Source organism: Xenopus tropicalis, chromosome 2 (genome assembly GCF_000004195.4).
Source record: "Xenopus tropicalis strain Nigerian chromosome 2, UCB_Xtro_10.0, whole genome shotgun sequence".
NCBI lineage: Eukaryota > Metazoa > Chordata > Amphibia > Anura > Pipidae > Xenopus > Xenopus tropicalis.
In genome coordinates, this window is record NC_030678.2 from 86,301,113 (window position 1) to 86,373,201 (window position 72,089).

Here is a 72,089-nt window from a genome sequence, read left to right on the forward strand (position 1 = left end):
AAGAGTTCAGATATGAGGGGCAAGGGGTACCGATTCTTAATGGTAACTTTGTTCAGCTCTCGGTAGTCAATACAGGGACGTAGGGACTGATCCTTCTTCTCAACAAAGAAAATTCCTGTGCCAGCGGGAGAAGTAGATGGACGAATAAATCCTTTCTGGAGGTTTTCCTCAATATAGTCTTTAAGAACAGTAAGTTCAGGTTCAGAAAGAGGGTAAATTCGCCCAAATGGGATAGCTGCTCCAGGGAAAAGATCTATAGGGCAGTCATAAACCCGATGAGGAGGTAGTACATCAGCCCCTCTTTCATCAAAAACATCTAGAAATCCATGGTAAGGCTTTGGGATGAACTTAAGTCGGGGATCAGGGGAGAGAACCAGCAGTTTCTTTAGGGTCACCCCATGACGGGAGCTTCGGTCAGAAGGAAATGTCAATTGCTTGGTATCCCAATCGATGAGAGGATTATGTGCCCTCAACCATGGAAACCCCAAAATAAGAGGATACAGAGGAGAAGTAACCACGTCAAACGAGAGGTTTTCACTATGCTGTTGAATCTTTATTAACAGAGGAAGGGTTTCGAAAAGAACTGGACCAGAAGAAATATCAGACCCATCGGCCAACTTCACCATCAGTGGGCAGGATCTTGGTTTCAAAGGAACATCATGGGAGCGGGCGAAGTTTCGATCAATGAAGCAACCGCACGCCCCGGAGTCAATCAGTACTGGGACTTGGAGCGTCTTTCCGGGCCACTGTAAAACAGCAATAACAGACATGAGTGAAAGTCCATTGACAGCTCCAGCACTAAGAAGAACGGGTGCTGACCCCTTACTTGTCGGTCGCACAGGGCAGTTACGAAGGAGATGGCCAGAACCCCCACAGTAGAGACACAGATTCAAACGACGTCTGCGTAGCCTTTCTTCAGGAGTCAATGGGGAACGGATAAGGCCAATCTGCATCGGTTCGGATTCCCCAAAGGACGAAGAAGCGGAGGCGGACGGTGTAGAGATGGGTTTAGGGAACAGGGGCGCTTTAGGAAGCAGCCAACTTGGTTGGGACAACCCAGACTTCTCCAATTTCCTCTCTCTAAAACGCCGATCTATTTGGATCGCGGTATCAATGAGAGAGTCCAATTGCTCCGGAACCCCAACACGAGCTAGCTCATCCTTTAAGCTTTCCGACAAGCCAATTCGAAATTGATGTTTTAGAGCCGCTTGGTTCCATTGGGTATCAGCAGCATAATTACGAAAGTCCGTAACGTACTCCTCTACTGGGCGCTTTCCCTGGAACAGGGATCTGAGTGCGGCCTCAGCTGAAGCTTCCCTTTGAGGATCATCGTAAAGTACAGCCATTGCCTGAAAGAAAGCAGTAGAGTCACCAAACAATGGACTGTCCTGTTCTAGAAGACGATGGGCCCAAGTCTGAGGCTCCCCGGAAAGGAGTGAGATAGCAAACCCCACCTTAGACTGTTCCGTCACATAAATGTGGGGGTTCAAAGTAAACTCCAACTTGCAACTGTTCATAAAAGCCCGAAACTTCTTGCGGTTCCCCGAAAAACGTTCAGGTAGGGACAGCTTAAGCTTGGTCGCCGGTGGCTGAACAACAATAGGCGGAGGAGCAGCAAGTACGTCAACAGGGTCTCCCGGCAGGGGTTGTAACTGGGCCTGGACAGAATGAAGCCCTGCTTGCAGATCACGTACCACTTGAGTAAGGGTGGCCATCTGTTGGGTGAGTAGTTGCATGGCTGAGACTTCCTCAGATTCTTCCATACTGGCGAAGTGATACTGTCAGGATCAAGGAAGAAGTGTTGTTGGAAGAACTCGTAGAGGAAGGACCTCTCCTACACCTCCCACTAAGGAACACAGCCGCTGGAGCTGGAGACAGGACTGGACCAAGTGGAGGAGTGGCAGGAGTGCCGAACCAGGCGTCAGAGCAGAATCGGGAGACAAACGGATAGTCGGGCAGGCAAGAGGTCGGTACAGGCAGCAGGATTCGTCGTCAAGGGGAAGCCGGATCAAAAACAAGTCTTTCAGAAGGATAACAACGCTCAGTGTCTTCCAAGGTGAAAAAGATCACTTCGCAGTGATCCTAGGCCTCTGGCGTCTTTTAAAGCGCAAGGCGCATGCGCCAGGACGCACGCTGGCGTCAGAGCGTGCGCCGGCGTCATGACGCACGCCGGCGTCAAGTCGCGCGCTGGCGTCAAGGCGCACGCCGGCGCCAAGACGCGCACACGCGTTAAGGCGCGCGCCGGCGTCATTGCGCGCCCCCTTGTGGCCAGGCGGGCGGCTGCGTTGTTGCCATTGGGCCTTACACTATGCTACATGTGGGTGCCATACTCTGTCTGCTCTATGCTGCCTTTGTGCCATACTCTCCCTACCCTATGCTGCCTTTGTGTGCCATACTCTGCCTGCCCTGCTCTACCTTGCCTGTGTGTTCCATACTCTGCCTGTCCTATGCTGCCTGTGTGTGCCATACTATGCCTGCCCTATGTTGCCTGTGGGGGGTGAATCTGGCAAGGTTTGTTCTGGAAGTTTGTTAGCATTTGTAAATGGTGTGTAATTATATGCTGTGCCTACAGGGGAGGAGAAGGCATATGGATTTAAGGGTGTGGCTTAATATGTCATAATAAACATATTTCACACATGAATGAAGGGTGATATCCCCCAGAGTTTTGTTTTACTGCCAATAATGTGGATATGGTATTAAAAGCTATTGTGATAACATGGGTGTGGTTTGAAATAGATGTGGTAGGAGGCATTTGCAAACCCAGCACCTCTCAGAAGCTCTCCCATTGTGAATGTTAACGATGTCAGTAAAAGCCTTAAAATCTAAATTCCACTACAAATGGAAAACTGACTACCTCATGAAAAAGTGACATCTCATTTCTTGTCCCTTATCAGCTACTAGCAAAACCTCATGATTGTTAATACTAATGGTACTCCGTCCCACAGAATATTATATAAGCCAATTATTGGATTGTCTATTTGATCACAGAAGGAACCTACTGCCATCTACTGGTTAAAGCTTTCCTCACTGCACTGGTGACATTCTAATTATCCTTCCATCTAATGAAAGAATGATAGATTGATAGAAAGTTAAGTTCTCTCTTCCTTATCCTGGTTATTGGCAATTGTTAGTTTTCTACTTCTCTTTCTATTTTAGCCATTTTGAGTATGAAATGCCCTACACTACACCACAGCACCAGAAGCCTTCCTGTAATCATTATATAAGGTTATATCATTTTATTGTGCTTTAAATGCGATGTATATAAGCACGTTTTCTTTTCTTGTAATTTCTTTAAAATTAATTACAAATCTAAGTTACAAAAAAGACTATGAGACCTAAATATGTTAGACCACATTTTATTATATGTTTGTACACGTTATTTTGTATTGTTTCAAATCTAAAATGTAAGGGAGGGATGTAGTGTTTAACAGCAGTCTTGTTATGAAATGTTTATGTTTTGTTAATGATGAATGCTATGCTAACATTATAGGGCACCCTATACACCAGTGTTCCCCAACCAGTGGCTCATAAGCAACATGTTGCTCCCCAACCCCTTGGTTGTTACTCCCAGTGGCCTCAAACCAGGTGCTCATTTTTGAATTTCTGGTAAGGAGGCAAGTATAATGCCAAACAGAGCCTCCTGTAGGCTGCAAGTCCACATAGGGGCTATCAAATAGATAATGATAGCTCTCATTGGCACCTCCAGGAACTTTTTTCATGCTTGTGTTGCTCCCCAACACTTTTTCCACTTGAATGTGGCTCACAGGTATAAAAGGTTGGGGATTCCTGCTATACAACAAACCAGATAGTATCATAGTGACTATAGTTTTGTTACAGTCATGTGGGCAGAGCTGCCAGCCTTAAAGCTTGTTAAATAAATTTACAACCAAAGCCTTCTGTGTGTGGGTCAAGACTTTACTGAAAGGTGAGCAGCATATAATATGTACGTGCATTCCCAAATGCTTATTTGCAGCAGGCACACTGTGGCTTCAGTATAGCTTCTGACCATCTGGAGGCTTGAAATGCCACAGTACCAGACATATGGATAGGACAGTTTCAAATGCCATGGTATCAGGATGTTGCGCTTAAACAAAAGACATGAAAGGATCAAGTTTTATGTTGGTTGTAAAGGGTGAGATATTATGGGATACCCTATTCCTTAGTTGATTAAAGGGCTGAAATCACTATTTATTGAGCTGTTGGTGCTCCACCTGAGAGGCAGATTGAAGTGCTAAAGGTCCAGATGCTGAAGTAGGCCTTATCTTCTGGATTAAGCCAGGACCCAATTAACAAACATTAGATATTAATAGTCAGACCCTGTCATAGTACACCGTAGGGGTTTAAGGATTACTAAGCAAGGGCAGCTAAGTGCCCAAATTTAGGACAGTAGTGGGATTAATATCCCCCAGTAAATATTTGCTGAGTGGGTTGGTGGAGTTGTGGGCACCCTTGCGTACAGTGCAATTACTGCTCTGCTGGATAGCTTTAACCTGTGGGTAAGACTTGGCGCTTTCTATTGTGTTCTAACTCATTTTAGTTTGTTATTGTATTGTATGATACATCTGCATTGTTGTCACTTCTGCTATTGAAATAGCAGATAATTCAGCAACAGCAGCAGGTTTAATAAAGAACATCTTTAAGAATCACTGGCATGCAAAGGAGTTTATTTTGAGGATAAAGTTCAACTGCAACACCCTCTCTCCACCAACTGGCAAAGCCCAATCTGAGTCGCATGTAACAGCTACTTTGCTAGAAGTTGGCTTCACCCACCTGGTTTGAGGACAGGAGGTTGCAATATTGTTCTCTGTCCACATAGGGTCTCAACTTGGCTGCTATTTTACTGGCCTAGCTGGCAAAATAGCAGCTGGGCCAGTGCTACAAATTTACCAACAATACCCTCTTGTTCAGCCCTTGCTTGCCTTGGGTGCCCATAACCTTAGTCCCAGCACTGTTGTCAGGAATGAAAGTTTAAACAAATTTAAATCTACCACACCCTGCCCAAATTCAGATAGAGATTTGTAGTGAAAGTGAGAAAATCCAATTGAGTTCAAAATCTCCCATAATCTCCTGCAGGAAATGTAATTTTTTTCTAATAAACCATGTGCAATAATCACAATCTCCATTAAATACAAAATTAATCGCCCACGGTAGCAGAGATTTATCAAGGGCGACTAATCTCCCTTTGGGACATTGTTTACATGTACATGTTAACTGTTCTGTCTTTTGTACCCCTCTATTCTGTAAAGCGCTGCATAAATTGATGGCACTATATAAATATTAATAATAAATAATAATAATAAGATTTACCTGTTCTAGTAAAATAGAGACTTCTGCTTACACTCTCATTATAAACACAGCAAGTGTGTTACCTTTACTTTGCGCTAGGCTGTTAAAGGGGTAGCCTGGCAAAGAAATACCTTACCAGGCTACCCAGAAGGTAACAGATAATTTGGTACAATTATACACACACATAGTGGATTTTGGAATGAAAACTTTACTATGCTTTTTATGCAAAAACACGCCTTCTGTGCACACTGATGGGCCAATGCCATGCCAGTGAGTGAGCACACAAGATGGAGAATATGGGAGTGGAAGAACCTAAGAAGTAATTTTTACACAAAAATGAGAAATAGGTCAATACAGTACTCTTTTATTACACAAATTAATTTTATCAAAGTTTTGTACACACGTGAATATTAAAATGTGCACGTGCCCAAGTCCATGCATGTATAGTCATATTTTCTAGATATTACATTTGCCATAAAGAGTTTGAGTTCTGTGGCTGAAGATACAAAAGATCACCATCTGAGGATCCTATCTACAAACTGGCTTTCACTAACATACACTCTGGAAGTGTCCCTGTGAAAAGACAGAAAATGCTTCAAGAATTTAGCATGTTCATACATTATGCACAGATGTTATATTCTGTTGCTCTGCTACTGCATTTTCACAGTCCATCCATCAGGGCCAACAGATCATCCCCCTTACTGGTACTTTGAACACATGATTCCTCTGACTGGAACGCCCCCATTATCCGAGAAAGTTCCTTATTTCGTTCTTGATCCTGAAAAGAGAAAGAACACAAAAAATATTGGGACAAAGATTATCCTCATTGCTGCCTGTCTATTGTGTTTCATTTAAAACACAATATAGCACAACATATTATACACCAAGTACACATACAGTATAAATATTGCAGGTATACTCAGCTTTTGACCATGCAGGTACTACGAATAATTTAACATTAGAAATGATGGGCAGAAAGTAGGACAGGTCTAAGAGAAGCAATCAGTCCTATAAACTAAAAGGAAAAAAATCTGCACCAGCTAAAAAAGACCTCTGTCTGAAGAAGGACGTGGAGTGAGCGTGGAGGTTCACTACTGACTTGAGAGTCAGTCGGACATGCAAGTGCTGGTGGGCACAGGCCACAAAAAAGCCCTGTACTGACCGCTGCCTATAATTTTCACAAACTAAAAAAGGGGTGGGGGGGAATAGCTTATTCCACAGAGAGTGAACACACTAATTAGGGGCTATTGTGCTTCTCCCACTTCCTTTCAAGACACTAAATTCTCCCCTCACCTAAACTTTTGTCACACCAAAGCAGTAAGTGCTGTTTGCTGTATTTAGGCATAACATTAGTTACAAGAGTTCTGTATTTAAGTAACTTGCAATCCTATAATTTATTGGGAGATTCGGGTATAAAGTATGTCATATAATATTTGCTAAAGGGCCAGGATAGTGTACAACTAACTGGCCACCTAAACAGACTGAATATCCAGTACTGTAATGTTAAAGTATTTTAAGCTTTCAAAATGGCTAAAAAGCTATGTAGGGAAAATAAGTTATTAAAAACAAAACTATGTGTGATCTGTAAGCACTTTTATGTAGACATTAGGTGACTGCATTTAATAAACCTAACCACTTGATCACTCTGTGAAGAATCTTCACAGGTAAGTTTAACTAAATAATTAAAATACAACATGTAGCTAAGGTTGCGACCTGGTCAGTATTTCACCAGCCTAGTTAGTAAATTACCAGCCAGGACCAGGGCTGTTCTTATACATTTATTGTCAGTGTAATTGCTAAAACATTTGTAATCCCCAGTGATAACGTCCCCAGCACACCCCAATTCCCTCCAAAACCCTCTTGCCACTCTCCTATTAACCTCAAACAGCTCTCTTACCCTGCCAACTCACCAAATCTTCACCAGATCTGGCCTGGCTATGTCACAGCTCTACTCCTTTTTAAGCATCACATCTCCTCCCCTTTCTAGCCCCACCCCCATGTCATCCTTCAGCCTCCCCCCATCCTCTATGCAGGCTGTTATTGCCACCAGCAAAAGGTGGCAACCTTTTGTAGCTTATACCCACATAAACCTATTAAAGGAGAGGTATATTACAATGCACCTCCTCCTAATGGCAATAGAGTAAAACCCGCCTTTTAAATACAGAATTGCTAACATAGGAAAACACAGAGGTTCATGTAACTCTCATGTAACAAAACATGTCAGGGCAGCTAAACTCTTCTACTGATGTTTATATGTAGCAATACCTTTCTGTCATGCATTCATATTTTTTACTGTTTTGGATAATCTCCCGTTACGGTGTGCAAGGCTTTTTCTATTTCTAACATTTTGTTAGGGAATCTAATGTGTAGAACCTTACATGGTGTTCTATGTCCCTGATCAATTCAAAACTAGCAACAGCCCTCTTTAGTACTATGCTCACTAGGGATGCAGCGAATCCAGGATTTGGTTTGGGATTCAGCCAAGATTCAGTCTTTTTCAGCAGGATTTGACCAAATCCAAGTGCCTGGTCAAAATGAATCTGAATCCTGAATTCTGAGAACTAAAACTTAACTAAAGAAGTAGGGTATAAATGTTGCACATTATGTTTTGGGTTCTGTACCAGCCCAAGCAACCACAGCCCTTTAGCAGGGAGGATCTGTGTCTCCAAAGATGCCCCAATAGCTCCCCATCTTCTTTTCTGCTGATTCACAGTACATGATCTGTGTTGCTGAAAACACTGAGTTTAGGGACTGGTGCACAATATACTGTACATACAGAATATAAATGTCACAAAATAACGCTGACAATTAATACATGGCAGCTCAGAAACCAGTTCAATTAGCATCAGAATTTAATAATTGATAAATATAGATATATATGACAGGCCAGCCTCATATTCTGCTTGATAATTTGCTATGACCCTCAGCTTTGCTTCTCAACAGCTGCTCAGAGACATGTCACAATTGAGTGTCACAGACACTTTCCAAGATGGGGAGCTCCTGTGCTAACTGTGAAGACCTGGATCATTGTTGCTTTTGAGATGCTGAAACTTTAGGCTGGTGTGCGGTTCTCTTTAACACCTCCGCAACCTAATTTGCATATGCTAATTAGGAGTTGGTTCCGTTTTCACCCAAATCTTTATCAAAGGATTCAGGGTTCAGCCAAATGCCAAAATAGTGAATTAAGTGCATCCTGAAATATGTAGGCGCTTTATAAATAAATGTTAATCATAATAACATAATGTTAATAATCCCTAATACTCACTCTTTCTCACTCTGTGCAACAGATTCTAATACTAAACAAAATAAACATTCAATAAAATTACATTAAAATACAAATTCATTTTGTATCATCTCATCAAATCTTTTTTAAATCATCTGGGTTTACGGTACTAGAGTTTGCTCATTAAGGTTGCCACTTCTGCATCCTGGTCACCTTTTGCTTAGGATGTGTATTAGCCCAGTCCTTAGTCCAGCTGCTCCTATGTCGGTGTCAGACATGCAGCTTTGGTTGCTTTATTAATGTGTGCAAAGGACCTGCTTCTGTATTTTTTCCCATTTCTAACAAGCCCATCACTTGTGCATACTGTTCCCTTTTGTTAGCCTTGTAGTCGCCTCTTTGAGTCTCTCTTTTGTTTTATTCCATCAGGGAGACATTTATCCTGCTTGTCTGCCGGGACCTCCAGCAGACCATGACACTCATTTAATGTCTCTTTGTGCTAAAGAGATCCCTGCAGAGAAGGTCTCTTCTCCATCTGTTGCGAATACCTTCTATATCATGCTTTGGCTACATACTCTGGCTGCTTCATGCCTCAGATATTCACAGGCATTGTCTGCTTTTTATCGCAGAAATTAGTAAAGTGCTCAATCAGTGGCAAATTTATTATGATGTTATAAATGGGTGGGACAGCTATCTTTATGCCCAGGTTACTAAATGGACCTGTAAGCCAGCTGCTCCCTTTTGAAACTTGTGCCCCAAATGGGATGAAGGATAGTCCTTCTGCTGTTGGATGATTAAGGCATGAACAACACAATGCCTCCCTTACAGTGAAGATTTAGATCTCTCTTTATCTCCTTCCCTGATTGCATGTGCACTGCAAAGCTGCTGCAAATAGCACTGCAACTCATTAGTAGTGATTTAATGATTTAAAGACATAACTGTTCAGTTAGTTTGCTTCTTTTCCTGGCCTGTCTGCTGAGGATCAAAGGCAAACTAACTGAACAATTATGTCACATGTGGCCTCCCTTCAAGTTGCTGGATGACTAACAGGTTACAGAGATGCAAAGAAGGAAAAAGCTCCAGCCTATATAGATTGCATTATTGACCAACTATATTAAAAAAAACATTTTTTTGCACAGCCTTTTTACCTAGTTTGATTTTTACTTTGAACGTTTTTTTTCCTTGAAGGTGTTTCCCAGTTAAAGGAACAGTAACACCAAAAATGAAAGAGCTTTAAAATAATAAAAATATAATGCACTGTTGCCCTGCACTGGTAAAACTGGTGTGTTTGCTACAGTAACACTACTATAATTGATATAATAAGCTGCTGTGTAGCCATGGGGGCAGCCATTCAAGCTGTAAAAAAGGCACAGGTTACATAACAGATAACAGATAAGTTCTGTAGAATACAATAGTGTTTTATCTGTTATCTGCTATGTGCCTGTGCCTTTTCTCCTTTGAATGGCTGCCCCCATGGCTACATAGCAGCTTATTTATATAAATTATAGCAGACTTTCTGAAGTAAACACACACCTTTTACCAGTGCAGGGCAGCAGCCCATTATATTTTAGTTACTTTTATACACTTTCATTTTTTGGTGTTACTGTTCCTTTAAGTGAACACCATTCGCAGAAGTGTTCTGTGGTGCTTTTCGGCCAAGCAAAATGTGCTAGGCTGAGAAGTGCCATATGTGCCATTAACTCTCTCTTTCTGCAACTAAAAACAACATCACTGAATTGTGTTTTTTTTTTTTAATAAATTCAGTCTTTTAACAGCTATGGCATGACCTGAAATATAATTTGTTGCAACTGTGCCACCTACTTCATTTGCTTGAATGCTGATGACTTTATAGGAGAGCTCTTCTGGTCGTAAGAGTGCTGCATTCCTTTAAGCAATCAAAAGAAATAAAATCAGAAATTAACAGTTTAAATTCTTGTAATAGATTAAATCCTGTTGTAAATTTTGAATGGTTGTATTCATAACAACAATTCAAAAACACAATGTTTGGATACTGATAATGGAAGAATGCTACAGAACACGTGCAGGCCTTACAGAAGATGAAATGCATATGCGTTTGCCCTGCATAGTATTTTTTCCAATACAAATAGAAAGGGGGTATTTCTTTACAAGTGAAAGTTTCACAGGGAGAATATTTCTCAGCAACCAATACCATAGTAGAGCTGCCTGCTTTGGATAAGGACTTTTGACCAACATGCATAATATTTTAAAGTATTTTTGTTCTTTTACTTTCATTGTCCTTTAAGTATCACAGAAGAAAAAGCTGCATGTCACAGTGCAACAGACAAAATGACTAAAAAAAGCAGAAATCAGCAGTCACTCACTCTTCTTCTTCATCATCATTAAACAAGTTCAGTCGAAAGCTGTGATCACTACCGGATGTTTTTTTCAGTTCCAATCCACCCATTAGTTGTGCTAAAAGATTTAATTCTTCCTTTGCTAATGGATTTGGTGCAACATTTTCCTACAAAAGCAAAATATTTAGTTTGACAAAAAAGGGATTCACACAAGGCCAATGGCAAAACATTGTTGGACCAAGCCACCCCAAAATATATGTGCAGGCCCTCTCCCCACTGCCCTTACCTGCAGTGGACGGCATAGGCACAAGGAAGGCGGAATCATACAACAGACCCTGTGACCGTCCAGGCCCCCTTCACCCCCTGACCCTCCCTGTAATTTGCTGTATGGTAGTTACACCAGTGCACAAGACATGAAGAAATTGTCAATAAATGTTAAAATATTCAGCTTCTCAAAGAGATCACTTTGTAGGTAAAATTCATATCCAAGAACTGGATTATCAATAAATAAGAAAAAAGTACATTCTGGGGCCTAATATCATAAAGACTAGGTGAACTAATAGTCAAAGCAAGTGTGATTTTCTTTGTATTAAAACATAATGCACAGAGCTTTCAATTCTAGGTTAGCACTGCACATGTGCTACAGGTGTTTAGGCATCCCTGGTTAAATTACCTTTTTTATGAAAAATCAACAAAACATTTAATTTAATTAGATACGATTGTATTTTAAAGCAGCACCTCTTGTGTGTGGCAGTTGAATTCCTTCCATCTCAAATATCTGCCCCTTAATCATAATGCCAAAAAAATGGTAGTAGGTGAAATCCATGTTGTAAAGCACACTTGTGCTTTAAGACATTTAAACCCTACATTTTCCTACCACATATATAAGTTGGGCATATCTCCCCCACCCAGACCCCACCATTTGTACTGCCAATGCCAGTCCAATCACATTTTCATAAAACAAATAGCAGCTTTCACCTGGCGCCCATTTTCCCTCAACATTATCAGTGATGTTTACTTCTGCAAACAGCCCATGCGCACTATTAAGTTCAAGCAATGAAGAATGCAGGCTTACACAGGCAGAACTTACTTTCATAAAAAGATGTGCTTGGACCGAGCACTGTGATGGTTAAGCTGAGTTCAGGACAGGAGTTTAGGAGAAAAAAACATGTTTCTCTAGCAGAATGCACAGCTAGAGCTATGGAAACCATCTCTTCATTGGCTGCTGGATTGGAGAGTCTGTTTAGTAACCTGAATTGAGAAGAACTGAGCATGCTCAGTTAGCCAAGAGCAGTGATCCCCAACCAGTGGCTCGTGAGAAACATGTTGCTCACCAACCCCTTGGATGCTGCTCTCAGTGCCCCCAAACCAGGTAGTTATTTTTAAATTTCCTGACTTGGTGGCAGCCTACTGAAAGCTGACAGTGTGCATAGAAGCTACCTAATAGCCAATCTTAGCCCTTATTGACTGTGGCTCACAAGTAAGAAAAGGTTGGGGACCCCTGGCCAAGACCCAAAGCCGGTTAAAGAAGAAGAAGGAATCCCAAGTAATAAAGGGGATACTGCAGTCTTACTATTAACCTTTAAACAACAGGAGTGGCAGGTATTTAAAGGAGAAGGAAAGGCATGGTGGTATTTTACTGCTAATAGATTACCCACAATTGTGCAAGCTAGAGCGCTATATTTAATCTGTAGAAAGCTTTACCATACCTGAGTTAACAGCCCTGGAAGCTCCCTCTGTTTGTTTAAGATAGCAGCTGCCATTTTAGCTTGGTCTCCGTAGCTTCTGTGCTGCAGCTCCAACTGCTGGTAGCTCAGATTTCACAGCACAGTTGGGAGGGGGAGAGAGTTGAGATGGGAGGGGGAGAGGAGAGAGCTGCGCAGACTTGTGTCGTGCCCTAAAGGATTTTACCGGGAGAAGGAAGTCTGATGTGTACACAAAGAAAAAAAAGAAATCCTGTGTTTCTTTTGATACAGGACTTATGGCTGTATTAGACCTTTCTAAAGAAGCTTACTTCGTTTTTAACTTTCCTTCATTCTTTAAAGGTTTCAAAGAGGCTGTTCGCCAATTATTTTTTTTGTTGGGGTTTACATGTCGCTTAAAGAGCAATGTATATTACCTTCAAAAAGAATGTTACAATTGTTTTGACTGACCTTTGTATGCGATGCTGAACTTTTCAGTGTTCCAGACATGTGGGTCTCCACAGAGCGGCTAACACTATACCTGGGGACATGATACAAATATCTGTAAGTTTAAATCATCTAAATGTTTCCTGTCTTCCTAAACACTGTAGGGCTCATGTAAGTCCGCAAGTGCAGCTGTGGTCCCTGCAGAAAGTTGCACCCTCCTTGCACTTCTGCATAGTTGCCCCTGACATTGCAAAGTCCTTCCTGACTTTCGTTCTGAATTCTGCGCTGTTGCACCTATTGGCACAGGGGAAGCCTGGAGCTACTGCCACCTCCTGATCAGGCGGTAGCTCCAAGGTTCCCTTGGCACCCACATCAAAAGCAGCAGCACACATATGCCTAAAAAAAATCAGGCAAAAATGTCACTTGAAAGTTGAACACTGGCAATGATGCCAGAGGTACTTCAGCGCAATTGTGTATTATTTGTAACAAAATGAGCTTGTAGTTTCTGTAATTTTGTGGATGCAAATGAGACGGGCATAGCACAATTGCATCGAAAGCATCCTTTGCATCATTAATGATGCTGAAATTCTGCGAAGAAAATTATGCATTGTGGAAAAAAATGCCAATTGCATTCAAAATTGTATATTGCTCACTGCACTTGCAGACATACATGTGCCCTTACACATACAGTATATGGTGGAAATGTTGCCCTCTATGTTAAGGTGCAAAAATAGCATAGAATCTGCACATGATATGTATAAGCCAGGTAGTGTGATTACAGTGCACCTATGTTCTGACCACTACCTATCACCCAGGAGAATGCAAGTCAAAATTTAAAAAGCATACTGCCCAATAGTCCTCCTATTGTTTATTAAAACTTTTGGCTCACCTAATCAAATATTTACTCAGTCACACTTACTTCACATTTTCTAAAACAGGCAGCCATCTCTAAAAAGGTTTTCTCCCTTCCTTCATACTGCACATGTGTTTCTTTCCCTCCCCCCTCCCCTCTGCCAGATCCGCTTCTGATTGGCTGGTGGGCATGTGTTGCTCAGAACAGGAGACAGGATCAAGTTACACACATGCTCAGAGAATAGGAAGGCTGCCGCTGGCAGCCTACAGGAAGGACAGAGAGATTTCAGTGATGTCACTATAGTCTTCACACTGCTGTAGGCTGCCAGCACCATATCTCAAAGAAGCAAGCAGGGATCTGGAAATTTAGATATGCAGTAAGTACTTAAAAAGAATGCCTTTAGACTTACTTTTAATTTATATTAACCTTTCATTGTCCTTTAAACAAGGGTACAAACAGGGTACATGGCCAACAGTTGAATGTTTGCAAAGCAAAACTTTTGTAAATTACATTCCAGCATTTGCCAAGCATATCACTTACATGTTGGTTCCTAGCTTCAGAACTCTATCTCCAAAGAGGTCATAGGATCCTTCTCGAAGAGGACTTATGTAACTTCCACCATTCTGAAACTGCACTCTCTTAACTTCTTCACCTTTGTAATTAAATATTCTAAACAAAAATAGTTGTGAGTTAATTCATTATTTTTAATGAATGAATGCCTGCAATGATTGTATAGAATTATCATTGTACCCATACCAAATGATTATAAGTTCTAGGTGAGAACTATCCAACAACAGATATGTTCAACATTTTTTTTATGCCGCCCTAACCTTGCCAGGTACCAGGTGTTAATACCTCTATATTGTAATTTTATTTTAATCAGGATCATGATATAGTGGACAAAGCTAGACAGTGTTCTTCTAGAGCGGTGTTCTCCAACTTATCACATGTAGCGGGTCAATTATTTTTCATATAGCATGCTGGAGGGGCGAATTAAAGTAAAATGATGATGTCATAGAGTGAAGTCTATGAAGCTTTTGAGCAGGCTGGTAGCCATAAAAAGCCTTTGGAGGGCCACACCTGGCCCACGGCCCTCCAATACGACAGCCCTGTTCTAGAGGATAGATTAATTGTGTAATAAGAAAGTAACTAAACCAGCACCCTACACTAAATATGAATGTTAATAACATCTTTCTACAAAAGCCCAAATAGGCTTCAGCAAAGACTGACCTAATTAGACCAGGCTCTTCAGTTCCCCAAGGAACAGGACCAGATGTGGGAAGTACAAAGCGTCCATTAGAATTCTGGACTTTGTCCTTCAAAAATATAGAAACCTGAAAGGGAAAAAATATAGTATCTAAACTAAAATCATGGATAAACATCATTCTGAAGATATTTTAATGGATTCCACAATGGGATAATATGTTTCTTATATTTTATGACTTAGTTCAGTGTTTGGCTGAAGCTGAACTCACTCCAAATTAAATTAAAAATTATTAATTTAATATCTTAAAAGACAGTTAAAACAATTCATCTGTATTATTACTCCCAGACATTCATCTCCAAGTAAGGTCATTCAGGATGCATTAGCAACAACCATGACCCATGCAACATCCAGCTCTATTATAGCACAGATGATAAGAAGAGTTTTTAAAAAGGAAAACTTGTTAGAAAGAAGGATGGTGCCAATAAAAGGGCCAAACATAATACCTAAGCACCAAGCTGCAAGAAAGTAACAGATGGAGCACATTATGCACTGTATCATTATCTGTATTAGTTATCTTACTCTTATGACTCTTACGTATTAATGAGTACAACATTAAATAGGTACTATGGTTTATGCAAATCTCTTAAAATCCCCAACCAATCCACATAACAAATATTCTATTGTGCATGTAGAAGAAACAGTTTATTTCTTAACAAAAAGTTCAAAATAGACATGTGAGGTCAGTGGATTTCAGATATACCCTTATATGCATGTCTTGGAAGAAGATCAGAAGAGTTTGCCTAATAAGCTGGAACTCTCCAGATGGCAGACAAGTGTACATCTGTAAGAGAAAAGGGATTCTGGTTAGCTTAAGTCTAAATTGTACCTTTTTATTGTTTTACAATAAACCCATTTTTTGTGAGGAAGAGGTATTTGTATAAATATTTGGGGAACTGTGACTATTATAAAAAATTCACTGAACGGCAATGGATGTTTAAACCTGGTAGTGCTTTGCACTACCTGCATAAAAATAAAAAAATAAACCCCCTATTGTCACTATCACTGTTTGGGCAAGTAGTTTATGTCAGTGGCACTTCCCCTTTATAAAAACAAGCAAAGGTATTTAATCCCCACTGAAATAAATTGAATAAATCAAGTTTTTGAGTAAAACTGCACTAGACTGTGGAAAAATCATATGAACACTGTATAGACATTAGCTTACTTCTTTTCAGATGTTCTTAGCACAGACTGGTATTCTTGCATAAGTAAAGGAAAATAAAATGTACTCAATTGTGCATGCACATATGACCAAGCCCAAGTGCAAATGGCTATAAAGTAAGTAAATAGAACAAGATTATTTTGAAGGCTGGTTAAGAATTCTAATAGCTAGCAAGACACCTTAGTTTCATTATCAGAATTCCTTATTAAGTGGTTAAAATTAAAAAAAGAAAAAATAATAAAGATAACACTTTTACAGCTATTTACTTTGTTTTGGATTGTAGGACACATTTATATGTAAAAATAATGTATTATTAGTAGTAGTATTTATAGTATTAAATTATTATTATTGTTATTATTATTGTTATTATTATTAGTATTATTATTAGTAATAATAATAATAATAATAATAATAATAATAATAATAATAATAATAATAATAATAATAATAATAATAATAATAATAATAAGGTAATTATTAGATTTTTACATTGTCCAAAGAAATATGGGCAAATGTTTACACATGGTTTTTTTCCAGCTACCCTGTGAAATGTACACAAATGGCTTTATATTTTTCCTTTTTTATTTATAATTAAAATATTAAGGTTGTCAAATATGTATTCAACTATAGTAAAGGGCTAACTTTCATGTTTGGTGGCACAAATATGAGTAGAAATGAACTTACATCAATAAGCTGCCGAAACGTCTCATCAACTTGATTAAGGATGCTTGGTGAGTCTCGGATGAAGTCCTTGATAGCATCCATATGGTTAAAAGTGACAAGCAGGATGTCCCTGGGACGAGGGCATAACAGAACCTGGTACTTGAAGGCCATGGTCATTAGGTCATACAGCTAAATTAATCAATTCAAAACAAAAGAAAGTATAGAAAAACTTTAATTGATTTGCTGCAGTTACGTTTTAATTACACTTTTAAAACTCTCTTAACTTTTGAAGTGTCTCCATCTAGGATTAGAGCACTTATTGCAATGCCACAGTTCCATTCTGTAAGATACCTTATCCATGCTTGCTTGGTTCAGTCTCATGATAGAAGCATGTGCTAAACGATCAAAGACAGTTCTCAGGGCTTTCTTAGAATACAGCTCTTGTGGCTTAAAAAGCTCCTCCATAAACTTCTTGTTGAACATCGTGGTGATGATATCATTCATAACTATGAAATAAAAAAAATTTGAAAGTCTGCTGATGCGAAGAGAAGTGAAATGCAATACCTGTTTAATCTGCTATATGACTGAGATTCTAGATCTATATTGCAGAGCATTCTGACCCAATATATGGATTTATTGGCACTGACTAAGCAAGACAAATCAAACAACGCCCTGTAATATTATAAAAGATTAACACTGATTTATCAACAGAGAACTGCATAGTACTAATTGGTAATCACATTCTAATATTAGGTTTCCTTATTAGTGTACCTCACCTTTCATCCTCAAGGCTCCTCTTAGGTCCATACTAGAAGCCCCAAAATTTTATCCCAACAAATTTATGAGTATATCAGATTAGTTATTCATGACTATGGTTTATACTTGTGGCTTCAAATATGATATTTATTCCAAATTAATTCTTGGGTGATGATCGCCATCCAACTCTACATAAACCATAAGGTATGTATCCACAATGTGACAGATACAATATGCCTCTTTGCAGTAACCTGCTAAAAAATTACACTAATCAATCACAGACAGTTAACCTTATGATCTATAATTTCTTTGAGCCTGTATGACAATAGCATAAGACCTATCGGCATATATAATATGCATTTGCCCCAAATCATACCCTAACTCTCCTTCATATTGGTTCTCCCAGGGGATAACCTCTTGATTAATTGACCATCATGTTATAGAAACCACACCTGATAGCAGTATCTTACCAAAACAAATTGTAAGCAGATACGTGCACACAGTTAAGATTATAAGCATTCACTTGTTTCTTTCCCCACCAAAAAAATGTATAAGGTGTGATGTGTTCATTTTAGATCATTTGGACTGGCATAGTGGGGCTGGGCATAAATCCTTAATTATTTTTATTTACTGAAAGACCTTTTGCTAGATTTATCTGCAAGGCTAGGCAATTAATCCCATCCACAACTGTTTATAATCTACTAATTAGAATATCCTAAACAAATACCATGTGAATGTTACTTTCAATATACTCCAAAGCCTTACATGTTTTTCATAGTCAATATCAAGGACTGTGATTTAAAATAAACCCTAGCTCCCAAACCCAAGAAGCTCCCAGGAGTCCAATTAATAGTAACTGGCTGTGGCATCTTACAGCAGCCCGTCTGTTATTTGCTAGAAACGGGGCTTGGTCAATCAATATAAAATAAAATATTTTGCACTTTGTAATTGCACAACACAAAAAAAAAGTGACACCAGAAAGAGCAGCAACATTCCCTGCCGTTAATTACAAACAAGGTCTTAAGGAAGGAACAGGTCTTAAACAGATTTGCACAGTAGTGTCATAGTTTGAGAAACAATACACAAACCTACCTATACCAATGTCATGGTTACTGCACCATCTGCAGGCTAATATAGTGGATGAATTTATGATTTTATATGTCATCTAGTTTCAACTTCAAAAGAGTGATTTCCACTTGATTTACATATGAGAGCCTTCTTTTTTTCCGGAAAAAAGCACTGTGATGCAGGAACAATTGCTTATCTTTACATAATTACATAGTAAATTTGGGTTGAAAAAAAGACAAAAGTCTATCCAGTTCAAAATGACCCACAATGTATGCATAAGTATGATGACAATCCTATGGGGATTGAAACGCGTAGATAGGGTGATTAAATAAACAATATTTTTTTCCTACATCTGGATGCCGTGAGTGCTTTCTACAAATGAGCTTTCTATTTTCTGGACAGCACCCGGCGAGTGCCTGTGAAGCATTGAGTGCCGATTCCTTGTGGACCATATATATATATATATATATATATATATATATATATATATATATATATATATATATTACACATACTTATGCATACCTATCAATTCACATATATAAAAATTATATAAAATATAAACATACCTACACTATATTAACTGTAGATCTTAAAGGAGAAGGAAAGGTAAAAGCTTTATCAGAAAGGTCTATGTAAATACAGCTATAAGCACTCACAGAAAAGCTGCACTGAGTCCTCTATCAAAAGAAACACAGGATTTCTTGTCTCCTTTTTGTATACATGTTCTTCGGTATCAGACTTCCTCTCCCAGAAAAGTCCTTCATTCCCGGGGCCAGAGTCTGCACAGCTCTCTCCTCTCTCCCTTCTCCTGCTCCCCCTTCCCATAAGAATTCACTCCCCCTCCCATCAGAATGTGTGATCTGAGCTACCAGTCCCTAGAGCTGCAACAAGGAAGCTACTAAGACCAAGCTAAAATGCCAGCTGCTATCTTTAACAAACGGAGAGAGCTTCTAGGGCTGTTTACTCAGGTATGGTAAAGCTTTCTGCAGAATAAAGATAGCGTTCTAGGTGGCACTAATGTGGGAAATCTATTGACAGTAAAATGCCAAAATGACTTTCCTTCTCCTTTAAGATAACTATAGCCTTGGATATTAAACTTGTCCATAAAGTCATCCAAGGCCATCCAAGGCATTAACAGAATCTGCCATCACACCATTATCCGGCAGGGTATTCCGCAGCCTTACTGCTCTCACCGTGAAGAACCATTTCCCCTCTAATGTACTTATAAAAAGTAATCATGTCCTTCAAAGACATGACATCAAACATTCCAAAAGAATGCTGTGTAAGAAAATAAATTCATAAGTTCATTTGATAACAACTAATAGACCTGGAGTTCATTCCTAAGACAGTAAGACCTAAAAATCTATATAAGATACAAGTGTAAAGGGTTTAAAATTAACAAAAACAGGCACTTCATCTATTATAAAAATTGTAATTTTCCAACAGATTTAGAGCTGGTGACCAACAGATGTCCACATACAGAAAAGCTGTATTTTCTAGGAGTGTAAAATATAAGACTACATTTCCATGGCATTAGTAAAATCCCATCCATTAAAAGTGGTAGATGTTGATAGCATGGTTCATTATTGCTCTACTACTTTCCCTGCTCGCCATCTTCTTCGACACTCTTGCCAATGTCTGTCCCCAGAATGCCCATATCTACCTACTGTTAACCTGGCCATAAATGTGAAGATCCACTCATTTGGCGAGGTCAACATGCAGATGCACATTGCAAAAAGCCAGCTTCAAAGTTTTTTTTAAGTTTTTAAGTCTTGAATTCATAGGCTTTACTTGCAGTATTTTGCAGGAATGAAAACAGCAGCATAGCCACAATGAATAAAATTATAAAAAAAATATATAAGTTCTATATACAAATACAGCAAACCAGCAGATAAGAAAAAGAATACTAAATATATAAGCCATTAAAAAGCAAACAGTTATTAAAAAAGCTAATTTTACAATGTTAAGGACGGAATACTAATTCCAATTTCAAAAATTCACAATAGACATCTTTAAAGCACTCGCAAACAGTAATGATATAATATTGGCCGACTGGGGAAAACTGATGTCTTAGAAACCTAGTTAACTCTTTGCATGCCTTAGAGCAAACAATAGAGACAAGAAGTGAAGCAGCAATGCTAGGTAAGAACTCAGAGAAGCTCTCTTAAGATGGCCATACACGTAACGATTTTTCTCTCCTTAGAGATCCAACAATTTTGTAAAATTATCGTAAGATCGGTGGGCAACAAATGATTGTACATGTAGTGATTTTTCATCACACGTTGGTCAGAAAATTGTTTGGGCAGGTTAAAAAATTGTAGTCGTTAAAATGTATTCATTGTCCAATTGTTTGCAGGGACATGCAGGCAGCTATTCACAGTTATCCTAGCTTCAACTAGACGATATAGCTTAAAACGGACGTTTTCGTTGATAGACAAAACTATCTTTTAAACGACTGTTTTGAGATAAGTTTGGTTGTACAATAATGAAAATATCTTTTAATCTAAACGTGTATGGCCAGCTTTACCTACCAGCTCACCCTACCTCGTTTTCTGTCCTGATCTGTCCAGCCAGCTAAGAGAAGCAGACAATGAAACACATAAGTAAAACAGAACAAAACTTTAAACCAAAATTCTTGCAAGAAGGATAAAATGTATAAAATTACATCTATACAACAGCAACTTTACATGTTACATGGGGATACTACGTGGCAAAGATGTTAAGGATGTAAGGGAATGCATAGCATCAATGTGCCCAACAGCAGATTAATATTTCCAGTTCTGGAATTAATATTGAGGAAGTCGAACAAGTGGTATCCCAACTGCAGTTTGCATCCCCCAAAAAGCAGTTTGAAAATAATGTTAAATGTATTTCAAATGCTGGAGGGTCACAGTATGACAACTACAATTTCCTCTAGGCTTTAGGTGCCATTGCCTTAAGGAAAAGCTGAATGTCTATAAAAAAAAACTGCAGTATTTATATTACTATTTGTATTACTATTGGGACTATAAGTCCCAATATATGCAACAAGTTTGTTTAAATTTGGAGAGCACATATACCTGGTAGTAGAAATGTAGTGGAAGCATTGGATAGGCATAACATTATAACTGCAGGGTATAGCTCATCTAATCACAGCTCATCTAATCACAGCTCTAAGGCAGAATTACTTCAAAGCAGTGGTTCACCTTTAAAGAGAAACTGACACTGCCTTCGCAAGCTATATATAATTTTGCCTTAAACGGCACTTATCACCACTAGATTGTTTCACCCACCAGAGGTGCAAGCTAATAGAGCACGCACTCAAGTTGGAGGAAACAATAGTTTTTTGTTATAGAAATTTCCCCGCACCATTGATGAGCTACCCACACCGGGAAGGGATTAGCCTGCACCTCTGGTGGGGGAAACAATATAATGGTGAAGACACACAGAGCTACTGAGTAGCAGCTACTTGTCGTGGTTATTTAACTCCAGAAAATACCCTGCCATAGACAATACTGAGAATTGCCTCTGCTAAAACATACATAGAGACAATTATCAGTAAATGATTAGCATTGTCTATTTTAGTTGCCTTGAGAGGAAACTTCTGCGACTTTGGCAAATTGCGGCGCCGTGTATTCCATCCCACTGGCGATTTACATTCTAGCCTGCGACAACGGAGATTTGTTGCGGCGCTAAAGCTGAAAGGTGCTAGATGCTCCCCACTCTATTGGAAACCAGATGTCAACAAGCAGGAAAGTCTTTTGTACAAACAAATAATGTCCCAGAACTCTGATGTCCTCTTAAAACATATGGATTGGGAAAAAAATTTAGGACAACCAATTTTACAGGATGAATGAAAAAATGTCCTTAAATACAGCTATTAAAGAAGCAGCATTTAAAGTAGTGACTAGATGGTATATCACTCAGGAAAAGAAACATAAAACTGACCCCCCCAACTTGCTTACAGACATTGGAATTTTTTTTATATAATTAAAGGCTTTATTTAAGGGGTGGTTCACCTTCAAAACTAAATTGTTTATTTGGCTTTCTTTTCACTAAACAAGTATTTTTTCAGTATATTTGCATTACCAAAAATAAATGGTTTAGGAGATATCCACTTGCAAATGTCTACTGCACCACAATAAGCTTTCTGAAAGGTCTTCCCGGAACAGGGGTTCACAGACTCTCTTTCTCAGTCTTTCTCAAGCCCTGCGGAAACTTTGTGTGAGGTAAAACATGCTCAGGAGGACTAAGAAAGAGTCAGCGAACCTCTGCTCCAGAAAGATCTTTCAGAATGCTTATTGCGGTGCACTAGAAAAAAAAACTAAATCCCCTATGTGTGTTGTGTTAACATCCTGACTAAATATCAACAAACACAAAGCAGAAAAATATCTTTGCCAGTCAGAGAATAGGAAAACCAGTGTACACCGAATGAAGCTAATCTTGAAACAGTGAAATGATCCAGGACACCCATCCACACTAGTAGAGCAAACAAAGCATTTAGTCCTAATATGTGTAATTTATGGAAGGATGAAACTCTGAGGGACCCATTCTATCATAAAAATTAGGGATGCGCCGAATCAAGGATTCAGTTTCCGATTATGTCAAGATTCAGCGGAATCCATTGTCCTGGCCTAATTGGATCTGAATCCTTAAAATCATGTTACTTTTCGTCACATAAACATGGAAGTTGAATTTTTTTGCCACTCAATGAGCACGGTTCTTTTTAACCCTTCGGTAGCTTGATTTGGGAAGAAGAACTGAAGCCCAACTAAATAAGTAGTATAGAAATGTAGTACATTGTGTTTTGGGCTTCTGTGCCAGCCCATGACTACCCCACTCCTATATCAGTAAAGATCTGTGCCTCCAACAGATTCCCCAGTAGCTCCCCAACTTCTTTTCTGCTGATTTGCTGTATATGCTCTGTGCTGCTGTCAGTTACTGAGCTTAGAGACCGACTCACAATATACTGTATATATAGAATATAAATGTCACAATATAAGGCTGATTAGTAATTAATGCAGAAAATTACTACATGGCAGCTCAGAAACCAGTGCAGTTAGCATCATAATTTAATAATCAACTGTGTAACATCTGCTTATATTACAGGCCAACCTCATTTTCTGCTCGATAATTTGTTACAACCCCTAAGCTTAGCTTTTCAACAGCTGTGCAGACCCCACTGAGCATGTGAGTGTGGCAAACACATTCCAAAATGAGGAGTTCCTGTGACAACTGTAATGACCTGGATCATTGCTGCTATTAAGATGCTAAAACCTTTGGCTGGTGAATAAGTCCAGTATATAAAACATGCCATTTTTAGGCATATTCATTTTTAGGGTTTAGTGCTCCTTTAAGATTTGGATTCGGTTTGTTATTCTGTGAATCTTTCAAGAAGTATTCAGGGGTTCGCCTGAATTCCAACCTACTAACCTGGTCACGTCTGACAAAGATAGCAAATTTCTGTTGTCCTCAACCAATATTCAGTCAACTGAAATTTGGTCAAAGTTAAGTCAGATATTAACCAGGCATAAAAATCCCATCAAGAAATAATCACAACCAACCATTGACATGTATGGAAGCAACTAGTTAATACACTATGGCTGGTGTTGTCAGAATTTAATGGCCTTTGGTCTGTGTATAAAGCCCTAACACAAGAAATTTGAATGATCAAACTCCAGGGGGAGCCCACATTACTTATAGGGTCATATGCAACACAAAATTAAAATTGGATGCACAATCTATCCATGTGTGGATAAACAATATTGTAATGATTGTCCTGCACAGCCTTAAAGAAGAAGGAATGTTACAATCACTGGCGGTGCCAAATGTTAGGCACTCCAGAGTGATTGTAATCACTTACCTGTGCTCCTGAGCCGTTGCCCTTGTCAGCAAAAAACTGCACCAGTTTGGGGTACCTGCGCTCAAGCAAACCTCTTCCTCCTGTCGTCATTCTTTATTACCCTGGGGCTGACGCATGTGCAATACAGCTGAAAAAGCTGGCTTTTTTGTTAAAGTCCGGCTTTTCAATCTACGGTGCATGTGCAAGCAACGCGAAAACATAAGAAGGAAGAGGATCAATCACTCAAAGGTACCCCATGCCGGATTACCAGTTAGTTGAACTGAAGAAGTTGCTCGAAAGAGTTGTGAAACCTCTTCAATGATTACTCAACAACTCCCGTTGCTCTAGATTTACTTATACTAGACACACCACGACCTGGGTGAATGACAACCTTTATAGTCATTACTCCGTATCATTTACTTCCTATAACGCAAATTCACATAAGTCCATCAAAAGCCTTGCAGCTGTACAATCCTTGGTCGTTCCAATGATATCCTCCACCTCTCTGAAAAGCCAGAGCTGCTGCTGTAAACTGCCATAGTCCATTGTTTTATATTAGGTGAGGAGTTTGTACCTTAGTATACATGAAATGCCTAGGGTCTATATTGAATCTCAGTTCAGACCTGCATTCCCCTATATCTAAACCTATAGATGAGGTATTAAAAATTGTGTTTTCACAGACAGGTCCTTAAAGCCTATTAATTCCACATATTGAACAATGTTATTTAACAAAATATAAAAAGCTCAACCCCAACCCAACCCTTACTATGTATATGATTGTTTCTTCTTAAACAGCGTCACTCTGAGTGTTAACAATATACCATGTGTCACTCCAGCTGTTTAACATCCCCCAGCATCCCATGATAACAATACAGATGTCATTGTTTAGCACCAATGTCCAGCATAACTTGCTATAACAAATAATAACAGTATGGCAACAAATAAAACCTCCTTAGGTCACTGATACAATACCATTTTCTAGGATTTGATAAAGGCTGACATTTTACAGGCTATATAGGAAGGCACCAAAAGAGTACAACAATTCTGTTCTTTGGACTGACCCTTAAAAGAAGTACAAAGTTTACTATAGGTCTAGTCACCTATAAAGACCAAAACCACACCTGTAACAATCAATTAGCAGGTAGCATAAGCTGGGCAAACTTTGCACCCTTTATTAAAGGGGATGTTCATCCTTATGCATAGAACCTAGTTCTAAAATGAATGAATGAAAAGCAGCTAAGAATGTATGTTTAGTTTCAGCAATATGTAACATACTATTTTACTCGTAAGCACCTCTATAGCTGTGCCAGTGAATGCTATATTTTAAGTGCAGGTCCTGGAAACATGGAGGGAGAGTTGGGGGATCCATTTACCGTGCAAAGGCCACATAATTGCAATGTACCAGGGAATCTATGTGCACAATATAAAGAATCAGAAGGATGAAGGAGCCTGCCAGTAGATACGCAATAGTGAGGTGACCTCACGCATCAACACATGAGCAGCTGCAGTGTTTGGAGCAGTCAGTGCTTTCCTTAAGCTTCATCTTGTGGTAACTTACGTGGCCTATGGGAGGAAGCTACTGGGGTCATTGACCCCCTTTGTGAGTAGGTGTCTGCATCCTAAAGGTGTCTGTGGTGCGGAATTTCAGAGGTTAATATCTTTTAACCCAGTGATCCCCAACCAGTGGCTCAGGGGCAACATGTTGCTCACCAACCCCTTGGATATTGCTCCCAGTGCCCCCAAACCAGGGAGTTATTTTTGAATTCCTGACTTGGTGGCAAGTTCTGGTTAAATAAAAACAAGATTTTGTACCAAATAAAGCCCCGTGTAAGCTGATAGTGTGCATAGAGGCTCCCTAATAGCCAATCTTAGCCCTTATTTGGCTCCTCCATTAACTTTTATGATGCTATTGTTGCTCTACAAGTCTTTTTACATCTGACTGTGGCTCACAAGTAAGAAAGGTTGGGGACCCCTGTTTTAATCCTTGCATTTTTATTAATGGATGTGAATTAGGGATATGTTTCAAATGGCATATTATTTTTGCTGACGGCAACATTTGTATAGGTTAAAATCTCCTTTACATTTCCCCATATGTATTCTGAAAAAGAAAACTGCTATGTCCTGTAGCCTAGCTGGCAAGGCTGTGCCTTCACTTATGTCACATTTGCAGCATAGACTCTGAAGAGGTGATGCCAAACGGCTTGACCTATTGTAATAAACATGATTACATGATAAAATTGCTGCTCACCCTTTTTGGCTTTGTCCGGGGGAATATTCTGAGCCCGCAGCCGCTGATCCAGAATATACAGCATTTCTCCACCAAGGTTGATGAAGAGAAGAGGTAGTGTGCGCAGAGACATGATTCCCTATAAGAGCCTGGAGACTGGATACAGCAGGGCCCTATGGAAGAGAATGGTGCTGCACTAAAACGGAACAGAGACGGACAGAAAACCTAATATTATTATAGACCCGCTTAGTAGGTCCAACAGTTGTTATCGGAACTCTAGTCCACGAAAGACCTATCATTAATACAGCAGCACCAACCCACCCCCAGTGCCAAGGCTGCGCCACCACAGCGCTTGATTCCGGATTCCACCAATCAGAACTTCGCAGGCCCTTTAGTTGCCGACGCTGCTGCACTGTTGCTAGGCCACCGTCCCTATTGGCCAATCAGAAGGCACTTTGCAAACGTTGCTGTCGTCGAGCTTAAAGGGAAATAGACCAAACCGGTAGCTTCTGGTTGTCATCGAGTGAAACGTTTTAGTAACTTCACACTTAATATATTGCCAAATGACGGCCCAATGAATGGAGGGATAATTTAGGAAAGCATGTATTAAATGCAATTAATTTTTTACGCAAATCCGCATGTTTCCTACCCATGATGCAATTTTTTCCCCATAATGCCGCATAAATTGCTTGGCCGTGGTTGTAGAACTGCACTTGTGTTTTACAATGAAATCAGACGTGTTGTATGTCTAAGCTTTGTATTTGCTTCCCGTGCTCTGGATGTATCTAATGACACAACCAATTATTGGTAACTGCTACACCAAGGTCCTAGGCAACTGCACTGAAAGATGTGCAGAAATGGACACCGTTCCTAAAGGGAGCTAGCAGGAGCATGGGGGTTTGCCTCTGCTGGCAGTGGGTCGCAGTTAGGGCTCCCTCAGGAAGTTTGGGGCCCCATGCAAGTTATTTATAAAGGTCTGGTACTTGTAGTCATACAAGTAGGGGAAAGAATGGCATAAACAAAGAGAGGCAATGGAACACAGGAGTGTGGGAGGAGAGAAAAAAACCTGATGGTGCTGTAAATTCCACTTAGGGGATCAGGGGTATGGAGGAGGGATTGGCACATTAGATTTGGGAGTATGGAATAGAGCAGGGGTCCTCAACCTTTCTTACTCGTGAGCCCCAGGAAACACAAGCATCTTAAAAATTAATGCAGGTGTCAAATAAGAGCTAAGATTGGCTATTGGGTAGCCTCTATGCACACTATCAGCTTACAGGAAGCTTTATTTTACTAAATCTTGTTTTTATTCAACCAAAACGTGCCACCAAGTCAGGAATTCAAAAATAACTACCTGGTTTGGGGATACTTGAGACCAACATTCAAGGGGTTGGCGAGCAACATGTTGCCCCCAAGCCACTGGTTGCGGATCATTGGAATAGAGATAAATGGTAGATGGGGACTGCAACTACGAGAAAGGCAGTGCAGCACTGCATTGACATGGATTAGCCGGGCCCCCGTGCTGTCAGTAAGCTACAGGCTTGGGAAGGGAGGGTGGGAGCTCTGGTGCCTGCAGGTTCTTTCCCCTACACAGCCTTCCTTACTGCTCTTTAGTCTCTGAAGTTTAGTCCTGGTAAAGCTGCACAGGGATTGGGTGAGTGAAGTTTGAACTTCCTATCCTATCCCATCAGTGACCAACAAGCTAATACAAGTAAATGCAGGACAGCTGGGCCCCCAAGTTCCTAAAAACCCACTGGGCCCAGGACACTTGTCCCCCCTCAGTCTCAGCAGCAAAAAGATCCCCTGCTTTTACTAACTGGTTGGCTGTTTGAATGCAAATGTAACCCCCTTTTTTGGCTGTAAAACAGACAATGTCCAGCTAGATTGGCTATAGAGCATGGGGTACACTGACCTCTTAACACACAAGCCTTAACTATGTTAAAGGATCAAGGGGGAGGTGTAGTGCAACACACTTATGCTGTGTGCTAAGATAAGAAATAGAGGACACCAAAAGGTTCTTGCAGCAAACTCAATCAGAACTGGTTGCAGCTCTCTAACCCAGGGGTCCTCAAACTTCTTAAGCAAGGGGCCATACCATGGCCTCTCAGACTGTTGGGGGCCCCCCGGACCTTTTTGATAAAGATCAAAAGCAAACCAACTGAAGTTATGTCCCATGTGCCCCACCCCCCCCTAAAGTCAATGATTACTGACATGTAAAATCTAAAGAACTGCAAAGGAGGAAGTAGTGTGCTGGCTATTATGATAGACATTCACTCACTCCACCCTTTATGGATTACATTTTTGGCTAGCTATATTAAAGTGATACTGACACAAAAAAAACACTTTTCAAATTATGAATCTACATAAAAAGTTACCTATAGGTCATGTTGATCTTTTTTCACTGTTAGGGCTGGTTTTGTATGTAATTGTTGCTTGAAGTTCCTATACTTGACTGTTTTGCCAACCTGACTGTCCCTTCTCGGCCTGTCAGTTACAGCTTCTAATGCTAACGGCCTACTGCTGCACAAATATGGCTGCCCCCTCATAGAAGAACATGGGGAATCAGATAAGGAATGGAAAAGCATCAGCAAATACTTTTATGGCAAAATTATAAAGCTCATGCAAAGACAATGTTATGATAGATGTAACAAAGGATTAATTTCTGGTGTCAGTATCTCTTTAAAAACATTTTTATTTTGCACAGCCTATTTACCCAGTTTCATGTTTCGACTGAGTAGTTTCTTTTAAATGGATGGCCCACCACCTAGTAGTGTACACTACTGTTTTCTCCTTAAAAAGGAGGACATATTAATCATTCTCCATTTTGTGTACAAATACACAAAAATGAGAATGATTGATTTTTCCTCCTTTTTGCCAGCATACAATTTGATTTAATAATAATAATAATAATAATAATAATAAATGTGTTAGTACCACACTTTGGACAAAATATGTAAACTAACATGCCAAGTTAAGGCCCTTTATTGTAGGCGAGTCCTACACTTCCTATTAACAGTCTTTAGTGTAATTAAAATCATTAATACCCTCAGTCACACTGTTTGCTGGGGGACTAATGATTTTGTGCACTACAGAATAATAGTGTAGAACTCATGTTTAGTGAGCGGCTTTGATGTGGCACATAAGCTTATATATTTTGGCCAAGTGTGGTACTAACACATCCTTGTAAAAATATTTTTTTGTGTACAGTCATTCAGAATCTCCTCAACGGAGCAGCATTTCATTTGCTAGTTAGTATATTACTGAGATTAACTATATTCATTGGGGATGTACAAACAATGCAGTGTGCCGGGGTGCCACTATACCGCAAAGCATTGCAGACTCTGTATATCGGGATGCTGATATGTCTCTGTCAGTGCACTGCAATCCCTTTATATAAGTCTATTTTGGTCATGTCCAAGTGGAAAACAGTTATGCCCCTGAGCATGCCTGACTGATTTCATTTGGAGCAGGAAACAGCAGACATACACAGTAGACACATCTTTGACCGTCGCCAAATGTTAAGTGTTTATTTAATAAGAGGCCAGGTTAGTGGCAAAACAAAACTTTAATACAAAAATTAATATATTATATAGGTTTTATTGTAACCATAAGAGCTTTGGATTCTGATCACTAAAACAGTCACTAATGGTCTTGGCAACGACAACAGGTATATTTCACACAAGATGTACTGATCAAGGGTTACTTGTTCCCTTTAAGTTTTGCATCATCTCTTTCCAAGTGAGGCAAAATCAAACTGGTTTTCCTTGTGTTTCTTTAGATTGAACTCGTGAAGGTCTTCTTTTTTTAAGCAGTCCAGCAGCTTGCAGCCTCTTCGCTTCATTATACACCTAGATTTAACATAAACAAAATGAATTGCCTTTCTGTTCTTCCTCTCACTAAAGTGAAGAAGAGTATGACAACCATTCAAAAAAATAAATAAACAAATACTTGAAAGAAGTGGAAGCAAAAAGGAACATACATTCAAAAACACCTATATGGTTCAGGAAAATATTTGCAGGCATCAGCTTTACATTATGACTCACCTTTAAGCATAGAGCTTTTTTGGCCAACCATCTACGTGTAGCTCGCCTGTAATATTCAGGAGGGAATGTGTACTCGATACCAAGCTGTGCGCATACATGCTCAAATGCATCATACCGTGTAAGGCGCAGATTCTTAAGCATCTTTTTGCGTTTATCAATGGCCATCAGCATCTTGCGTTTGTTTGATTTATCCTGTAAGTACAGAAGCAGAGACAATGAGAAAATATTAACACAGGTACAAAATAGATACAAGATGATGTCTAAGATATGAGGTTTTTTTTTTTCAAAGATCTGAAATAAGAGACACCAAACAGGGGCAGAAAACACACAAAAACATAACTAAGAAAACAATCCAACAGGAAGTAGCTAGACTGAATGAATGAATGAATAAATAAATAAAAATATGAGACCAATAGATTACAACAGAGCAGTAATGGTACCCATAAATGACATATTCTAAACGCTGCACTGTGTTTATAATTTGGTTTCACCATCTACAAAGAAATAGAGAAATCTTATTGTACATTTTAACCAAGCAGCTGACTAAAAATATACTTGCTCCTTGTTCTATAAAGTTACAAATCAAAATATAAAATTATTGTTCTTTTAAACTGCAGTTGATCAAAATATCAACTGCTTACAGGCTTACAAAATATAATGCAGAAACAGGATCAATGTTTTCTAACTTATAGCTTCTGGCATTCTAGAAGAATGGTATATAACCCAAGAGTGAAGCAATTAAATGCTAAACCTAGACCCTATGGGCAAAATAACACTTCTTAGCCCAGTACAACCCATTTGTAGTGGCTCCAATTTACTTGAATGGAAAATTCTTGAAACATTTTAAGGCCAACAAGCTACTTTAAGTATGGAGTAAGGAGAACTAATGTTATAATTACTGGAGAGTGCCAAAATGTAAGGCACCCCCAGTGATTATAATCACTTACCCAATACCCCTGGGCCAGTGCTCCTGTTTGCTAAAAACTGCACAGGCCCATGGTGTTTCTGTAAAAGCTGATTGCCTACTTCAACGTCTTCTGTCTCAATTTTGTTTTGGTCTAGACAGGTGCACACGCAGTAGAGTGAAAGCAAAACTTAGAAACAAAAAGCCAGCTTTTTCACTCTACTGCGCATGCACCTGCCTGGACCAGGTGAAAAGAAGACAGAAGTGGAAGAAGACTGTGGGAAATTATAGAAATAGCAGTGCAGTTTTTTACCACCAGAAACACCATCCCAAAATATCAGGTAAGCAATTATAATCACTGGCAGGTGCATAACATGTTGGCAACCCCCAGTGATTATACCATTAATTCTCGTTTTAACTAAGCTAAAGAGTCTGTAACCATTCACTTACATGGGAGCTCCAGGAGCCAATTTGTGGCACGTTTCAGCCTCCTGAAATGCACCAGATATTGGCATCTGTAAGTTAAATGGGCTTTACTTTTTAAAAGGAGAAAGTTTGGTGCATGAGGAAACAATGCTACAGAACACTGAAATGCAACAAAAACCCATTCTGGCTGTCGATCACTTATCTTAAGTTCTTAACTACCAAGATCATAGATCACATAAAGGGACTACTACACTGAGGGGCACATTTACTAATCCACGAATCCGAATCCCGAATGGGAAAAAAACGGATTGGAAACGAACATTTTGAGACTTTTTCGTATTTTTTGCGTTTTTTCCGTTGCCGGCACGACTTTTTCACGAATTGTCTTTTTCTTATTCTTATACTTTTTCGTATTGAGCGCTCGTAAACGGCGTGCAAACCTTTCCAACTTTGCATGATTTTGGAAGCCTCCCACGACACGACAGTACGTTTTTTTCGCGACGGCGACGAAAAGTTCGAGGCAATTCACGAAAAAGTCGCAACGCCGACGAAAAAAATCACAAAAATACCAATCATTACGGAAAAAACGCATTCGGACGTTCATGGATTAGTAAATGTGCCCCTTAGTACATGCTTAAAAGTGGATTCTAATTATTTGTGTATTTCCCAGTTATAAATGATAGGGCTGCTGTATCATTTTTCAGTTGGCCACATTTCTATGCACTTTAAAGGGGACATATTGTGCAAAAAAACTAAAATGTGCCAGTGCATTATACTCCTCTAAATATAAAAGAAATTTGCGTAAAAAAGTTGTGTTAAAAGTTCATGATAAGTTTACCTCAGAGTGAAAGCTGACACACAGATTATTCATGACTGTCTGCAAGAACAGGGAGATTATGCTATATGTTTCCTTTAATAAAATCAGGACTATCATCAGAGGACACAGCTTTTAAACAACAATCCCTACCCATTCACAACACCAAGCTCACACATGGCATAATTGGAGATGGTCATATGGTTCCTATAGGGCCTTGGTATAATGGTGTGATTGCACAACTCTTCTTTCCTCCTTATACAGCTTCATTTTATAGTGATAGTCTACTTATTAAAAAATAGCAAGGGAGAGTGTCATAATTAGAGTTGTAGCCAACATAAATAATCACAATTACATAATAAATCATTCTAAAGTATAGACATACTATAAAGTATGGTTATAGTATATAAGCATAGGTTTTCCTCTGTACTAACTATAATTAGAAGGAACTTTTTAGTGCCGAGTGGTTATTTTAAGTTTTTTTTAATCCCCAAATGTTAAATTTACTGCACAAGTCATTCTTTGGCTTAGAAGGCAAAGTTCTGGAAACAGGTGATGCTATTTCTATTACTTTTTCAAGGTACTTACCTTAGGGTGCTTCTGAATATGTTCCCGGTAATTTCTAATTTTGGCTGTTAAAGCAGCAACTACAGACAGAAAAAATCATTATCAGGATAGAGCAAAACTACACTGAACCATAATACCATTGTGATGATTTTATTTGTTTTAAGGAAATATATGTTTCAGCTTGGGAGAATGTTTTAATGCTTTATACCTATTCAAATATACTTAGTTTTTGTTCTATCCTCTGTGTCCACTGACCATTGAGACTTTTATCTCAGTTTCTCTTATATTCTTTATCTGCAGGTGACTCTCTGCTCCATTCACATACTGCATTTCTTCATTCTAAAAATGTCACCTTTCCATGCTTACTTTTTTGTTTCTGTCCGTTTTTAAAATTTGTTTCTCCACTCAATCTATTATGTCTACCGTGCAAAGATAAACATTGTAGTGTATGCACTATCCCAGAGATCTCTATAAGTAATCCTTATTAGTCCAAAATAGGATACATGTACAGTATATGCAAATTGGAACGGCTACTGAGGGTGTTTAGAATACATGGAACAAATTAGGAAAAGGCATCACCTCCACCAGAAAAGATGGATGCTACAAAGGAGGCGACGCTGATAAAAGCAAAAGTGGGTACATAGCGCATCTGTCTGCATGAAAAAGGAAGACCTGAGCAGCAGTTTTATGCATGTTATAAAATAACCAGAAACAAACTTGTATGGGGGAATTAGTTCAAATTCAGTAAATTACAGAAATCATTGACCAATACACTTTTAGTATCTGTCCCATATGAGGTGTCAGTCTTTAAGCACTATACTGAATACAGGTAATAGGACTGTTGTCTCCTGGAGGTATACCTTTGCATACACCTAAATCAATTAATCCAGCCTAGTCCCTTGGCAAAAAGATAACCCACAGCCCATTTTATTTAGGCTTTTTTCACAGCAAAACCTAAGCCTGTCGGGCTTTAAGACAGCTACATTTCTCTTGCAGTTACGGCTTTCCCCACAGGGATCTTTCCCTCTAAGCTCCCTTAGCTTACTCTCTCACGGGCCCCTTGGCTCCCTCATACACACAGGGAAAGGCAGCTCTGCTCTCAGCTACCAAGCAAGTCTCTGTAGTCCACATTATGCTCTTGAAATCAACACATCCCTGTAAATTTTAAGCCAAGCAGACAATGTTTTTCAAGCACACGCTAATAGTACACATACATGATTTGCTCTCTTTATTTAAAATACACTGACTACCAATTAGATTAAATACTTACTACGGACTTCTGGGGATCTAGTATCATGAGGGTCTCTCTTCACCTTGTCCACCAGCTGCTGTGTTTTGATTTTCAGCTTTTCTGCCTTTTAGAGAAAAGGAAACAATAATCACAAACAAGCAAACGTAAACAAAATCTTATTTAATAGTAGATCATAAATCTTTGAAAAATAAAGTTCTGATATAAATGCAGCATTAACTACATTCCTTCTAGACAGTGATATAGGCTTCAAAAGGACTACTTAGTTTCTTTTTTTTCCCCACTAACATTGATAAAATCACAAACCATAGGTCAGGCCAGGCCTAAAATCTATAATCCTATATATAGCATCTGTATGTCTGCACACAGTTTGCATGCAGAATGAATTGAAGCCTCTACTGAAAATAACTTCTTGCATAAAAAAGGTAACATCTGCATTTGCTTTCTTTTAGTGTGTTTCTAATGTTATTATTAATGAATGATGCTGCAATAATCCTTGATAAAAATTTAAATAGATTGAGCAGTAAAATGTGAAGCAATGTATTTTACAAGCACAGAGCAGACAGTAGGAGTGTATGGCAAACTCAAACACATTATTGCTTTCTTCCCTGCCTTTTGTCTCTTTCCTCTTTCCTATATACCCTCTAAAAATAATGGATATGGATAAGCAGTGAACTGCCCCATACTTTGCTTCACAGACACAGAATTAGGTCTTTACTACAACCACCACCCTAAAGATAACGCTGGGAAAAAAAAGCTGTGTTCCTGCTTAATACATGTAGGCATTGCAAAGCTGGATCTGGAACTTGTCAAAAAATCTCTCATTCAAGTAAAGCAATTTTGCCTGGTAGAAAGACACTGACCTGACTTGCCATTTCCAGGCTCAGCAGTCTTTTAACAACATCATCAACACTGCAACAGATAAAAAATATTTAGTATTTTGTGATCTTCATGAAATCTAAAAAGAATAAAGCTCAGATATGTTTATATGAAAACCTCAGTGGCATCTATAAACAAAAACTATAAAACTGTGTAAGCACACATAGGGTATTACTAAATGGATGCCTGGATCACTAGCTGCACCAAAAACACAACCCCTTAAATTACGGTTACTCAAGAACATTTTGCCACTATGTGAAATATAGTACAGTAGGGCTTGAAAATGTATGAACACTTTAAACTGTTCCTAAAACTAGCTGAAGAAAACCTATTGAAACAAACAAAACATAAATGATTATATCTGGTAATTAATTTATTTAAAAAAATGATCCCATATCATATCTGCGTGTGGCAAAAGTAAGTGAATCCTTATGATTATCATATCATTTGGCTTGAACAAAGGAGGTGTCAGAGGACCTCAGAAAAAGATGCCCATAAAGCAGGAAAAGGTTACAAGGCTATCTCTAAAAAGTTTGGACTCCACCAATCAACAGTCAGACAGACTGTGTACAAATGGAGGAAATCCAAGTCCGTTGTTACTCTACCCAGAAGTGGTCAACCATCAAAGATACCTCAAGAGGTCTAAAAGTCCGAGAGGTTACAAAGGAACCCAAGCTAACTTCTAAGCAATTGAAGGCTTGTCTCACATTGGCGAATGTTGATGTTCATGAGTCCGCCATCAGGAGAACACTGAACAGCAAATGTGTGTATGGTATGGTAGGGTAGCAAGGAGAAAGCCACTGCTCTCCCCTAAAAATATTACTGACCATCATTTGGACAAGCCAGAAGGATACTGGAAGAATGTTTTGTGGATGGATGAAGCCAAAATAGAACTTTTTGGATAAAATGATAAGCGTTCTATTTGGAAAAAGAAAAACACAGCATTCCGGCATAAGAAACATATCCAATCTGTGAAACATGGTGGTGGGAGTGTTTTGGTTTGGGCCTGGATGGCTTGCCATCGATGGAACAATGAATTCTGAACTATACCAGAGAATTCTAAAGGAAAATGTCAAGACATAGGTCTGTGAACTGAATCTCAAGAGACAGTGGGTAATACAGCAAGACAATGATCCTAAACATACAAGTCATTCTACCAAAGAATGATTAAAGAAGAATAAAGTGAATGTTCTAAAAAATGGCCTAGTCAAAGTTATGACCTTAAAGGAGAAGGAAAGGCTAATAAAGAGTTAATCCCAAGCTGCAGGCATACCTTCAGTTGTCTCAATAGTGCCCTTAAGTCTCCCCATACTTCACCCGTTCAGAAGATCAGAAGCCAAACAGAGAAAAAAAACGCTGAGCTGGGTAGAGAAGATTCCCATAATGCATCGCTCCTCCAAGACTTAGCGCCTTAGTTACTGCAGGCGGTGCATGCGCAGAGGGCAGAAGCGTCCGGTTGCCATGGCGACGCAGCGTGCTGAACTCTGTGACAAGCAGGGGGGGAAGCAGGGGGGGCAGGTGCTGCCCACGGCGAGGGTTTATGGCAGGAGCGGGGGGGGGGGGGTTTGTGGAGCTGCAGAATGTTTGTGACAGGAGCGGGGAGCTGGCTTGTGTTTTTCAGCCCATACAGACACGCTGGACACAAGATGGCAGCGCCGTTCACTGAAACAAGTACAAGTATGTGTTCTAGTATGTGTATCTCTGTAATTCTTTCATTAGGCAAGCCAGGAATATAGCGTTTTTACACAGCAATAGTAGTACTATTTAATAGTGTGCTTAATAGATTTTGCCTTTCCTTCTTCTTTAATCCAAGGAAGCAGTTCATGTGAGGAAACCCACCACTAAAATTCCTCCGACTCGATGTGCAGGACTGATCAACAGTTACCACAAATGTGAGAGCATTATTCACTTACTTTTGCCACAGGTAGATATGTTATTGGATCTTTTTTTTTTTTAATTAATACATGACAAAATAATAATTTTTGTTTTATTTGTTTAAGTTTTCTTTATCTACTTTTAGGAATTGTTTGAAATAAGATGCTGTTTTAAGTCACATATATATGTGACATATAAAAAAAATATAGAAAATTTTGAAGGGTTCACAAACTTTCAAGCACCTCTGTAGGTGCTGTTGACACTGGACAAATCTCAAAAGTAAAAAATAAGAACAAATACTAAAACAGCAATGAAGAACACATGCAACTGTAGAAAACAAAATGATATCCTGAAACCCAAGTGACTTTTGTTCCTAAAAGTATATTCAACAAATCTCTTATAGAATGTTATGGGGCCAGAAAAATATGAAAGCTGTCTTTGTGGTAGTGTACTGTCATATTGCCATTGATTTAAGACTTAAGTTAAATACCACAAAGGCTTAAGCTGGCCATACACGTGGCCACACACCATTCAGGGCTGAATCGGCAGGTAAGGAGGTAGAAACAATAGGATTTCTACCTCCTTCTGACGATTCAGCGCTGAAGGGAGATTTTGATCAGGCGCCTTCTATGGCGCCCGATCACAATTTTCCTACTGGTCCGATCGGCGAATCGGCCGATATCAGCAGCTTCCTGCGATATCGGTCGACTCGCCGACATACCATACACGCACCGAATATTGTACGAAACGAGGTTTCGTACGATATTATCGGTGCGTGTATGGCCACCTTTAGGGTTGTACCAGCCATGGTTGTTTCACAGCCTGCATTTATCCTTCTCTGTTCAATGACTGCCACTGCGTCCAGGTCCAGACTGGGATTCAAAATAGGCTCTGGCATTTCAAGAACACAGAGGCACCCCATCGGCCCAACAAAAAGTCACTGTCTATGGCATCTTACTGTGGCCCAGCTGGCATTTGCCAAAATCCACAGACTACCAGTTTGTGCCTTATTGTGTTGGCCTGGGTGCAGATGTGAAAATGTGTAAGTATGCATTTTTGAGTTGAAATTTGCACCGCATCTGCACCCAGGCTATTGCTGTGCCTGTTACTACAAAGAAGCATATACTTAGATTGTAAGCTCTACGGGGCAGGGTCCTCCTTCCTACTGTGTCTCATACCACATGGCACTTATATATATATATATATATACTTATTGTATTTATTTATTATATCACTTGTCCTACCTGTGTGTAATTTTGTATTCTGTAAGACTGTACAGCGCTGCGTACCCTTGTGGCGCTTTATAAATAAAGTTATACATACATACATACATATGGGCTGTTTCTCAGCCTGCGTTTATAGACAGGCCAAGGATCAGCTACATCTGACACTACCTTTTGTCATTTCAAAGAAGTTAAAGCCACAACTACTCTGTTAAAGGAAGTACAAGGCTTCAGAGTCTCTGCTTAATATGTTACCAAATGAGTACACAAGCAATTGGTAGTGGTCATTTTATGACTGTTCCCATAACTCTCTTTTGCGCATCAGTCAATTTAATACATGATATTACTCACGCATCTGACAACTGTACACCTGTATACTCCGTCTTTAGCATTGTGGGCGGCAAGTCATCCAGCTGGCTTGGTATTTCTAGAATTTGCAACATAAAAGGAATGAAAAATAAAGGTACTTCATTTGTTTTAAACCAATTTTTGGGTCACAAAGCTGATTTCCTGGTTTATTTTGGGTGCCCTGAAATATCCAGTTGAAAAATGAGCATGTAATTTGAGACAATAAAATAATTTTATAATAATATTATAAAATAACAACTAGCATTAAAATGATAATGTATTTTCAGACACATATACAGTAAGTGTCTGATGTAATGGAATCTATTGAATTCAGAAGCTGGATAAAAAAAAAGTAACATTTGATATAAATATATCATAATAATAATAATAAATTACGTTTACTCAACATGACTCAAAATACATTTCGCAGCACTGTATAGTAAATTGTTGAATACACTAAATATAAATGACATAGAAAAATATATCTGATAAAAGAAGTGGGCCATGCCCAAAAGAGCTCACAATCTAAAATGAAAAGGGGAATGAGAGACAAGGTGTTGTAACTGGCAATATCAGCAGTCAGCAAACTGAGAGATCTGGCATTGAGCATTGAATTTAGCTGCACATAGTGCATACTGAACCTATGTTAGGCTAGATGAGGGTAAGCCTCAGGTTAAGAAAAATGTTTTAACAAAGTTAAATGGAACATAGGAGGGAATTTCAGAGCAGGGGTGCAGCTCTAGCATGCGAGTATTTAAAGAGATAATGATGAATGAGGAGTCAATCAGTAGAAGCAACAAGCAATCTGGTACATATGTGGAGATAAGTTCAGAGATATAGAGTGGAGAAGAGTTATAAATTGCTTTCAACGTCATAATATTATACTTTGGTAAATCTTCCTATTTTCACATAGGTGTATCTATGACACTATTCGAATAAAAAAAACCTCAAATGCAACAGTTATTTCCTGATGGTAACTTAAAGCAGCCATGGAAAGGCCCATATAGGATTTTACCAAAAATGTTTGTATTATTTTTGCTGCCAATGGAATATTTTTCCAGAGTCATCACTTAACAGCTCCTACCTTGTCTCCTCCTTGTTTGAGCATAATTTCTAACAACAAGGGAAAGGCAAGTTCCTATAAAACAAGAAAAGGGCATATAAAAGTTGTTGAATATAGTATACAGTATTATTAAATTCAATAAGTATGTTATACATTAAGTAAATGCAATTATGCCATTCCTGGAACCTAATATTGGGGGGGTGGATTTTTTTCCAGTCTGCATAATTGAATAAACATTTGTCAGCCTAAGCTTTAAAATCACATAACTTAGAAATCTGATTTAGTTCAGCTTAAAATTGAGGATTCTAATTACTGGTGCAAAGCCAAACTCCTTGATGTATACAGGCTTTAAGTGATACAGACACTTTTTACAATTGCTACTTGATATCCTTGGAAAGTCATACATATTATTTTCCTGAATTGCCCTACTTCTGGGGCATCTGTGCTGGGGTCACTACAGCGCACTGGGCATTAGATCACTGCCCACTTTTGAAGCAACCAACAGCTTGACTTTTGTGAGTCAAGTTAAAGTTTTGGGCCTGCCCTAGCAGTGAAAATAGAATTTGGTGTAACCATATTTATTTTTGGGCTACAGCAGCCCAATCTCACTAAAAAGCACTTTAAGAAGTTGGCCTTCTGCATACTCCCATAGTAAAACGTGGGTAATGCCAATTCCCGTGGGTTTAAAACGTAAACACAGTGTATAAACTATTTCGAAATGATGCCATCTACTAGAATGATTCACCCCAGCTGTTCTAAAGCAAGAAGCTTTTTCATTCTTTTTACAATACTCCTAGTATACGTTAATCTTATAGTGGCTCGCTAGTTCAGTTTGTTAAAAAAGAAAGTCATTTAGCAATGGTTCTGTCTTCAAGGGTATTCCGATCTATCACTTACGGGAGTCTGGAGCGCCATTTTCAGTCACAGCTCTCTGACACGCCACGGAACGACTCCCTACACACATGGGGCCGAGGTTTGCCGTTATTCCCCGACCCCAGAGGTCACATACAATTCTACGTAAACACAACATACCGGTCCCCGGACAAACTAAGTACTACCCAGCATGGATAGGCTTGAGGAAAGCCTTGACGTCATAACCATGCGACTGGCTTTGGGAGGGAGAACTACTTATGACAGAGGAGGTTGGAAGTAGCTAGTACAAGCGCTAAGGACTTGTCTGTGTCACAAGCGTCACGTGACAGCACGGGAGAAGGGGAACTGTAGACGGGAGACAGCAAGCGATCTGCTGGAGTAAATAAGTTACACACTTTACATTTGTTTTTAAACAACTCCTTATCTCACTCTCAGTAGTCGCAGGGTCTGCTTTTTTTTTTAGTAATGACCCCAAATAGAATGATGAGGCTTGCAAGAGCTAGGGGTTGTGATAAAGAAATGGTGGCGGTAAGGGCTCTGGAGCAAGTGCACTAAGATATGTACGTAACTGCTGGGAACACAGTGCAATAGTTGCGCTGCCGGGTTGATGGGGGGAAGAGTAGTGTAACTGCCTTAAAGGGGTGGTTCACCTTAAGGATAATTTTTAGAATGTTATAGTATGGCCTATTCTAAGCAACTTTTTAATTGATCTTCGTTTCTTATTATTTGTAGTTTTTTAATAATTGTCTTTCTCTTTTAACTCTTTTCAGCTTTTAAATGGGGCCACTGACCACAGAAGCCAACAAACTATTGTTCTTTGAGGCTACAGATTTATTGTTATTGTTACTTTGTATTAGTTTATTTAGGCACTCCTCTATTCATATTCTTGTCTCTCTTTCAAACCACTGCCTGATTGCTAGTTTAATTTGGGTTCTAGCAACCATATAGCTGCTAAAAATTAAACACGAAGAGCAGCTGAACAAAAAGCTAAATAATTCAAAAACTACAAATAATAAAAAATGACTAATTACAAATTGTCCCAGAATAGCACTCTCTACATTATACTAAAGGTGAACAATCCCTTTAATACAGGGTTTTCAGTTATAGCATGTTGTGTTATATACAGATACAGCTGAGGAAAGCAGCATGATATCATCAGGGATACCTGAGGCAAATAGTCAGGCCTGTGTAAAGTCTTGACCCAGACACACAGAAGGCTTTGGTTGGTTGAGTTTATTTAACAAGATGTAATGCTTCCTGTTCTGCTCAAATTGGCTGCAAATTTTCCACCCTCCTCCAGTCTTTTAAAGGAGAAGGAAAAGCAAAGTTACTTGGGGGTGCCAAAATGTTAGGCACCCCCAAGTGACTTAAATCGCTTATCTTGTACCCCGGGCTGGTGCCCCTGTTAGGAGAAAAGAGCACCAGCCCGGGGTACCTGTCGAGAGCGATTCCTCCTGCCTACTCGCGCTGCTGCCGAATGTCCCGGACAATCGCATGCGCAGTAGAGTGAAAAGCCGACTTCTCTGTTAAAGCTCGGCTTTTTACTCTACTGTGCATGCGCGCGCGGCGAGAAAGGAACAAAGAAGCGCTGGCAGCTACCCCGGGCTGGTGCTGTTCTCTTCTAACAAGGGCACCAGCCTGGGGTAAAAGGTAGGCAATTGAAGTCACTTGGCACCCCCAAGTGACTTAGCCTTTCGTTCTCCTTTAATGTTCAGAATTAAGCCACAGACAGATCTGTGTCTGTATCAAACCATAGCGCCCAGGGTACTCTCTAGCCTGCTGTAGAGGGTGTCCTTTAATGTCAGTAGTGCTGCACATTAATAAAGCATAACAAATATTTCCTAATAGGACTGCTCTTAAACACTACATTCCAGGCTGAGATTCAAAACAGGTTATGGCATTTTAAGTACTCAGGGGCCCAAACAGCCCCCCACCAGCCTAATAAATGTTGATTGTCTATGGCAGTGTTCCCCAACCATTGACTTGTGAGCAACTTGTTGCTCACCAACCCCTTGTATGTTGCTCCCAGTGGCCTCAAAGTAGGTGCCCATTTTGAATTTCAGGTATGGATGCAAGTTTGGTTGCATAAAAACCAAGTGTAATGTGAAACAGAGCCTCCTGTAGGCTGCCAGTCCACATAGGGGCTATTAAGTAGCCAATTATAGCTGTTATTGGCACACCCAGGAAACATTTTCATGCCTGTGTTGATCCCCAACACTTTTTCCATTTAAATGTGGCTCACGGGTATAAAAGGTTGGGGATCCCTGGTCTATGGCATAGTACAGCAGCCCTACAGATTCCAAGCCTGGTCAAGGGAACTCCTTTGCCCTGCTGCCTGAGGTTTAGATGCACTTACCTACATTGCAAGGTGTGGGTTTGCCAGTTACTAGGGAAACTAGTCTGCCATCTGTGGTAGTGGTAGTGCTGCCTTAAATAAGAACTAATCCCCCCTGGGCTATAAAAGCCCTAGCACTACCTTGACCCCCCTCACCTCTCCCTTATCGCATAGTTTCTAACGTTTAAAACTGTCCCTATCGCTAACCCCAAGCTAAAAGAGCAGAGTCGCGCAGCTGTGTACCCGGTCGACGACTTCCCGCAACTGAACAGTCTTTGGGTCTCTCTGCCGATACAATCCCTGCTTGCTCATGTGCAGTTGGAGGTAGCAGGAAATCTGCTTAAACTGAGCATGCGCAACAGGGTCTGTCTCAGCGGTGAGATCTAAAGACTGTTCAGTTGCGGGGAGGATGTCGGCCAGGTACGCAGCTGCGCTACTCTGCTCTTTTAGCTTGGGGTTAGCGATAGGGACAGTTTTAAAAGTTAGAAACTATGCAATAAGGGAGAAGTGGGGGTCAAGGCAGTGCTAGTTAAGGGGGGTATAGTTCTCCTTTAAGCAAGCTGAGTCAGAAGCAGCACTGCTGAAGAAAAGCAGTGTGACCTGATCATGGCTGTTAGGGGAGTACAGAGATGCTGGTAGAGCACAATCTAATTTGTACCGGAAGGGCCTGATCAAGCACAGAGCTGGAAACCTGGCTCCCATGGGGAGGCTGCAAGCTAAGTAATATTGGTCCAAAGGCCCTCCACAGTGTCTACACCTGTACCTGTATGTATGTATATTTTAATATTATATAGCAGGGGTCAGGAACCTTTTTGGCTGAGAGAGCCATAAACACATAAATGTAATTCCGTGCGAGCCATAGCATACAATATGTTTGGCTGCGGATACTGCGGGGCAAGGTAGGGTGGGTCCCAAGGATGCCGGATGCGATGCAGAGGAGGGCAAGGCCTGCGCTCGGCGGATAGAAGATGTGTTCTAAGGCTTAGAACACGTCTTCTATCCGCCGAGCGCAGGCCATGCCCCCGTTATTTTTTTTATTAAATATTTGGCAGCGAGCCAGATGCAGCCATCAAAAGAGCCACATCTGGCTCCCGAGCCATAGGTTCCCTACCCCTGTTATATAGCATTACTTATGTATTCAGTGCTGCAGAGAATAACAATAAATGAATAGAACAGTCAGGTCAATACAATAATACATACTTACAGTTATGGTGTTAAAGAGATAAAAGGAAGGGTTTTTTATTATTATTATTTATATAGCGCCATCAGTTTATGCAGCGCAGTACTCCCAAATACATTTGGGATACAAAGCAGCAATTTCATGTACCACAACATGCTCCTCAGCAATCATGCTTTCCATGCTTTCACTGCATGGCCCTCCAACCAGATGTACTGCAAACTAGTGATTTCCTAGCTGTCTAGTAAAGATTTCAATATTCTCTTTTAACATCCATGTATCTTGAATATTTTAGGGATTCGGCTGAATCAAAGCCTTTTTTGCCAGGATTCCAATTCAGTTGAATCCAAGTGTCTGACTGAACCAAATTCGCTTACAGAAATTAGCAATTTTTATCATCAGATGTTTTTTACCCCTGCAGTTTAGGCTTTTGCTTATTCCATTGTGGAATATTCGGTATTCTGTTGAATTAGTAATAAAGGTTGATAAGCATGCAAGATGTTGTGGCTGGAGGAGAGCTGGCTTCTGGTTCTGTCTTAATAGTCAGAACCAGCAGTAAGTGAAGAGAATAGAAGAGACTACAAATTATACAGTTGCTTATAATAGTTTTTAGGGGCTTTACAACCTTTTTAAGCTGGCATACAAGGCATAATCCGCTATTGCAGATTTGGTGGGTGACCAGGTTGATAAGATTGCTATGGCCCATGGCAATTCAGAAACAGGTCTCTTATTTAATTATAAGAACAGAAATGAAGACTGCCAGGAATGTAACAACAGGAATTTGTACCCCATGGCGGGGGACTGACTTTGCACATTAAGCATTTTGATCTATAGGAGATCTTCAAATGTTATTTAACTGCCCTGATTATCAAATGAATATATGCCAGTCTGATTAAATTTGCATTTCTCAAAGTGGTCTTAGGTCTGCTATATTATAGATATTCAACTACATAAGACCTCACTCATTATATCTGGTAAAGCACATGGAACTGTTCTGTACAATAATATGTAGTTTTCTTTGAATCCCACAACTAACCCCCAGTGAGTTTCTTTTGAGTAAAAATAAACTAACCATTGAATTGGAGATTTTTGTTTTAGACTGACCCTGCTGAATCCTACAGAACACTATGAAGGTGAAAACAAACAGACAGCTCAACCCCCCCGCAACTCAATGTTAATGTTCACATGCTATTGTTCACCCTGCTTTCTCTAACCTTGTTCTTTTTGTTGCCATCTCTTGATATGCATTGCCCCCTGCCATGTTCTGCATGTTAGGCATTAACTTACAGGGAAAACCAGCATGGAGAACGGATATTAACCAGCCCAATTCAGAATTTCAAAGAGTGACAAGATCAAACATCTAGAATGACAAGTCACTACTCTCTGGTGACTTCCTTGTAATTTTATAACTTTACACTGTGACGAGATTGTGTGGGAAGATGCGAAAATTCACCTCTATGATTTAGGTCGTTAGTGTACTGTAATGCCTATGTCACACAGGTTCTGGCATAGAAGTGGCCATTCAGCCTGTATTTTAATGCACTGCCTGAGAAGCAGTTATCCTACTTGCACAAAAGTTAGAGGAGCCTGTTATACATACATATACGAGTATGGGATACCCATACCTGTATATATGTTTTGAAACACAAAGACAAGAGGGCCTCTGGGCTCACCCATTATTAATATATAGGTACAGGTATGGGATCCCTTATCCGGAAACCCATTATCCAGAAAGCTCTGAATTACGGAAAGCCCGTCTCCCATAGACCCCATTTAATCAAATAATTCAGAATTTTAAAACTAATTTCCTTTTTCTTTGTAATAATAAAACAGAACCTTGTAATTGATCCCAACTAACATATAAATCATCCTTATTGGATGCAAAACAATCCTTTTGGCTTTAATTAATGTTTTATTAATTTTTTAGTGGACTTAAGGTACGGAGATCCAAATTACGGAAAGACCCCTTATCCGGAATACCCTTGGTCCCGAGCATTCTGGATAATGGGTCCTATACCTGTAATTAATTAAACCCAATAGGATTGTTTTGCACCCAATATGGATTATTTATATCTTAGGTGGGATCAATTACAAGGTACTGTTTTATTTTTACAGAGAAAAAGAAAAAAAATCTGAATTATTTGATTAAAATGGAATCTATGTGAGACGAGCTTTCCGTAATTCGGAGCTTTCTGGATAATGGGTTTCCGGATAAGGGATCCCATACCTGTGTATATGTATATGTATATGTATGTATGTGTATATGTATATATGTATATATATATATATATTATAAAATGCCAAATGGAGAGCACACCAGAGGATTTTTTGCACTACCTTGGTGCCCGAGCAGCGTTTGTAAAATAGCATAGAAAGGTGTCGGCACTCAAAGGGTTTCCACGATCATATTGAAGAGAATACTCATGGGTAAATGCAAATGGTGAGGTTTATTTATTTATTGACTAAATAAACCTCACCATTTGCATTTACCCATGAGTATTCTCTTCAATATGATCGTGGAAACCCTTTGAGTGCCGACACCTTTCTATGATATATATATATATAAGACACTTTATGCATTAGGCTACTGAAAAATGCCCTTCCCTTTAAACAAAACCAGGATTGTTTGTCCATATATTGCAAGCTAGCCAACTACTTCAAAGTTATGTATAAATATTATTACAATATGATGTGTTTTATTGAAATTTCATGGGGATTATTCGTTATTCGTTCGTTTAATAGTTGCTTACTAATAATACATGCACACAGTTTCTAACATGTATATTTATGATATTTGCAAGAATAATGTTTGCAACACTACCGTATGTAAATGCATAACACTGTTTAGGTGATATGTAATTTTCACTGACTGGTGGATTTGAATATTTATACAGTGTGGGGTATCCTGACAATGGTTCAAGGAGAACCTAAACACATCAGTGTGAATCATTAATAAACCATTTTTCTCTTGCCGTGATTGCTTCCATATTGGGGTGATATACATGGTAACTATTATCTGGAATGCTTGGTTTTTTCCCATAAAAATATTTACCATACCTTAAGTCTACTAAAAATGCAACAATAAAAAAATCACAACTTTATAATACAGTGGGAAACTGATGCGCTATGTGTGGTGGTTTTACATATTTGCACCTAGCATTGCGCTTACTTTTTTATCAATGGCACATTTTGTTGACGTCAGTAGAGGTAATTTACAAAGGCACTGCCAACAGATACATGGCAGTCTAGTCCTTTGCCCCGCTCTGTGTCTGCCTAGCATTTATACCTGTCTCATACAGAGTCTGAATATTTGAAAATACTAAAAATCTGCCCACCCTCCATAAATCACTTGCAAGCAAAGGTGCACTTTGGCTTCTTTACCATTTTTTTCAGCAAATAAGCTGGATCACAACAAGCAATGTGTTTTGTTTGTGGAGGTCCAAAGGGTAGGCAAGGGAAAAGCATTTTTTTGGGGAGATTTGTTGGACGCAGTAGCACAGATTTACTGCAGGTGACAAATCTGATGACAGTACTCTTAGATTATTGTTACACATTGCATTTTGGAGAAAATAAGATCCACTGGCAACTGCGCTGTATTTAGAATGCATTCACAGGCACAGCATCCAGGCCCAGGTGCCTGAAAATGAAATCCGGCCCTGATGGTATCTGCATATTACTGCACGTATGGGAAAGTTTTTGTGGTGAAAATGCAGCAGAGAAAATGCAGTGTGTGATGCAAACCATAGCATTTTCAAGCAGCAACATACTGATGTGCATGTGCACCTTGGAAGTGTCCCCCTCCCATGGCACTACTAATGTCTGAGAGGATAAAGAGCTTGATATTTTCCAATGCGGCATTGCCCTAAGGGCTCTGGTACACAGGGAGATTAGTCGCCCGCGATTTCTGCAAATCGCGCCACCGCGTATTCTATCCCACTGCCGATTTACATTTTCGCCGGTGGGATGTCATATCAGGGAGTTTAGTCGCCCGCTACAAGGGAGATTTGTCGCGGGCGACTAAACTCCCTCGTGTGCCAGAGCCCTAAAGGTGCACAAGAAAACATCTAGATAAGCCCTTGCAGCCTGCAATAAAGTTCAGTTGCAATTCTAGTGACAAAAGAGAACATTCTAGCCCCTGCTAACCTAAGTTACAGTCAAGTACATTGATCTGTTTTATTATTTCAGAGAAATGAAATCATTAATGATAAGTAAGAATCCAATTATTATTGGGTTTCCTGAGAATGGATGCCATACCAAGACACTTCAGGTGGGAAAAATGTGGATATTGGAAGGTGACAATTTTGGTCTTTTGTAAACCTTGCAAAACAAAACAGCAGTAGGGTGTGTTGCTATAATAGGCAAAACACATTTGTCAAAAGTGTGTACACTTTATCTGCAGTATTGATTTAAAGTATAAGTAATGCCAAGAATGTAAAGAGCACTCTCACTGCATTCTACAATTTTAAGTCATTTGTCAAGCTATGTTGACATGTGCAATACATTTCCCTTACATCAAAGCTTTCCCTTAGATTCCTGAATCTTGCTTTCCCTCCTTCACACCAGGAGGTGACCTCTGTGTTTAGGTGAAAGAATGTGCACGGTGAGCAGTTGGAATTAATGGGATGGTGGCCAATATTTTTGTCTTAGTTTATTTGGGATCCACTACAACCTCTTATTTGACGGTGCCCAATATAAGCTTTTATTCAATTTAATCATGTGTTTGGAAAGAAAATTAGATGTTTCTATAACATGTAATTTCTATCAATCCCTCATAACTACATAAAATTACTCTAAAGTAACTTGTTTACTCATTGCACTGAAATTCTAGTTCACCTATGCAATTACAACATTTTTGGAGGATCTGTTTCTCTTTGACATGTGGCAGTGTCTTATTTTGGAGTTTTCCTCCAAGTTTGAAGTCTGTCAAGAATATCAACTGGGCTGCAACTTTCATGCCTTTCTGTGCCAAAAACAGGGCCAGCCAAGAAGCTTTGTGAGCAAAATGTAAATGCAAAAATAGAAAGGTTTATTACTCAGTAATCATAACGGAGTAATAAACCTTTCTATTTCTGCATTTACATTTTGCTCACAGTTCTTTAAATCTTAGGAGTGCTGTCCTTGTTCCAGTATATTATATAATATGTTTCTATATTGTAAAATTGTATAGCACTGCATTTCCTAGTAGTGCCTTAGTAATAAATGTATACATACATTGTAAACTTTTGTTTTGAAATCTTTATTTCAGATATTTAAGTAACTTGTGCACTGAAATAGCATTAATAACTCATCTTTCAGTATTTTTTTATCCTGTTTAAATATAGTGCCAACTTGTTTGCAGAGAACTTTACAGAGATTGTTCATCTTTCACAGCAGTCCCTACCCTAGTGGAGCCTACAATCTAAGGTTCCTTTTTACATTCACACACTAGAGTCAGTTTCATCAGACGCTTGTTAACATGCTTGTATGATATTGGAGTGTGGGAGAAGACACCCAAAGAAAACCCAAGGAGTCAAGCAAAAAAAACATACAAACTCCTTGCAGATATAAGCCATGGTCACATTATAATGAGCTTTGGGTCCCTTTGTATATGAAATGCCTTGGCCTATTTTGAATTTTAGCCCAGACATGCTAACTATTGGGTCACAGTGCCACCATACATGGCTGCCATCAGGGACGGAGAGGGGGTAAAATTGTGTGGGGCCCTCTGAAATCTTCTTTCGTAAGGGGGCCCAGTCACATCGAAAAAGTTGTGCATAAACTTCCACAAAAACTGCTTAGAATAATACGTAACTTGCGGATCAAGCAAAAGACAATGCAGGGACAAATTCCACTGACCACCAATGAATTAACTTATGCAAAAACTTACATTATTTTTAAAGAACTTATGTAACTTACATATACACTCAACTGACCCCCCCCCCCCCCAATTTAAATACTGACTTATTAGCACATTATTTTTACTATTTTTATCAACTACTACTGGCTAGTTATTGGGCCCTACACTTCTGCAATTTATGTAACTTGTGCAAAAACTTTCAAAGAAACTTATGTAACTTATGTATGACCTCCACTGACCCCCTAATTAAAATATTGACATATTTTTATGAACTACTACTGACTAGTTATTGGGCCCCCTAAACATACGCAGTTCACATAACTTATGCAAAAACTTATGTAACTTACATATCAAGCAATGACAGCACAGAGCAAGGACAGGTAGGTGGGAAGGGGTTAAACTTAGGGTAAACTCCACTGACCCCTTATAAACTGAATGACATTTGCACACACAAGGGGTGTAGTGCTTGTGTTCATGGGGGGCCCATATAAATAACTTGTGCAGGGCCCCAAAGCTTCTGATGGCAGCCCTCTCATCATATTTATTATAGGGCTCATAAATGACCCTAGTGCAATTGCATTCCAGCTGATATGGATTGGTATTGACGTTATTTATTAAAGATACTTGCAGCCAAACACGTTCCTTGCACTTCTGCATAGCTGCCCTAAGCATCTACCTTCCTTTGTCCCTGAACATGTCAGTAGCTCTAGAGTTCTTTCAGCACATTGTGCACCATACATGCACCCAAAGAATCACACACTAACATAGTTTTAATGCCACACACCTCAAGTGATGCCTTCCATGCTGCGAACATTTTAGGTGCAACTTGCAATCAAGGATGAATGCCCATGCAATTATATATATATATATATTTTTTTTTACAAATATAAATAAGTGCAATTCTCAGTGTATGCTCCTCACTTCAGATACCTCGTGTCCCAGGTCAAATAAAATTCAATAAATAACTCCAAAGTGCCCTCTTCTGCTTTAGACTTAGCGATGAGGTCTTATGAGGAAAAGAAGAAAAAAAAAAAAAAAAAATATATAGTGTAATACTGTTATTACTTCACAATGTGCACTCTCATGTGCTTTTTAACACCAGTGATGACTTTTACTTATATCACCCTTTTGAGAGAGGACGCAGAGGAGGAGCACTATACAGGGCAGGACTGCTGAACCCAGAAACGACACTGCAGGTCGGGAACAGGGAAAGAAAAAGGAGCAGCCACCTGATCCATACCAGTGACTCCTGACATGCGCATCCTATACTCTGTTTGTGAGTGTATTGGGAAGTTTTATTTATATTAAAGTATTTAAGTTTTTACACATATGGCGTATGCATTTATCCCACAGTAAGTGCACAGAAGGGGAAGGGAAGCGGAAAGGTCGTGGAATTAACCTAAAGTTGCTAAAGTTGGAAATTTACCTATGTGAAGTGGTTCCTAACACTGCCTGAAACTAAGAGGTGGGAAAGCAGAGAGTCGTGAGCTACAAGCGAACCAATTGGATGCCATATAAACCCAAGGGGGTCTGTAAGTAGATTGGCAATCGGAAAGGGATATCACAACTGGACACAAAAGGGTGATATAAGTAAAAGTCATCACTGGTGTTAAAAAGCACATGAGAGTGCACATTGTGAAGTAATAACAGTATTACACTATATATATTTTTTTTTTTTTTTTTTTTTTTTTTTCTTCTTTTCCTCATAAGACCTCATCGCTAAGTCTAAAGCAGAAGAGGGCACTTTGGAGTTATTTATTGAATATATTTTTTTTTGAAAATGTTTTTATTGAGTTTTTACATATAAGTTACATTTACAGTTCGTGTTTTCTATGTCATTTCTGTATCTTTTGACAGAGATGTTTACTTGTTTATCAGCATGTTTCATCTATAGCATTTCACGGTTTAAATACTGATATTGTAACTTTATCTTCTATATGCATCTCATTTAACTTAATATTTTTCAATAAACCAATAAAGTATAAACCTGTTGACCCACCTTCAAGCTCAGTCTGTTTATTTCTTTTCTTAGGAGATATTTGTTCTCATTGCTAATATCTTAGCAGTTCTATGACTCCTGGGAGGCTCCAGTCGTTGTGATCTCTCATCATTTGTAGTTGTTTGTATGTATGTTTGGGTTTCTAATAATAGTTGGTTGTTTCTTATGAGTTCTGTTTCATACCATGTCGTGTTCTGTAAAGAGTATATAGTTAGGTGTTTGGCATGCTCTGGGAGGGATATTATGTAATTTTCCCAGTGTGTGAAAAATTTTGTTGTATTTTGTTCTCTGTATATCATTGTTTCCAGCCAATCCATGTAGAAAATATAATGCAGTTTTTGTTTGGTCAATTCTATTGTTGGTTGTTCTGGAGTTAGCCATAGGTGTAGGATTGTTTTGCGTGCGGCAGCGGCGAGGTATTCTGCGAGGACTCTTTCAGATTTTGTGAGTGGAGTCGATTGTTTTAGTTTGCTAAAGAGTGCCCATTCTAAAGAGGGGTGTAAAGTTTTATTTGTTAGGCTAGACCAGTAGTTGCTAATTTCTGTCCAGAAGTTTTGTATTTTTGGACATGTCCAAAGGCAGTGTTCTAGATCTGCTTCTGGGGTGTTGCAGCGCAGGCAGTTGGATGTAGGTAGGTTACCCATTTTGTGGCGTTTGAGTGGGGTCAGATATCATGCAATTATATTTGTTCTGACATATCACAGAAACACAACAATCAGCTCAGCCACAAAGATGCTGGTATTGGGGGGGAACCAATGTATAGTGTATAAACACATGGCAGATTGTGTGCACTTTGTACACTGTATTAACAGTCATAAATGACTGTTTAGATAGATTAATAGATACGTTCACTTTAGGAGTGGCTATATTTGGATTTTCTAAAATAAAATAATCACTTACAGGCTTCTGTGTCCTTTCATCAAGCTCATCAACCTTGCCAATTTAAAACCATTAAAATAAATAATACTCAGACAGAAAGAGTCTTGCAATATATGTTGTTGGCTATTAAATTGGTAAATGTTCATCTTACAACCAAATCTCTAATTACTGTTTGTTATTTATAATATGTTTTTACTAAACCCATAAACTCCTATTAGGATATATATGTATTTGGGCACTTGCACTACGCTACATGCATTAGGTGAGAGATACAATGACTATAATTTTATATATATAATTAAATCTATATTATTACACAATATAGAAATATTGCTAAAAATGAGATCAGGCAGCCATAACATCAAAACAATACAGAGTCAAAGACAAAAACATAGATGCTGTGTTAGCCTTCCAATTGTGGAAGTAATTGCAATGTTATATAGTCACCTTTTGACCATATTGATTTACATACTCCAGGGGCAGATTTATTCTTACATTTTGATAAATCTGCCTCTAAGTGTACCCTAGACATCTGTTACAGAGTCAAGACGCTGCAAAATGCAACACAGCTTACTTATGTCCAAAGTGATAATTTGTATGGTTAGAAAATCCTCTTCTTTACATATAATAGAAATATTCCCATAATCTTTTGATGAATCCTATTAGATGAATAATTTAAAATCATCAAAATACATCATTGGTAAAATATAATATCATCTTTATAAACAGTATTTAAATGTTAATAGTTGCTGTGGAATTATTAGGCTGCGGTGTGTGCACCTGACTCCTCATTATGCAGAGAGGCCATAAAATATAATTAAAAAGCCCAGGGGAAGAGCGGGAAAGGGACAGTTAAAAAGTCACAGTGCCACAGAGATGCTAATTTTATGGGTTTTTTTCTTTGAATTTAGGAAAGAGTGATAAAATAGGGAACAATGCTCCTAACAACAGTCCTTTATCTGTTTTCCATCAACATCGGCATTAAAGAAACAAAAGATTATTGCAGTGGGCTAGCTGGTGGTTAAAATGCATAATAACTAATTATTGTTAGTAGAAAAAGTCTTCCTAATAAGCACTTTGTTGAAGGGCTGAGTCTGGGTCACAGCACCCAGAGCTGCATTACTGGCCTAGCAGCTACCCTATAACATGCATCAGTTAGATATGGTTCAAAAACAAGATGTAAAAGCTACACTTATTAGTAAGTGTATGCAATATCTTCTTCTTTAGGTGTACATGTACTAATAATTCAATATCCTACCTTCATTGTAAGTGTCCATCTCATCCGGTGTGCCCCCAGCAGGAGCCAGTTAGTTATGCATTAACAGATGCAGTATATATTTGGTTTAGCATTTGCGTAGGGATGCTGCAGTGTACATGCCTGTGACATGACATGTTGTAGGCAGTGGTAAGGCACAGAATAACCCTTATATTACTCAGATGCCAAATCTCACAGTATATACAGCACTTGCATTTTAGAATGTTTTGGTTGCTGCTTGCTTAACACTGAATACATTTTTGAAAGTGGAAAAGCCAGTTGTCAGCACTGTGGGTGTAACAGAGAGGCAGTACAGTTTCTAATACCAGTAACTGGTGTTTGCATAAATGAGTATGCAGCCTCAGAATTTTTGGGGCGACCTGTACAGAATTAGGGTTGCAACATTCTCCAACACAAGAATTACCAGAGAACTAGAAATTATAGGCAATGCCTCTCTCTCAAAATACCAGGCATAACCTGTCTACTATCATCTTGGGGCTGCAGTGCTGCTAAAATAATGCTCCTGAAAAATATGAGCTGCACAGCCCTTTGCGTAACAGGAGTTGACTCTGACTCTGCTGACATTGGCAGACATGTAAATTAGCAAAAATGCCACTCTCAAAAAGGCACTCAGCCACCTTCCTGGGTTTGGCAATGTTACCACTAGTGCAGATGTCATACACAAATTCTGAACATTGACAGGAAAAGGAAGCCTACAGAAAATATGATTCTAAACAACTTTCCAATATACTTTTTAAACATTCTGTGGTTTCCCTTTCTGTAATGCTGATTCTAGCTTTTGAATCAATGTACCATAATTAAAAGACCTGTAAAGAAGCATGCAAGGCATTATTTTGGCTGTTAAAAGAGCTGGGTTCTGCTACATTGTTTTAAAATTTAGAACCAGCAATGTAGAAAGGAACAAATAAATTGCAATTACAAGTGACAAATATTACTGAGAATTTTTATTGATGTATATTGGAAAGATGCTTAGAATTACATTTACATTCATCATTCAAATTTCACTGACTAGTATAACTGAATATAACCAGGTTTATAATGCAATAATATCATTTTTCTTACATCTGTTTTAACAGTTTATCTCTTTATTTTTGGGTTTTGCAAACATTACATTCACTCATTCACCCTGTCTGCCATTGCTTTTGGCACACTTTCTATGTCTGCCCTACAAGCCCTGTTGTTAATTGTGGGACAATGGTGGACAGGCCACCAACTCCCTGTGTTTGCACAGAGGTGACCTGAGGTCAGTGGAAACCAGCTGTAAGTGGCTAAACTATAAAGACAGATGTCAGAGGCTGCAGACCTGCTCTGTGCAGATGGGCTATTGGGGCCTTTGTGTGCAGGTAACCAGGACAAGGCCAAGCAAGTGGAAATAATGTGCTAAATGAGGTACGGAAATAAGAGAACTATTCTGAAGTGTGGCACAGTGTGTAAGGAGCATCCCTCTGCTACAGGGTAATAAATTTCCTTGAAAAAAGCATTACTTTCTAATAGTCTTTTGGTAAAGCCAATGCTCACTCCATAACATATGGTTATAGTCTGTAAGTAAAGTGCATTTCTCCTTGTCGCTCACTTTCTGCTTCAGAAGGGCTCATTGATTAACTATTGCTGCTCCTTTAGAAGGAGACACGAGTCTGTAAAAATAAATTATAGCATTACATAATACCTTATATATTCTCTCTGTGTCTGTTTCTCCATACAGCTCTTCTTTGTCTGTGTTAGGTCCCAGAATGAACATCAATTCTATAATAAAAACATTATTTAGAAAAGATTACTAGATAAGAGAGGATTACTGGATAACAAATATCTATTTCACCTTAATATTACAATACTAATAGAAGATTTTGTCTTTAATACAACATCATGAACTGTTACACAGTGGAAAGATTGCTTACTATCAAACAGAAAGAAGAACTAATTCTAGAATTAATAAAGTACATTCACGATGCCCCATGCAGTGTGGGGGGACATTGTGCAAAAAAACCTCAGAGAACTGAGGACAGCTCTGAATCTAGTGCGGCCTGCGTTGGGGGGGGGAACAGCACCTAAGGGCCCCTCTTGCACCCCTTAGTGCTCTTTAGTGATGTGTGGGTCGACAAAAAGTCAACCCACACCTGACCCTAGCCCACCCATTTCTTATCTTCATCTGACCCTAACCCTATGTCAGCATTTATAGACCATTGTCCGCGTCATATAAGTGGTGGGACCCACAGGCGCAAATCTATAAATAGTGACATCTTGAGATGGAAGTGGGTCATTGTGAGGTAGTGGGCGGGGTGGGCACATGGTAAAGTTCAGTCTGAACCTGCAAAATCTGTGTGGATGTTGGCCCAAATCCAGCCCCACACATTACTCTTGCACTTGCTTCTACTTCTAAATGATGCCTTTTTATCTCATAGATTATTGTCCCTTCCTAATCTTTTAAAAGTTAAGCAGTGGTTCAAAAAAGCTGCCTAAACTTTATATTTTAAAGGGGATGTCCACCCCTAACTGGTTATAGTATGATAACATTATTAACATTATTATTATTAACATTTATTTATAAAGCATCAACATATTCTGCAGGGCTGTACAATAAGTGAGTCTCATACACTGGACATACAGAGTAACATATAAAGCAACCAATAACCGATACAAGAGGTGAAGAAAAAAAAAGAGCTTACAATCTACAAAATAAAACATAAAACTATACATTAGACACACACGTTACACTTTAACTACAAATTTGAGTTATTTGTAATTGGTTTTTCTTCTTCCGCTTCTTATTCTTAGCGCCCCCATTTTCTAAACGCTACTCCTCCTATAGCGGAGCACGTTGCTTTTGCTTTTCTAAGGGATCCCGCCCCCCGTCTTTTTGTGGCGCCGCTCTGAACACCCCAATTTTCCCATTGACTTTGACAGGGAATATTTTCAAACTGCTGCCACACTTACAGCTTTGAAACTACACTTCCCAAACTTGAATAACATAATAATGGGGTCATCCCAAATGAAACAACGACATTTGTTGGGAGAGGCCAACAACAGCCAATCAAATTTCACCCATTGACTTTAATGGGGAAATTGAAACTGCTGCCAATCTTACAGCTTTGAGGCTTCACTCCCCAAACTTGAATCACATAGTCATGGGCTCAGCCTGAATGAAAATATGATGATTGTTGGATGCCCAAAAGTGGGCGGAGCTGTGAACAGCCAATCAGATTTTGCCTATTGACTTGGCGGAAATTCAAACTGCTGCCATTCTCACAGTGATAACACCAGGCGCCAAACTTTGCAGAGTTAGGCACCAGGTAACTGCGGTTCAAGGTTAGAAAAAGTGGGCGGCGCTACCAACAGCCAATCAGATTTTACCTATTGACTTTCAATGGGGAAATTCAACCTGCAGCCATTCTCACAAGCCAATCACATTTCTTTCATTGTTTTCAGTGGGGAAATTTTAACTGCTGCCATTCTCATGTCAGGGTCCCCAAACTTTGCACAGTTTGTCACTGGGTGACTATGTTCCAAGTTTAGAAAAGTGGGTGGGGCCAACAACAGCCAATCAGATTTCACCTATAGACTTCATATGTTTAAATTTAAACTGCTGCCATTCTTTAAATATTAATACTAAGGTCCCCAAACAGAGCTAGTCAGCAGGTAACTGCGGTTCAGAGTTAGAAAAGTGGGTGGAGCCACCAACAGCCAATCATGAGGTGAAGACCTATTGAATTTTTTTTTTGTTTAAATTTAAAATGCTGCCTTTCTCACACTATTTAAGTTAGGGTTCCCAAACTTTGCACAGTCATTCACTGGTTGACTACGTATTCAGGGTTAGAACAAGTGGGCGGAGCCACCAACAGCCAATCCATTTCCACCCATTAAATTTCATTGGTTTATATTTAAACTGATACCATTATTTAAGTATTCATTCCAGGGTTGTTAAACTTTCCAAAGTTAGTCACTGGGTATTTGCCTTTCAAAGTTAGAAAAAAGTGGGCAGAGCCACCAACAGCCTAATTACATTTGCTTTCAATGGCGAAGTGTAAATTGCTCTCAGTCTCACAATTTTTGTGTCCCCAAACTTTGCAAATTTGGTTAATGGGGGACTGCAGTTCAAAAATAGGAAAAGTGGGTTGGGCCACAAACAGCCAATCAGATTTCATCCATTTAATTTTATTGGTTTAAATTTAGAATGCTCTCATTCTCACACTATTTATGCCAGGGTGCCCACTGTTTGTCACTTGGTGACTTTGACTCTAGGTTAGAAAAAGTGGGCACACTCACCAAACACCAATCATAATTTACCTGACTTTTATTGGTTTAAATTGCCATTCTTTAACTATCCTAGGGTCCCTAAACTTTGCAGAGTTAGTCACTGGGTAACTGCAGTTCCAGGTTAGAAAAAGGGGGTGGAGCCTCCAACCGCCAATCAGATGTCACCCGTTGACTTTCAGTGGGGAAATTTAAATTGCTGCCATTCAGACACTATTAAAACCAGGGTCCCCAAACTTTGCACAGTAGTTTTTACTATATAACTGTGGTCCAGGGTTAGAAAAAGTGGGCGGAGCCAACAACAGATCATTAGGCAACTTCACGTTTTTCAACCCAACATGAAGTTTGTTCTCAAACTTCCCTTTCTAGTTGTAATTGCAACTGAAATCAGTGTTTCTTTACCCTTTCTACCCTGTCGATTCTGACTAAAAACATAGCAGGTCAGTTGTCCTCAGTTTGTTAATCAGCCATCTTCTGCTACATTATTTTAAAAGTCAGAACGAAGAGTGCAGATAATATAAACAGTCAGAGAGATACTGCTTTCCCCAGCAATTACATTTGCACATTTTTAGATGAACATCCACTCTGAATACAGAATGACCTAGTTATTTTTGCACTTGACAATACACACCAACATTTATTTACTTTTGAGTGTTTAGTAAATCTTCCTCAAGATTTACTTGTACAGAGCCCCACAGTGCAAAGTGGGTTTCTGATGGAGGACAGGGATGCAGTTTCAAACATAAAGGTCTATGTCTCTTTATTTTATCTGTATATGTTTTAATTTTCTCATATCTAGAACATCAATAATGTAAAACCAGTCTGTGCTTTAAATGACCTCAATAGTACAACACACAAAATAGAAAATAACAAAGAAAGTTGTTTGTGTATATCTATCTAGCAATCTATTCTACACATACAGACTAGCTGCAAAGTCACCTAAATGACTACATATTTTAATTCTATTCCTTTTAGTTATTAAACTGCTGTTTTTCTTAAGAATAGATGTCATGTGTGAATACGTGTTAATATTTGAACATCAGGGCATTTATGGCCTTTTCAGTGCCATTAACTTCTTTTGGCAGCTCTGGTCTTGTGTTAAGAAGGTTTGCCACTTATTGCTCTGGTACAATGTGTCTGTTAAATATTGAGTTGTAAAGTCCTTCTCCGTCTAAAGAAGTTTCTGCTCTCCTGCACTCAAACACAGGTCTACAAGGCTTTAATATACTTCAAGTGGAGCTAGGTCATCCTTCTGCCTTGTGTATTCTTCTACCTTGTAAATCAAATCTTCATTAGATACTTCCCTCGAGCAATATGACTATAAACCTGTCCTATTATCCTGTTACCAATGAAAGACCCATACAGAATAATGAATGAATAGAAATCACTCTCTACCGAGTAACCGTGAAATCTCTTCCTTTATGTGGCAATGGGCACACTTCTGAAAAGAACCATAAATGTATTAAAACATAGATTAAAAGAGCCTTTTGAAGCCTCTCTCTTTTTCAACGGGGTGTTAAAAGGAAAAATCTGCTTGGAAATTCACGCATAAGGTGAAAGTCACACAAAGAATGGTTTTGTAATAACAACTCTAAAAAAAAAACAACAGTGCAGCAACAAATTGCAGCTGTACCAACTATGACCTCTTTCAATATTAGGAATGTTTATTTTGTAGTGTAGCTCTGTAGCTTAAAAATATCTGATTAAAAAAAATATTGCATGATTTTAAGGGGCAGTGAAAGCAATGCATTTATCACTGAAAAATGTTACTCTTTGACGGATGGCTAAAAGGTGAGTATATCACTTGGTATACTTTGTATCATGGTATACTTTGGGGCACATTTACTAACCCAAGAATCCGAATTGGAAAAATTCCGATTGGAAAACGAACATTTTGCGACTTTTTCGTATTTTTTGCGATTTTTTTGTCGCCTTTACGACTTTTCGGAAATTGTCGCGACTTTTTCGCTACCAATACGATTTGCGCGAAAAAACGCGAGTTTTTTGTAGCCATTACGATTCGCTCGTATCTTGTCGCGACTTTTTCGTATTGAGCGCTCGTAAGCGGCGGGCGAAACTTTCAGACTTAGCATGATTTTGGAAGCCTCCCATAGGACTCAATGGCACTCTGCAGCTCCAACCTGGTCCAAGAAAAGTCACCATACTGAAGCTTGAACGAATCCGAATCTTTCGTACTCGGCACAAAAGCTGCGAAAAAGTTGCGACTTTTCGCGCAAATAGTAACGCTACGAAAAAATCGCAACATTTTGCACAACATTCAGAATGGCTACGAAAAAGTCGCGACAATTTTCAGAAAAATCGCCAAATACCGATCATTACGAAAAAACCGCAATCGGACGCATTCGGCCCGTTCGTGAGTAAGTAAATGTGCCCCTAAGTCTTCTTTCCTTTTTCCATTTAATTTCTTCTTTACTCTTTCCCGTCTCTTTCATTCTGGTGCTTCCTTTTTTCTTTTTTTCCTTTTTTTGTTAGTTGATATAAACAAATGATCACAGAGAATGTACAATATCAAAACAATAACTAATGTTTTAAATGTAACATGCTGATCTGCAAACATTTCTGTTATAATGGGGGGAATTTATATTTCTCTTTATGTGTTTAATTGTTTAAAAAAAAATCTAATAAAAATCATTGAAACATAAAAAGGTGATTATATAATGACAATAGCTAGCACAAGCCTTTCAAATGATTTTGAACTGCAAGAACCTGGAATCGATTTAAATAAATAGGAAGTAGGTTTAAAGAACCTTTACATTATCAAAAAGGATCATGGAGACCCATCCTAAACAGCATGGGGATCCATTTTTAGGTCCCAACCCATTGGTTAAGAATCGCTGCCCTAATTAAAAGGCGTTAGTTGACATCTTTGCATAAATTAATTTATTTCAGGATTATGGAAATATTGCTGTATCAAGCATTAAGGGACAGTTACTAGAATTTTAAGACAACAAATATGTATACACTCCAAATCTTACCTAAAATAGTTCTAATGGTATTTAGGAGACAAAATAGGCATTCTTCCTAAACTTTGCCTAAAATTGAGTTTAAAATACAAAATCGATGGTCAGTAAATGAGCCCCTAAGTGAGTACATATACAGGATTTATATATATATATATATATATATATATTTTTTTTTTTTTTCTCTGTTTGGGGCCCCATTCTTGTGTTTTACTGCAGTTGTGTGTTAAAAAAAAAATTTTTATAATATGCACAAAGTGATAAGAATTTGATTTTTGCATGAGAGACCATGGGGTTTTAGAAAGAATGGGAGAAGTCAGAGACTTAGATAAATGTTAATTACTCTAGTTTTTTTTTGTCTCCTAGTGATTGGTTAGGACATCAAACAAGGCACTGGGGAGCTTTTTTGTACCTATTGTGAAGAGCTGTATATAAATAACAGGAGCAGGGAAAGGGCTTCAGTACAAGCTGGTGGATTAGTAACCAAACACTGCTGACTCTCACTTGCTCCAGACACTCTGAGAGATTGCTGCCATCTAGCCAAAAATGGATTCAGACTGTCTTTCCAGCAGATCTTCCTCACCAGAGTTTGACAGAGGAGAAAGTCCCCAGTTCCTTAGTGGGGCTATGTTCCAGGCACATAGTGTGGGACAGAGAATGCCTCCCAGAGGAAGAGTAAAAGCTGGCAAAAGAGAACTTACCCAAGAGAATCAGCATGAGCTTCGTCTAAAGGTGAACAGTCGTGAAAGACAGCGCATGCATGACCTTAACCAAGCCATGGATGGTCTGCGGGAAGTGATGCCATACTCCCATGGTCCCTCTGTAAGAAAGCTCTCCAAAATTTCTACCTTGATATTGGCTCGAAACTACATAGTTATGTTGTCTAATTCTTTGGAGGAAATGAAAAGGCTGGTCAATGAGGTATATGGAGCTCAACGTGCTCCTGGGTGTGCAAGCTCTCTATCCACCCGAGTGCCACAACTACCACCGGTAATGCCAACAGTGCCAGCATCAGACTATGCCACTTATTTAAGTTTGTCCTCTTCAGATATTTGCCAACCTCCTGCTACTGCTCCACATTTTCTAGGGCTGCCATGCCCATGCCACATTTGCCAGTATCTGCCACAACCACCACGCAGGACTGCTGCTGTTGCTGTTTCAAGACCCATAAAATAATTGGAAGTGGGAAAAGAACTGAACTTTTTGTGTCTTGCAGGTAACCCGTACAAACTATTCACATATTAACCAACCAGCCACATGGCTCAAAGGTTATTTTTATGGCCAGTCTGCCACCTTGTCTGATTCTGCCTATATTCAAAGGACATTCAACTACAGTGTGTTTTCCATTAGGCTCCACAATGCCTTCTACTGCTTTTGACATTTGTTTTACTGTTATGTTATTGTTTATGATTCCTGCAATGCAGTGCTTTAATGTTGCTTTGCCTAATGTTGTTCATATATATTTATATATTATGCTACATATATAAAATGTAATTTTTATAAATAAAAGGTAAAACGTATGTTCTGTCTCTTTCATGTGTTTATAGGGCAGGGATTCAAATCTGTCCCCACTAAAGACACAATCTGAATCATGCAGCATTTGTATAGAAGTGTGTGAGACAGGTAAAAGCTCTGTAACTAACATTGAGAAAAATTGCTTCAGCATAATAACCAATAGCAAGCAATAAGCTATAAGTTTCGTTCAGTCTGCAGCAGCACACTACTGAAAAGCAAATACGTGGTTGCTATGGCACCGAAGCTACTTTGCCACTATTAGTAAAAAAGCCCCACTGTATTTCGTGCGGACGAAAGATGCCTGTAATATATATGCCACTGCTTGTTTTAAACTGTATCACAACTTCGGAACCCCAACACAACAAAATTGTTTCTTCCGAGCTATTCTCTCTTTCCCCTCCCAGTAACAAACTCCACCTTCGCACTTCCGGTCTCCAGAAGGGGAGCGCCGGAACAAAGGGGTCAGAGGTCGGTAAATATTGGTGATGTCACGGAGCGAAGATGGCAGAAGGGTGAGAGTCGGGTTTGTTGGCAGGGGAATCTGGCAAATGGCGTATTTGTTTAAACCTCACACTCCTACACTTTATTGTGGTTCTAAAAGTCCAGTGTACTGTAGCTCACTAAGGTCCGATTTACGCTCCCTCGGCTGTTGTTGCACCACAATTTCCCCCCACCACGACCACATGCATTCTCACACCAGGTGCTTCTACTTGTAATGGGAAAACGAATGGAGAAGCTCAAGCGGGATGAGTCTTTCCTCGTTGTATTTGTATATACGTAATTCCGTAATCTCACTTACGTCTGTAGTTGCAAGGCTATTGGCATGTCGTATCTAATCCTGATACCCGCCTGCTATTATCCCAATAACAACTATTCTTGACTCAAGATCCGGAATGAAATCCATCCTAAATCGCATACCTAAAGATGTTTTTGTTATTCCTTTGTGTCCCCACCTAATCACAGCCTTCTCCACCCTTCTTTTGTAGTCTGGCTACTGCAGATCGTATTGGCAAAAATTAAGATGGCAAATTAGAATATCCTTATGAATAAATCGATAAGCAATCTCCTCACTCACCTAATCTAAACTTTAATTTTTTTAAAAAAATTTCTTGCCCCTCTTCATTGCTCTTTATTTTATATTAGAATATCTATGATGATAATCTCTGCCTTCCCAACAAACAAAGCTTTTTACTGTAGAACTGTCTGAACGTACAGATGTAGTCTTCATAGTGACGTTGCTTTGCCTCATAAAATGATATTTTTTTATCATCCTATATAGTGTCTCTCTCTCTTTAAAAAGAATGACACAGCAGTCCCTGCCCCTTTAGAGCACATGCCAAGATGACTCTCATATTCCCTTTTTATACAGTTTTTATTACCTTTTACATTTTGTGCTTTGTTTCTTCTCTCAGCGTTTATGGGTTTCTTTGCAGGGAAGATGGAACCTGGTGGAGAAGCTGGTTACAGCAAAGTTACAGTTCTGTGCGGGACAAAGTAAGTGGCAGACATGTAATAAAATTACATTCTTCTAGCAAAGCTGTTAAAGTAAGCATAACATGCAAACATCTTTACATAGAATAACCTATTGGAATATTCACTGATTATGTATACAATTTTATTTTACACCAGCCTTCCTAAAACTTACTACTGCACAAGATAATTATTACAAACTTTGTCTACTGAAGGGATTTATGGTAAACCTCTCTTAAATGCAAACTACGCACATGGGGTTTTTACCACCACTACAATAAGGCAGAAACCAGTGGTGCTTAAAGCACCAATTTCTCTATACATGTAGTTGTGACACAGGGACCTCTGCTCCGCTTATTTGAGTACCTGTAATGCAACACGTACAGGTATAGAACCTGTTAACCAGAATGCTTGGGACCTGGGATTTTCCGGATAAGGGGTCTTTCTATAATTTGGATCTCTAACTTAAATCTACTAAAAAAAATATTGTTTAAATATTAGTTAAACTCAATAGGATTGTTTTGCCTCCAATACCAATTAAATATATCTTAGTTGGGATCAAGTTCAAGCTTTCTGGATAAAGGGTTTCTGTATAACAGATCCCATATCTGTACTTCAGGCACTGTGTAGTTGAATGTTGTGTGACATTTGCTGCTTTCCCTAAGGGCTAACAACAAAGGGCAAGTAGACACTAGGTTATATACAAAAGCAGCTTAACTCAAGGGGTTTATATACACTGTATGTATTGTACTAAACATTTTGAAAAACTATATAAGCTTATGATATCTGCAGAAAGAGGTTAGTTAACAGGTTGCAAAACTTTGATGTTGATGTTATCTTTTAATATTGCAATGTATGTACTGTATAAATGTTAATTTCTTACCCATTATATGTCTAAGTCTGCAGAGGCTCTAGAATTCATGAAGAGGGACCTGACAGAGTTTACCCGTGTTGTACAGCATGATACGGCATGCACTATCGCAGCAACAGCCAGTGTGGTCAAGGACAAGCTGGTTGTAAGTATAAATCAATGGGCAGGGCCGGGCCAAGATGATTTTACACCCAAGGAAAGGATGCCAATATGGGCTCCCCTCCAAACGGAGCCTGTATGTTGATGAACAGAACAATATGCACACACAACATTGTATAATTAAATAGGGCCTCAGATCCCACAAAAGACCAAATGAGGTTTAGTGTTTCCAAAAGAGCATTCCATAACCTACCCTCAAATGATAATATTTATAATAATATATGGAGACACAGCAGGTTAAACTGAATTGTACTATAATGGTTTCGGGTCTTTGCAGATAGAAAACATACACACACTGACAGTCTGTCAGAAACCCACATACGCAGGTTTACAAAAGATTTATATCCACATACACACAGGCTGACAAACCCAGATCTTTGTCTTTTGCTGGGCAAAAATGTGCTGCTAGTAGATACTGCTGCATACCTGCACTGGTATGTTTATGTTCCTCCCAGACTGCTCATGAGCTCCATTGACCTATTTGGAAGATATCATCATATTATGATCTACTAGATGTAGTAAATAATTTGCCCAGTATATGGAAACACTATTCTAGAGCAGTGTTGTGCAACTTTAGAAATATAGGTATATGGAGTATTTGAGCTGACTGGATGCCATAAAAATCTCTTCAACAATCTGCCCAATAGGCCTCTAGTTGGAATGGCCTGTTCAGTATAATTTCTCTATGTGATGGCAGGAAGACATCCAGTTAGAAGGAGTTCTAAAGGAAAAGGCCTCCTGCTTGAAAAACTTTTGAAGATGCTAAACAAAAAGCTTTTTCTTAAAATAAAGTATTAATTTTATAAGCTATAAGGAACCCTTGAAGTTGATCTCCAATCATTTCAAGGGTCCAGGTGATGCCCATTCCGATGGAGTCTGTCTTTTTGAAAAATCAAGATTCCTAACCCTAAAACCTTTTTTATTCAGCTTCATTGATTTCATAAAATAGAGGTCAGGAGTGTTTTGCCAATTAATATAAGTAGTTAGAATATAATTCAAAACTCTTAATAAACCTTTTTGTATCAAAGTATTGTTAAAGCAGATGTTTTCTGTGAATGTGGTAACCCATATCGACAATCAAATTGTCCATTGTATTTTTATTTTGGTAGACCAATAAATGCTTTATGCTGTTGTGGGTAACTAGACATGAAGAAAGGTTTGCACCTGAGTTATACATTTCACCTTCTTGTTGCTAGAGTAAAACTGGTCATACTGATAAAATCCATACTGATAAAAGTGTCCGAAACATAGTTTTCAGACCGAGTGTGGGCTCCAAATTATGATCCCGATAATTTTCGTACCATGTCGATTGGTCGTTTAGTCAGTCGGCCAGGTTAGAAAATTACGGATAATGGTAAACTCTGTGCATGTATTATGTATCGGACAAAGTCACTTTGGTAAAATTGGGGCTTGCCAACTATTTCATGTTCAGAACATCCTCCAATTTGTATTTTAAGGGTTTTAACCTACAATTCCAGCCTGAATGTTAGTTTCAGATTGTTGCTTTTAAACTTACGACCGATACATAAAAAAGTTCGTCTGAAGAAGAGGAATCTGAATATGTATGGCCACCTTAAAATCTGGGGAAGGGGGAGAATCCGTCTACCTACTCAGAAAGTAAATTGGTGGTGTGGAAGACATCCTTTTGTATGGTGCACAGGATATGTAGTCCTTATTACTGTTGGTGCCATGAAACCAATGGCCTTCCTCCCTATTACAAATTTAGGGCCTTTCTGACCAAAAATCCATGTAACCAGTCACTGTTTTGTTTTTTTTTAATTCTTTGAGCTAAACTGGGCAAACACTGAAACTGCAGCTACATCAGGTCTGGTTCTCACAGGGTGCATAATTAGATTACCAGTGCACAGATAAGCAGATGTCCATTGGGGTGGTTGCATGTATATATGTAGACAACACATATCATCTCTTGTCCGTGTCTGTTTCTTATTGCATGGGTGTTTCTAAAGCTGGCCATACATGCTCCGATGAAATCGTATGAAACCTTGATTCGTACGATATTCGGTGCGTGTATGGCAACTCGGTGAGACGACCGTTATCGCAGGAGGCTGCGGATATCGGTCGACTCGCAGATTGGGCAGGTTAAAAGATTTTGATCGGTAATTGAAAGTGTCTGAGCAAAATCTACCTTCAGGGCTGAATCGGCAGAAGGAGGTAGAAATCCTATTGTTTCTACCTCCATATCTGAACGTCTGTGGAGGGTGGGAACGATCTTTTATGCGACCAATGGTCGCACAAAAGATCAAAAATCGCCATGTGAAAATGGCCACCTTTAGTGTTTTTTATAATTTAGTGTAGATAAAGCAGGTTTCTTGATATGGGAAATGTAATTTTTGTCTTAGAGCTACAGCTTTACAGGAAATATGATCAACTGTTTTTTTTTTTGCAGGTGGAGGGATCTTCTGGGACCACAGACAAAGTAAAGAAAGGGCTGTCCAACTTCCTAGGTGTAATTTCAGACACATTTGCCCCATCGCCTGACAAAACCATTGACTGTGATGTGATCACTCTTATGGCTACTCCATCTGGTACAACAGAACTGTATGACAGTACCAAGGTATAGTTGTTTTCTTATTAACTGAACATCTAGAAGAGTCTCTGAATACAATCAGGGATTTATTCTAATATTATTGAGTTAAGCAGAACTTGCTTCATGTAGTACAACCAGCCTTAGAATTTTGCCAATTTAGGGTGTTACATGGCTGTAACATTTTCTTCCAGCATGTTTCCAATTCTCTTGTACGAGTCTGAATGAATACTAAATTATGGATTTTTTTACTAAAAATTATCTGGGGGCACCACAGTTTGTCACGTGTGCAGGTCTCACAATTTGTGCATGGGTGACTTATATGTAGTGTAGATCTTATGACAAGGTTTTGTGTCATAAGATTGTGTGCCCTTGTGACTTGAAATAGAACACCTGCAACATACAAATAATGCACTGATAAAATCTGTTACATGCATTTCAGCATAGCCTAGAGGGAATATGGTCATTTCATCTCTCCCCTACAACAAATGTTGGAAATTCTGCATTCCAGCACATAAAAAGGTTTAATATGCATTTAAATATTGAAGGTTTGCTTCAAAAGCTCCAATAGCATTTATGTAAACAAGCTTTTTTTGTAGCCATGGGGTTGCTATTCATACATAGTTACATACCAATACTTACCAACCTATACTATCACATACATAAACTATATATACAACCACTAATACTAACTGTAGATATTAGTATCACAATAGCCTTGGATGCTATGCTTGTTCAAGAACTCATCCAGGCCCCTCTTAAAGGCATTAACAGAATCTGCCATTACCACATCACTAGGAAGGGCATTCCACAACCTTGCTGCCCTCACCACAAAAACCACCTACGCTGCTTCAAATGGAAGCTCTGTTTACGTTTCAGTTGGCCTATAGGGCTAACATTTGTGCAGTGAATAATGAGCTATAATGATTTACAGAACACACTGGTTTTAGTGTGCAGATATTACATAGTTCAATTGTCATTTATGGTTCACTACACACCTATAGGACAAAACATTTCTTTATGTAAAACAGGTATTTTGGTAGCAAGATTTTTTTTATTTGCAAATGCGAGGTATAAGGCTTCTAATAACACACCAGTAATGCTAATGCTAGACATCTGTGTGTTTATTGAGCATGTCTGCTTTGAAAAAACAGGTGCTGTGTATTGCTCACATTCGTATGTTGTTGATTTTTATTCTAGGGCACATTCTATGCAGAAATTGTATTTTCCAGTGTTTGCTTGAGTTGCTGCTGGGACACACTGGTTAGATGACGCCTTATAATGTAATATGGCTCCTGATAAATTTGCCTTGGGGGTGATGTTGCTCATAGGAGCCAATCAGATGCTTTGCTTTGGTTTTCTAACTATTGAAATCCAGTCGCTGATTGGTTGGCCTGGGCAACATCACTGGTAATGCTTCACTCCACTTTTTACAAAGCTTTTCAGATGTTCTAGGAAGAAGGAGCAACAGTGGTTTTGTAACCATGGGAACAGTAATATCATAACACGTTTGACTGGTTTCTCCCATCGATTCAGATCTCTGAATCACTGCAAACGATTGGCAGCACCATTAGAAGCCATACTTTAGTGCTACAGTGCAGTTGCCATTACAGGAGATGATACAGACATATTTATCTGCATTGTTAGAAGGCCCTTCTTTTAGGCCATTCGTCTACAAGTTACAGAGGGGGCAGCATAGGCTTGTAGATTCATTTGCTGAACTGGGCATAATGATGGCTGCCCAAAGTATCTGTAACATGGTGATAGAGCTGTCACTGAATGAACACTGCTAATGCCCAGGAGAACAAATGGGCAGTGCCTGTGAATATCTGAGGCATGAATTTGCATGTCTGGAACTGATAAAGGAACAGCAACACAAAGAAGTGGACAAATACATGTCCAAAGCAAAAGGTGCCCAGGATGCAGAACAGGCAGCCTTAATGAGCAGCCTCTAGCTGATGCAAGCCTTTCAAACAAGATACGATAAAGATAATTTAATAACGATTTGTTAAACAGAATAATATTGACGAACAGCAAATTTGGAAAGTCTTATTATTTCTATTAGAGTCAAAGCTGAAATATGGAGTAAAATCACTTTCCTTCAGATTTCTTTTTGGACTTACTTTTGAGTGAAAAGTAGGTGGTTTCAAGAGAAGTAGTAAATTGTGTGTTTCCAGTGTGCACCACAGTTCATTGTGTGTGCTGGCCTCTAAATGTGAGGGAAAATTGGCTACCAGGAGACTAAAAAATTCGGCACAATCTGCTTTACTTTCAGTTTTTGTGAAATTGTTAAAATTCATTCTTTTGCAGGCACGTTTGTACAGTTTACAGTCAGATCCTGCCACTTACTGCAATGAGCCTGATGGTAATGTACTGAATTTACAACATGAATAGTTTATAGAAGGTGTAGGGGGGATGTGATGTTGAATATTATTAATGATATTTGGCTTGGTTTTCTCAGGTTCCCCTGCAGAGTTTGATGCATGGCTTGCTTATTGGGACCCAGAACACAGAAAAGCAGAAATTTCTGAGCTTTTGGTGACAAGCCCATCTATCCGTGCTCTTTACACCAAAATGGTAAGTAACTATATCAATTTTCTTTTTTCCTCCCAAGCACTGGTCATCAGCTTATTGCAGTTTTTATCACACGACTCTGTATTTTTTATATGGGATTAAAGTTAGTTTTACATGGGGTTAGAAAAGCTTTCCACTCGGCTTCTTCAGACACAGCCAGAAAGTTTTCTGCCTGTGTATGGGGCTGTTGGGACTGTATCTCTGGCCACATTTTGGGAAGATATCTCTCGGACAGGTTTGAAAATCAGACGAGAACCACATATGCACATTGATGTGGTCCTCATCTCAAGGGTGCAGTACTTCCACAGTGCGATCTGAGTTGGCCCAGTACAACAGTGGTCAAATTGTGCAGAGATCTGCTCATAGCCAAATAAGTTGATCTTCATGGTTATGACCATGAGTTTAATTAAGGCTGGTTTGGAAGTCAGTGTTAATTTCTTTTATGTCTTTATTCATTATCCTTTATGTAGCAGCATCATGTTTGCACATTGTGATTACTTTTACAAAGGCCAGCCAGAGGGTAATTCCTTATGGTCTTAAGAAATTAACTTAAGGTGGCCCTAAACTGATTGGTATTAAACCGATTAGCAAAAAAGTTGAATAGATGGGTGCCCAACAAGTGGCCATAAGCAGTATGGAAACTTTTGTATTGTTCCTCTTGTTCTGCCCAGAGTGCTGAGGCTCTTCTTAACTACTTTATCTGCTGATAAAAGGGCTGCCATGATTGACCAGGATTCTGTCTATTTAAAATATTCTTTTCACTGCTCAAATTTTTTGGTGTTTCTATCACCCTGTGGTACCCAGTACAGTTGATTTATTAATTTTTGCTGATAATGTTTACTGTATTTGGGTGGAGAATGTTTTGCACACAATTTTTTTCTAAATTATCTGCTGTGGTGGGCTAAATTTTTTGGGAAAGATTATTCATACACCACCATCTATTTTTTTGTTTGTGATCTGCTGACGCACCATATAGTTATTTATGCCTTTATTACAAGCTTATTGCACAAAGAGTCTGATGTTTCAGTCCTTTCAGGACATGTCAACCCCAAAAATAATTTTTCGCCTAATAAAAGAAAACTTAATTCTAAGCAATTTTGCAATATACATTTATTGTAATGTTTTTTTTAGTTATTTGTATATATAGCTGCTATTAAAAGCATTGTTTGCCTGTCCTTTCCATTCTCTGCCCTGGT

The 72,089-nt window shown here is 39.1% G+C and overlaps 4 protein-coding genes across 12 annotated transcripts in view; 2 read left to right on the forward strand and 2 right to left on the reverse strand.

The window, feature by feature from the left end:
• Positions 1–5,630: 5,630 nt before the first annotated feature.
• Positions 5,631–27,178, reverse strand: oscp1 (organic solute carrier partner 1). 4 transcript variants are annotated; one of them, XM_012956792.3, is made up of 12 exons: positions 27,089–27,178; positions 26,789–26,963; positions 21,264–21,293; positions 17,244–17,398; positions 16,914–17,081; positions 15,771–15,851; positions 15,034–15,137; positions 14,344–14,472; positions 12,975–13,044; positions 10,849–10,988; positions 10,328–10,391; positions 5,631–6,064 (listed from the first exon to the last, which is right to left on the reverse strand). In XM_012956792.3, exons 2-12 carry the CDS (start codon positions 26,898–26,900, stop codon positions 5,948–5,950), a joined length of 1,170 nt encoding a protein of 389 aa, XP_012812246.1. In that variant the 5' UTR covers positions 26,901–26,963; positions 27,089–27,178; the 3' UTR covers positions 5,631–5,947. The 4 variants fall into 4 exon arrangements, with proteins under 4 accessions (XP_012812246.1, XP_012812247.1, XP_012812245.1 ...); XM_012956793.3 differs by lacking the exon at positions 21,264–21,293 and having other exon boundaries at positions 27,089–27,176; XM_012956791.3 differs by having other exon boundaries at positions 26,789–27,148.
• A 3,086-nt stretch (positions 27,179–30,264) lies between these two features.
• Positions 30,265–41,300, reverse strand: mrps15 (mitochondrial ribosomal protein S15). 2 transcript variants are annotated; one of them, XM_012957024.3, is made up of 9 exons: positions 41,053–41,300; positions 40,177–40,230; positions 39,096–39,171; positions 35,631–35,679; positions 34,789–34,873; positions 33,540–33,598; positions 32,976–33,014; positions 30,808–30,999; positions 30,265–30,612 (listed from the first exon to the last, which is right to left on the reverse strand). In XM_012957024.3, the coding sequence occupies exons 1-9, from the start codon at positions 41,183–41,185 to the stop codon at positions 30,514–30,516; spliced, it is 786 nt and encodes a 261-aa protein (XP_012812478.1). In that variant the 5' UTR covers positions 41,186–41,300; the 3' UTR covers positions 30,265–30,513. The 2 variants fall into 2 exon arrangements, with proteins under 2 accessions (XP_012812478.1, NP_001017066.1); NM_001017066.2 differs by lacking the exon at positions 32,976–33,014 and having other exon boundaries at positions 30,311–30,612; positions 41,053–41,238.
• Positions 41,301–62,236: 20,936 nt separating this feature from the next.
• Positions 62,237–63,279, forward strand: olig4 (oligodendrocyte transcription factor 4). The gene is given in 1 exon segment (NM_001045715.1): positions 62,237–63,279. A coding segment is annotated over 1 exon segment (630 nt). The 5' UTR covers positions 62,237–62,305; the 3' UTR covers positions 62,936–63,279.
• A 420-nt stretch (positions 63,280–63,699) lies between these two features.
• Positions 63,700–72,089, forward strand: part of bsdc1 (BSD domain containing 1) — a 15,962-nt gene continuing 7,572 nt past the window's right edge. Inside the window, exons 1-6 of one of the 5 annotated variants that reach the window (XM_012957090.3) lie at positions 63,700–63,786; positions 64,687–64,768; positions 65,644–65,760; positions 68,182–68,349; positions 70,630–70,684; positions 70,781–70,896. In XM_012957090.3, the coding sequence (XP_012812544.1) occupies positions 63,776–63,786; positions 64,687–64,768; positions 65,644–65,760; positions 68,182–68,349; positions 70,630–70,684; positions 70,781–70,896 (549 nt within the window). In that variant the 5' untranslated portion in view covers positions 63,700–63,775. The other 4 variants (NM_001030463.1, XM_031896018.1, XR_001923975.2 and 1 more) reach the window with 4 other exon arrangements.

What these genes read in the sequence shown, in the direction of transcription:
- oscp1 (XM_012956792.3), bottom strand. Translation starts at nt 26,900, where the DNA reads ATGTCTCTGCGCACACTACCTCTTCTCTTCATCAACCTTGGTGGAGAA. An exon ending in CTGAAGCTAGGAACCAACAT is followed by an intron (nt 13,045 to 14,343) that starts GTAAGTGATATG and finishes TCATGTCCCCAG; the next exon opens with GTATAGTGTTAGCCGCTCTG. An exon ending in TCAGCATTCAAGCAAATGAA is followed by an intron (nt 6,065 to 10,327) that starts GTAGGTGGCACA and finishes TTCTCTTTTCAG; the next exon opens with GATCAAGAACGAAATAAGGA.
- mrps15 (XM_012957024.3), bottom strand. Translation starts at nt 41,185, where the DNA reads ATGTTGTGTTTACGTAGAATTGTATGTGACCTCTGGGGTCGGGGAATA. An exon ending in TCAAACAAGGAGGAGACAAG is followed by an intron (nt 39,172 to 40,176) that starts GTAGGAGCTGTT and finishes TGCAAATTCTAG; the next exon opens with AAATACCAAGCCAGCTGGAT. An exon ending in TAGATCCCCAGAAGTCCGTA is followed by an intron (nt 33,599 to 34,788) that starts GTAAGTATTTAA and finishes TTCTGTCTGTAG; the next exon opens with TTGCTGCTTTAACAGCCAAA.